The following is a 72,089-nucleotide window of genomic DNA, read 5'->3' as shown; positions in this document are numbered from 1 at the left end:
CGTGGGGACATGTAAAGATGAATCGGCCAAATTGTGATGTTGGGCCAGGAGGTATGAGTACTGGAGTTTTCTATCGGACAGGGTCTTTAGAACGCTTAATACACCAGTCCGTGTTACCATCCAAATATCAGTTCTCAACTTCACAGGAAAAGGCGCCAAATTCGTGCCCGCGAGGTTTCGACAGACAGGCGACAGCAGTGCCTGTGTTAGAATCATCTGTGGTAGGAGGAAGGCTTTGTGACGTCACTAGCACGTCAATTTAAAGGGATGAAAAAGATGTCTAAGGGATGAAGACATGAATTTTTGAGAGTGTAGTATTAGAAAGTATCGGTTCTCTCCGATTGGACAAAGTTAATTGGGTTAGGTGTTGCTATATGTCACACAAGCGACATCTGTAGTACTTAATTGGCTAACGTCTGGGATAAGTTGAAAGGATTTCTGAAAACACGCCACAATTAGTTGTGTTTTAGGGGTACATGACAATGCACGTTGGATGACATAATTTTCAGTCAAGGTGAGTGGAAACCAAAAGGCGACTTAATGAATCAATTTAGTTGGAATTCATGGAGGCATGAAGGCGAAGTTCGGAACATCTCTATTCATGTATGCCTTGTTGCAGTCATTCGGACTATTTCTACCTCAGGTAGTTCCGATAAGTGGACTTAATTTACTCATGTCGTGAAGGGAGGTAGTATATATGTTTTATTCCCTAGACAGTATTTAGTCATGTTAATAATCAGTCACACTCATTAAGCATGCGCAGAAGATGGAATAATATACTTTTAATTAATTTGCTTCAGTGTAATTATCATTCGTTGTGAAGATTAACATTTAGCGTCTGCAAAAGCAATTGTTAAAAATGGAAATGAAAGGGAATATTTCATAACTCCAACCTCTATTGTTTGGGCAAAAACCTATGAACGACAAAGCTATATTCATATTTCATATATAGCAGGGCGTTAGCCTGTTTTCGTGATCTTGGAAGCTTCTGATCGCGTCTGCCGAGCCTTTCTAGTTCTCAGTGTCCCAAGAACAAATAGGTACGTGTGAAATTGAACAGCCATGTGAAAAATAATCGCATATACTTACGTGCGATACGTAATGATGTTTCAAAAGCTTATTTTAAAAATAGACACATCGTTAGCAGAACAAGATTGTGTTTCTGAGCAAACAGACGTCTGTGTTCCGGCCGCCATATTGGAAATTTGCTGTTTCTGCCATAGAAATGTTTTTAGTTCCAAAGGGAATAAGCGATACCAAGGTCATGTGAACTCATTCTAGCGATAACGTAGCACGACGTCCATCTTATCTTAAAAAGTTTGTTGTGTTTTAAGATTTCTGGATGGTCCTATCTGTCTGGAAATCTTCGGGAAATTCAAGCGGAAATCCATTGTTTCAGGAAGCAAACACGAAACATACAATTGTCCGGGAATGACACGGCATTCGGACAGTTTGGCTCCTGACAAAACGTCAGTCAGATTTCGACAGTTCCTTACTTTGGAAATTATGTTTAAACTTTGAAGGAAAGAAAGCTACACATCAAGATTTCTTGAAGATGTAGCCGTTGGCTCCGGGATCTATGCAAATATTTGTTCTTATTAATGGTTGTTTGATGGTTATTACGTCCGAGTTCTGTGATACGTTCTGTAATTTTGGAAGTTTTATGCTCAGGTATATATATATATATATAGTTATTCATCTTTAAATGGGAATATTAACAACAAATACATGACCACTGTTTGGATGGCAGCTTTATGTGAAAATTTCCACGTGAATTTCGTGACGGCAAGTCATTCTCGAGATATAATATCTATTTAAACACTTGCTTATCAACGCGCCTGCTGTGAGAGAAGCGCATGCGTCAGACCCTGAAAGAATATATCATACTGCTTAGTATTTCCTGATTGGCTGTTCAAATATATACTAAAACAACAGATTATTTGAGCGAGATAGTACATGGATTATTTGTGAAAGACTTGCTCTTTCGCATTTCTGTCTTCTATGGAAAAAATGGTTGCTATGGAGTTGTTCATTGTGTGTTTTTTCTGGATTCGGTGTCATTACCTCTTTTGATTATCACATGCTAACTAAATGCCGGCGGGACGACACGTCGCCGCAAAAGCGCATCATAACCACAACAGTGCTCATCACCATTTGCAGCCAGGTGCGCATGCGCATGGTGCTCATGCACATGGAAGTCACCATCATGGAGGCCGCCATCATGGTCACCATGGGCGACATGGTGGCGGAGAATCTATCATGGACACACTGGCAGAATACTTCATTCCTGACGGGTAAGAAAAGACTTATACCTATATTTGGTTCCTTACACAAATATAGTCCTATACCTTCGTGGTATTTTTCAAGTATTCCACAAAATCGACTTCATCTGGTTGAAAAAGAAACTAGGGCGTGTAAACGGTATCTTCTCTTAATCATTTACCAAGCCAGTGTATTAAGATTCCGGTGAATTCGCCCTCATTATGGTCAGTGGTTTGAAATTACATCTATCCTTATATACACAAAATTAGATGATACCAGATCAAATCAAGTTGCTTGCTTCGGTCAAACAAACTATAAGCTTGATTAATTTTGCTTCTTTTCTATAAATGGTCAGATTCTCAAGTGGGAAATCGGAGTTACATGATGAAAAGAGATATTTTATTTTAAAAGTCACAAGATTGTCTTTTTCCAATCAGAAATGTTACTTTGTATATCCTTGAACGATCAGCCGACTGCATCTTTTGACAATACAGATTCCGTCTGGGTGACAGGTTTAGAGATTACCATAATCATCTAAATGTTTGATGTATGCTGTACAGTGTGTTATGTATGGTGACGTGAAAAGCGTTTTCGTAACGTGGGTAAACAGAGCGCAAAAATGACATCATACTAACGTCACGTGATCTAGAAAGACTCTATGCTCTATCAATTTGAGGCCAGACTGTGTAACGTTAATACATAGGAAACAGTGTTATGAAACACTGTAGATATCCATTCACTTCTCGGTCTTGTAGCAATTTCTAAACACAAATCTAACTGAGGTGGATGGTTGTGAGAAGGATGGGATTGCCATTCTGAAAGAAACTGGTAGATTTTTAGGTTGAAAATAGAATTTTTTAAAAAGTTTAAACAAAAGATGCAATCACTCGAAAAATGGTTTATTGTGGTATTGAATGTGATTAAAGAACCAGTTTTAACACTTTAAAAAAGTTACTAGCCAACTTGAAATATAACGGATGTATATGATTATACAAAATGTCTATATAATATTTGTTTATTTGTTTGTTGTAAGTATCGTATCTTGTAGAACAGTGGTAATGTATCCGTGTAGTAGCTGGTAGCTATCTAAAAGAACATTATAAGGGGGCGTGATATTCAGAACAATTTGAGGAAAGTGACCTACCTACAGATACAATCACGACACCCCAGAACGGTTATCTAACAAAAAACGTCCAGACTGGAATCAAACCAAACACCCCGAACTTAACTTGAGTGTGATTTCGTCAGCCTTGATGCAATGAGCGGTCCGTAGCCTGATGATACAAATGTATTTCGCAAAATTGTTTACAGTGACTATCTTGCTATAAAAATGATTCAGTGTAATAGATGCTGTTTATATTTCTGAGTATACAAGATACATATTTCAGTATTTTGTTTCGCTGTTCCAAAACGGACTACATGTACAATGCCTGAGAAAATAGCATGCGCAGCAGTAGACGAAGTAACTCAGTCAATTATTTATTTATACTTTCAATATGAACTTTGTCACCTATATAAGTATCTCTCCGACACTGTCTGCCTCTTGATGGACTTTTCGTTTCTCCCAAACAAATTATTTTTCCAATTGGCACGCAATAGAACGTCGAAAGCAGACATTGTTGTTCTTCAAAAACAATTTTCATCAAAGAAAGGGAACGTGAAATAAAAATCATGTTTGAAGATTGTACAATAGACACACAAGTCAATATCGTCATCTAATAAAACTAAGGTAAGATATAGCAGAGCCAGGCAATGAATTAAACTGCATCATCGTCAGTGGTGTTACATCATACAACTGTTTCGTCCTTCTAGGACTCGTCAGTGATGCTACATCATACGACTGTTTTGTCCTTCTAGGACTCGTCAGTGATGTTACATCATACAACTGTTTCGTCCTTCTAGGACTCATGAGTGATGCTACATCATACAACTGTTACGTCCTCCTAGGACTCGTCAGTGATGCTACATCATAGAGCTGTTTCGTCCTTCTAGGACTCGTCAGTGATGTTACATCATACAACTGTTTCGTCCTTCTAGGACTCATGAGTGATGCTACATCATACAACTGTTACGTCCTCCTAGGACTCGTCAGTGATGCTACATCATAGAGCTGTTTCGTCCTTCTAGGACTCGTCAGTGATGCCACATCATAGAGCTGTTTCGTCCTTCTAGGACTCGTCAGTAATACTTCAACTATTTCGTTCTTCTAGGACTCGTCATGGATTCTTGGGTCCTAAAATAACACTGTTAGAAATTATTGTAAGTGTAGGATATGTGTATATCTTCTCTTAATTATTTGCAGGATTCAGTTGATAGAATGAAAAACGATATCTGTGTTTTTGATTGACTTCATCACTGAAGTTTTAGTTTTAGGCCCTTATCATCACTGACAAATCCTAGAAGGATGAAGCAGCTGTATGAGAGTTAAATTCAATATTTGGCTACGCTTTATCTAGTTCTAAATTTGAATCAAGTGGGGAGGGGGGCGGTTAGAAACTTCGGTGATTTCCTCGAGTGCACAGCTATTTGAAATTGCCGCTCTGTGTTTGAACCTGCTACATCGTTATTACTCACAGCATAATATCGTTTCACCTCTAAGCTGTGGCGGGAATGCTTCAAATTATAAATAATTAGCATGGAGTGGTACATGTTAATTTTGAGATTGTATTCTTTACACGAATTTGTCATCAAAATATATCTATTAAACATATATAAGATATATGGTATTCTGTATATAAACTGTCTTCTCAAAATAGATCTATTGCGTATGTAACCGTCGCATATCAAGACTTTGTTAAAACAATTTTTCATTCTCGATATGAAGAGAGTTGTACTCTGTAGGGAAAAGCAGATCGTTTATTTGCCAAAACCCTCACATGGTGTAAATTAGATTTTGTAAAACGAGAACACTCCCTTATTTAATCATGAAACAAACATTTTCTGACGCGAAATTAAGTTTTCGCTGAATTGAGGTTACGATGATCTCACACATATACCCTAGCGTACCATTGATCAGCATCGGCCCGGCAGACTAGTATCGAACGCGCCTAAATTCTCAAGCACGCTCGCTATTTTTATAGATGATCACATCGAACGCAACTCAGATATCATTCTGTGAATGGTCCCGTACCTTTCATGGCGTAAACACGACGCATATCGACATTTGCCTAAATTTGTTTACCTTCAATTTTACTATATGCCGTGGCTCCGAACCTGGCAGGGTGCGCAAATATTTACCAATGACTCGGTAAAAAAAAAGGAAATGAATAAGACAGACGGAGGAAGAGGGGCGATGGGCACCACCCACACTCGTCTCTCCCTGGGTCCACCACTGTTTACGTAGAATGTGGTTTTGAAAAAGCAATCAAGAGTTGATACAGACAGGGTGTAGCCGATGTCTGTTTTGTTTAGTTTCATTTGCTGGAAAACTCTAATACTTTTGATACAAAGAGAGATATATAGGTCGGAGGACACAGTGGAAATTCTAACATCTGTATCTGATTGACAAATTGCAACATTAGCATGTTCAAAATTGACGAGGCTTACTCATAAGTGTAACGAGCAATTAGTTAGGAAACTTTCATTTCTCTTGTAAATGTCTGGGTTTTTTTTTATTTCTTGCTTCAGTGGGATTCTACTTCTACTTGTTTAAAAGCTAAACCGTCTAGCCAAACAGACGTTTAAAGTGTGTCCTGAAAGAAAACAGAAATGAATACAATATTATTCTGTATGATCCAAAATCAAAAAGGTTGAAAACCGCATCAAAATTGGCCGACACAATACCGAGATATTAATAGATACATTAATTAGCATTAAGAACAAAATTGGACGTTTGACAATAATTCGGCACGGCGATAAAGGATTATATTTTGAAGACATTGAGACACCTGGCTAGGTTTCTAAAACAGCTAGTGTGTTTGGAAAGGGTGAGTAGAAGGGAGAAGGGGATATAGAGATTGTATAAATACGGCCAGTATATAAGAATTTTCTCTGTACATGTCTGATATCCGTTTTACAATACACTTGATATCTGTATATAAATTAAGTATTCATAAGATTTGCGTGGTGAACAGTAAGCTGTCCAGACTATAACATACCCGGGAGAAAATCCTCCGCTCTCGGAAACCCATAACTTTGACATCTGAACATATCCATACAACGATACAAATATATTTGATGTTGCGTGCTTCTTCTGATCTGTTCTCACCAAAATCATACTTATATGCAAAAAATCCAATCAATAGTCTTATGTATGTCAAACAGTTGCTAATCGTCTCGTGCCTCACTCATCACTGTCTTACAATACCTCGGTAGACAGTACAATATAGGGATTTAGCCAATCTATCTCTTTGTCAATAGATACACAATACGTTTGTCTTGGTGTACATTACATAATGTTTGGTTTTTTATGGTTCATTTTTTAGCTATCATACAAAACGATTGAAGTAGAAATATATATTATCACATGAGTCATTAGATTGACTCACATTTGGTACATTCATTCTGTTTTTAACATATATGTTTTTGATTTTGTTTCATTTTGTTTGTTTTGGGTTTTTTATGTTGTTTGTTTGTTTTTTATTTTGCTTTTGTAATTTAGTTACTTATTTTTCTTCTTCGATAATAGAGATAAATAATTTCCCAAAAGTAACAACATTAATATGCAGTTATCCTTATAAGTCGTATTCGAGAAAAGTTCTGTTCATACAAAGGGGCGTAACTCCTCGCAAGCCATCTGTTGAATCGATATCATTACGTTTACAAGACTATGTAGCACTGTTGATTTACGGGGAACTGACAACACCGGATCAGTTAAGGCTCCTTGTAACACAGATATGATATAGTATATGAATGTAAGTATACGGTATTAATACTATTAACATTTCACAGACATATAGACACATGCTGAAGAAGATATTGAAAAAAGGGATTATATTTAGCATATACGTTGTCATGGAAACAGTGCAAACATTCATTCATTCCTAGCAAGGAATTAGCATACCAGTAATACCTATATTTAGTTATCGATTGACACCTATTTCTTGGTCACGGCCTGCTCACGTTAACTGTCATCTTTTTTATAAATTTAGCCTTGAAGTACCTATTGTTAAAATCCATGATACATTCAAAGTTTAGAAATAGTAAATATGTGTAAAGAAAAAGTCGATATTTAACAAATATCCTCCTAGACATGAAGAGTCGTGTTTTACTGTCGATTGCCTGAAGTACATGGCTTACCTGTTTAACATAACCTAAAATACCAATAATCCATCATGGTTCATCTGTAGAACATCATTCCATAAGCATTGTGCTATCGTATGTGGGGTTTTCCAAGGGGTATTGGAAACGAAAACAATTCTTTATTAAATTTTCGAATAAACAATATCCGTAAGTATATTTGTCTGTTATTAAAATATAAAGCTGTAATTCCTTCTGATACGAAATTTAAATTATTTTCTTTTAAATTTGCCATTTGATCACATTCTGTAATAAATTCCCATGGTCTGAAATTGGTGTCTGTAAAAAAACATAGAAAGACGATGAAATTTATATTAAGTGTAGGTCCACTCCCTACACTTGGACACTGCTGATAACGCATCACATATGTTTTCAACAGATCAACATAGAAATAAAGAGAGAAAACTTTGAAATGATAACGATTTCTACACCACAAATGATGTTATAACGTCCAATTGTCTGAACGCTAAATCAAAATATATATACATTTAGAAATATTCTGTTGTGCTGCTTACTCTACTTCAAACCGCACTTTTGGTCCACATCAACACATCCTTATATACCAATTACATTCTATCCTGTATTGTTTCACGATATGGTTTGACGATTTGATAAAACAACAATTTAAAAAAAAAGAAACTAAACTTAAAAATCTATAAGATATATTAGGTCTCCCTAACCATGTAGTGTTTCTTTGGGAACCCCGGTTTCCCGGTGTTAAGAGCACCACCACGCCGAATATGAACTGAAATGACATGGCGCACGGTTGTCAACGTAGAGGGTACAAAGTCATTGTTTTATTTGTTGCAGTTTTGTTTAAAGTTTTTGATATGGGTGTGACTATATGATATTCTCGTTATTTATGACATAAATGTTGATCTTATATTTTAGAATATCTTTAACAGCAACAAAAAATCTTGATCATAGACAATTTCTTTTTTTTTTTTTTTTCGTTTTTGTTATAGTTCGTCCAATGTATAAACAAAGACACCAGGAACAACTCCAATGCGCATGCATGAAGCATTAATTGATTGCAATCATTGGTCAATTGAGCTGTGTGATATTGCGGTTTTTTTTCATCGGTCTGTGTTAAAATATATGGATTTAAAGCAATGTCTTTTATCTCTTTAAAACATTTGCAAAAACAGCTTCCGGCTTGTTAAATTTCAGTTTTTTATTATTTAAATTTCGTTTGAAGTGCAAATGCGGTGGTTTAATTGAAATGTGTATTTGTCCTTGTTCTTTTCAATTTCCGTTTTCATAACACATAAACGTGATTGACCTTCATATTTCATTTGAATCTTGGAGGCAAATATCATAGATACATATAAAGCGCCATTATCTACATTGTTACTCAATATATTTTTGTATAAAGAGGATAGCTAATAACCTTCTTTTTTGCATTCTGTTCGATCTTTCCTCCGGTACTGTATTTCTCTATTCAACGCTATAGTCTTTTTTCATTGGTGTTGCATTTTTAATTTCAATTTTGTTTACATTTGATCGACCCGCTGTATCTCCGCGTGAACACTAATGGGTGGTGTGATTAATTACAGTCCCGCGGTAAAAAAAAAATAAAAAAAGACGTAACTTCCGGTCTACAAACTGTAGACAATACCTTATCCATTTCCTTGGAAACATCAACACGAGAAATCATGTAAATTCTCTAGAGATGCATACAGGAATTAATTTAGTAAAATGTTGTAGTTTACTTTGTACTTTAAGCATAAGTACTGCTTTTTGGACATCCCTGTGAAAGTTTTGATTTTTTAAAAATTATCTGTTCCCTATATCAGACCTTATGTAGAATATTTTAAACAGAATTAGCATGGTACAATGGTATCACTGATGTCAACATTCACTGTCATGATGATGTTAATATCTCACAAGGTGATCATCTAAAACTTGTCAAAGCTGTACGAATATTTCTAGATAGGTCGGGAAAATTTTAATAATCTCTCTCTCGAACTATACTCCCCATCTCCTTCTTTCGGTCTCTGTCTGTCTCTCTCTCTGTCTGCCTCTCTGTCTGTCTGTCTCTCTGTCTCTGTCTGTCTCTCTGTCTCTGTCTCTCTGTCTGTCTCTCTCTCTCTCTGTCTCTGTCTATGTCTGTCTGTCTCTGTCTCTCGGTCTCTGTCTGTCTCTCTCTCTGTCTGCCTCTCTGTCTCCCTCCCCCTTTCTCTCTGTCTCTCTGTCTCTCTCTCTCTGTCTATCTCTCTCTCTGTCTGTCTGTCTGTCTGTCTCTCTGTATATTTTTGAGAATTTTTATTTATCTATTTATTTATCTATTTATTTTTGAAAATACTAAGTTGTTGTAGTTGAACTCCAACGGATCGTAAATGTTCAAAGAAGAAGCAGTTCCACGCATGAAGGCTTTCCACATCAGTATATAGGGAGAGAGCATGATATGTTTAAGATATGATGTCACCGATCATTATTTTGCAAATAACTTAGTGAATGTTAAGACGCTTTAAGTTTTGGTTGCCACATTGCTAAATTTTTTAAACATTGAAACAAACAAGTTTGAACCTGATGATTCTATCATCACCAAATATAACAACAAAAATAAGATTTTATTTTCTGAACGTTTTCAAACCATGATTACCAGAAGTATTGAACATCTAAACCTAACTGTCAGCTGATGGATAATTTGACCCCTCAACGGCAAATAAATATCAGCAATTCTCTATTTGACCATTAAAACACTCTGGCCACAGGGTTTTATTGACCTGAATGGCTACTCGCGGCACTACCACTGACCGTAGTCATTAAGTAATGAATATTAAATAAGCATATTCACGTTGTCGCCCAATGTATTGATTTATGATGTAAAAAGTAGTCAGCACAAGATGGACAAGACTGATGAAGTGATGACACCAGATGTTAGATATGTATTGTCAGTATTATATACAGATACCTATAAATATATATCCCTTGTCTTTTACCATTTTGCGTCTACCTGTTCTATGCCGTCTGAATGTTTTACACAAAATAATGAGAATTACTCTGAGAAAACGTACAGTTGTAAGAACAGGAAGAAAATGTCATTGTTTTCAGATGGAATGTTGAGAAAACATCCAACATCGAAACACTTTTAGCGTAACTTTCACATTTCTTGATTTTTTTTTCAATACTTTTTTTCAATTATTTCTTTTTTTTCTTTTTTTTTGAACGTTTGATATTTTAACTGATTTGTTTTTAAAACGAAGATAGCTTTATCGTGTTTAATGATTGAAGTTTATCAACTTTATTGGTAAAATTGTAAAGTTAAGATTATCCGAATCTTAATGAGCACTACAATGCAATGTACACTAAACTCTAGCCATCTCACTGCCTTCGTGCCAATTGTACACTAAACTCTAGCCATCTCACTGCCTTCGTGCCAATTGTACACTAAACTCTAGCCATCTCACTGCCTTCGTGCCAATTGTACACTAAACTCTAGCCATCTCACTGCCTTCGTGCCAATTGTACACTAAACTCTAGCCATCTCACTGCCTTCGTGCCAATTGTACACTAAACTCTAGCCATCTCACTGCCTTCGTGCCAATTGTACACTAAACTCTAGCCATCTCACTGCCTTCGTGCCAATTGTACACTAAACTCTAGCCATCTCACTGCCTTCGTGCCAATTGTACACTAAACTCTAGCCATCTCACTGCCTTCGTGCCAATTGTACACTAAACTCTAGCCATCTCACTGCCTTCGTGCCAATTGTACACTAAACTCTAGCCATCTCACTGCCTTCGTGCCAATTGTACACTAAACTCTAGCCATCTCACTGCCTTCGTGCCAATTGTACACTAAACTCCAGCCATCTCACTGCCTTCGTGCCAATTGTACACTAAACTCTAGCCATCTCACTGCCTTCGTGCCAATTGTACACTAAACTCTAGCCATCTCACTGCCTTCGTGCCAATTGCAGCACATATGGGGACGATGACAAGAGTATGTCACCACTCCTGATGAAACATAAATGAATAAACGTGCAATTAATGGAATGTTGTCAGAAAATGTCCGTAAACAAATCCTTGAAACGTCACGATCATATTTATGAGGAAGCAGAATTAACTACCAAGCGAAATATTCACAAAGAAAATGCTGCATTGTACAATCGCTAATGAAATCAAATCTCGCCAGGAACGTGGTCTCTCGATAATTAAAACAAGGACCTGGTCATAACTTTTGCCCGTTCTCGAGTAAACAACAACAGCCGGATGGTTGCTAAGTATGTTTTCAAGAGATCAAAGTAAAAATTCTGCTTCCGAATCCAAGTCATCTAAGTGATTAAACCTAGGGGAAAAGTTAATTAAAACTTAAGCTCAGACACTACACTGATCAACACTTGATCGATCTGACGTAGAAAAGTCGTTGAACAGTCCAGCGGTTTGTGCTGATGGACTTTGCACATCATCATGGCTAATCATTTTGAGATATGTGGTTGTGGGTTTTTACTTTGATTAACTTTTCTCCTGTCAGTTCAGGATTGATTCTGCTATCGGACTGACGGAAAAGCCGAACGGCCACTGGTCATCCGTCAATCACTGACCAGGCTTAAAACCAGCCTCTAGCGTGAACATAATGTAATTACTCTGCCTTCTTATTCTAATATTGACCAGAATTTGGTCAAATTCTGATTACCCGAAATTGTGAGAAATGTAGATATACATGTAGGCGGTATATTTTTTGTAATACCCTGAGCGATTTTATTGTTTATTTATCGCGCCATACGTACACGTACTTGTGTTTTCAACCTGCTTACTTCTTAATAGATGTGGACTGATAAAAAGATAAAATCGCGTCATTCTTCAAATGAACTTGTTGCTTTGTGCACTTAGACACGTAACCATGAAAAGATAGGTAGGACATTTGTCAAATACTTTCCTTCTAGAATAAATATAAAAAACGGAGATAATAAAACGTCTAATCTAAACGGAAATGAACGCTTGTACAATGGAACGCATGAATGAACGATTGAACACATAACCGATAAAAAACAAAATGTGTAATTAATGATTAAAGAAAGAAAGAAAAAGAGGGAAGGAAAAATTGAAAAGAAGAAAGAAAAAGAGAGAAAGAATAAATGAAAGAATGAATGAAAGATTGAAAGGAAAAAAGAAAGGGAGAGAAAGATTGAAAGGAAGGGAAAAAAAGAAGGAAGGAAAAAGTGAATGAAATGAAGAAAAAAGAAAGAAAGAAATGATGATCGAACAGGAATTACGTTTCAGGAAAACCATTCAACAAATTATACGTCCTTCATGGATAAATGGATGGGTTCATTAACAGAAATAATAGTAAACTATAGTGGGATAATGCTAACACTTGTGTTCTGTGACGTTGTGCTATTTATCACGTTTTATAGTGTAGGAACAGCTTTGGTATGTGTAATACACCATCTAATACAAATACACGTTCATTTATGGATTCTATTTTCTCCCTTGTGTGGCCGAACTGACCAATGGTCAGTTGCCAAATAATTGATAACGGCGCTTCTCTCTGATTAAAAGCTGCCAGACGTTTATCTGACCGAATACATAGCTTAGTCAGTTATCCAGGCGCCTGCCTCAATAAATATGTGGTTTTTTTTTCTCCGTTTGTTTAGAGTGGTCAATATATGTCCGGAAAGTGACCCTTGTACTTGTCCGGCCATTATTTAGGGAGCTCTGTAATAAAGGCAGTGTCTATATAATTAGACTGTTTAGGGGTTATACATTGTAGAAAAATATAGCATCAAAAGACATGAATTACCAGTTTGTGTGTTGTATATTTACCATCACATATACAACAAAACAAAGGTGGGTCCTGAATCGTAATTCTGATCCGAAATGTGTTTTCATGAAACGCACTAGCCTTACCTGTACAGTGATGGGACTAAGAAAATTTCCGTGAACTGAAAGTATGTGCCATTTTCACCTTAAAATGACAGCTAATTCTTAATTCAAGTCTGTCAGATCTATATCAATGTGATAGAAAATTACTACACTTGATAGTCAGACATACATTTGGATATTTATGCATAATGTTGGCTTTATTTCACACCGAAGATGCCAAAATAATAAATTTGTTGAAAATTTCGTAAAAGTATGTAGAAGACTTTTGTGTAACTTCCAACAAAAAACGTACGATATATCAATATTTTTCTGAATAATCTATAGTACAAAAGACGTTCACCTGGAGCGAGAAATCCGCGCATGCGCGACGCGGTATGTCCTTATTAGTTGCAAATGCATTGTGATCATTGTATTTGTTCGCTTGTTCGAACAGTTTGACAGGACTGTCATAATTTGACACAATGCTATTTTGAACGCTATAAAACAATTTCATGGTTTATATTCATAGTCATTGACCGAAAAAAGATGGCGTCACATTCAAAGTTTGTATATACCTTAATGACGCCATAAGCTGTAATTTCATACCATGAAACATCGACCAAAATTATCTCTAACCGTTTTACTCAACACTCTGCTTACAATCGAAATGACTTGTGACGCCTGATATCCCATCACAAACTATTTGTGAAGTCGGTTATAATCGATCTCTTAGTTGTCAATGCAAATCCCTGTTCATAAAAATCATCTCTTGTGCTTTTCAGCAATTTTAAAACCGTGTAGATGTGCCAATTATCATAAATACTCCCATTTATCTAAAAATATTTTGGAAGAGTATCTAAAAATACCGCCGAAGAAAAGTGTCTCGGAAAAGAAAAACTGACATGCATGATTCAGAGTGCTTTTGGGTTATCGGTCATTCAGTGCATTCAGAATATCAGTCGATGTATATATCTACAATACTTTTACTGGAATAGAGAAATCAACAAAACACCATTCCTTGAATTGTTTAATCAATTAAGACAAGCGTGTTGTCGAAAACATCTATAAAGGGAGGTAATCCATGCAAGACGTAGAGAAATGGTTACAAAGACAACAAGAACACGCTAGATTTGCAGTGTTTACGTTTACCTAATATACAAGTCACCTGACACTTATTTCACACGCTCCGAGAGCTGTTTATGATTCAGACAAAACTACAGTGCATGTTAAAACGTTGATGCTATCTATTGTCCCATTCGTTTCATTTCACACGTTGGTCTCATAAAACTTTTGAGTGTCACTTAGGCAAACAGTCAACATGGCTGAATCATTAATAGATCAAGCTGGCACCTATAGAACAGCTACATGTATTTGTGAAATTGGTTACTCGAGCGGAACGCTAGTAGTTTTTCGTGCAGTCATTCAGACGCTGTAATCATTAGGCGGAACCAGAAACACATCTATAATGAATTCGTATGAAACCTAATGGAGCACGGTAAAAATAGACCCCAGCGGTTCAGCAGTTAGGATAATTCCATTATTTTTAACTAAAAAGGTATGTTCTGAGAATATCATTGTAATCTACAATGGTAAACACTAGGCACCTGTTTGTAATAACGGGAGATGCGTGGATTATGTTTATCTTAATACTGGAGGAAGGAATTGAACCGGAATGGGTAGCCATTCTAAATAAAGAACGGGCGGACTTTTTTTTATACCTTTATACATGGATTAAATTGATTGTTTGTGTACTGAATATGTACTACGCGTGTTTATGGTTTTATTCCGCTAAGATGGATAAACGATTTGCCTACGGCTTCCTGGAATACGGCTCGAATCCGTAAGAATAAACAAAGTGTCCACAATTATTTGGTGATAGGTTAGTAAAATACATATGTATGAAAAAGCATCCATTGAGTCCATTTTCAATAGAAGGCAATATTGATGACGTAGTATGGCATACGCTACGTCATAAATATACTGTCAGTTGGAACATACAATCTACGCCCATGCAGAACGTAAGCAGTAGTATATATGAAGTAGTCCAGAACAAATAAAGCTTTATAACCAATCTAATATGTGCCACACACGGCTTTAGTACAAACACCACGAGAGTCGTTTACAAAAAATCTTCTCCGCATTGTCGAAGTACAGAGTAAGTCTACAGCGTGTTATAAAAGATTTCAAATAATCTTATGTGTAGGAATACGAGGCTCGAGGTCGCGCGCGTTCATGCTTTAGTGCCAGTAATACCCCTACGTTACCACACCTCGTGAAATTTTCCCGTTTAGGAAATTACTTTAACACCAGTTCTTTACAACCTGCCAAGCAACAATCGAAGGTGCTATGCCGAAATGAAATGGCTAGAAACTCCAGCACAGTGCTCAGTGCCAACGTACCAGTACATTGATCTACCTAGACTCTTCGTTCTCATTTCTTACACTATGATGAGCTTGGACCACGTTTACAAATGTACAATATGCGCATGCGCTGTTTTTAGCGGTCCTTTGCGAGATAGTTAAACATATAATGTTCATTGTTGGACATAAGTGATTAATGTGCAAATTCTCCTCAAACAGTAAGGCTGATTTTTGTTTTCTCAATTAAAACGAGACAAGCACGATATCTGCCAAATGTTTTTTTTCTCGATGGTATGTACGCCAATGCCTCCTTTTGCTCTAAAACTCGTTGTAAGGCTCCTGGTGAAAATTTAAGGATTTTAAACAGCAGGCAACATTTTCATGTTGTACACACCATCTGAGTTAATCGGTTGCTGTTTCATATTTAATAGACGTCTCACCCCTTTCGACCGTGTATGCCAGGCCTAAGGATCGCTCGCTTTACTGTATTAAGGTCTGCGTTTCTGTGAACGCTATACCACGGAACTGGGCTTGCTTTATTGATTTGCCTTCACAACCAAGTCCACCTGAGACAAAGCTTGCGTTCCAACCATCTTTACAAATGTTTTAATGTTCTTTTTTCCTTTCTCGAATTTTTGTGTTTTATCGAATTTGACACGTATGTCTTAGTTTGTGCGGAATATTGATCCAGAAAGGTCTGCGTATTGAAAAGACAACACCAGCATCGAACCCGCCTATATTCACCTAACTGTAATCTACATCGAACGAACCTCAGAAATGAGGCTCCCTGCATGTCGTAGGACGTTACGTCCCAAGGGAGGTAATTATTGATTTTCCATGTGCCGCTTCAATGAAATATTGTATTTCAAACCTATTACTTTGAACAAAGAGGAAATTATGGATTTATTTACATGTTATTAGCGATAACCATGTTTTGGAAAAAATGAACTTTAATATTGATGTATTTCAGCAAGTAAGGTAGTGTTTGTCGACGCCATTGAAGAACCCCCTTTCTCCAATACAAAAACAACCTATACCTTAAAGCGACCATTGATTTTTCTTCACGTTTACCTGGCGCTACTGTAGTTGCCGAAGTATCGCTTGCTTACCTGCCCGGCTACAGCAGCAAATACTGGTATTGAATAGTGGAGAAGTTCGCTCTGCCTATAGGAATAATTGAGCGCCACACAAGCTATGCTTAACAAGACACGGTGTGTGTTGTGTGTGTGTGTTGTTTTGTGCTCTCGGCTTAGGCAAAGCTATTGAAGGAAGGAGTATGGGAGGCAGAGGTAGTTGGATGCTGTGGGAAGGTGTTGTGGAGTAGAATATTACTGGATTATAGAGTGCGTTATAGAAGAGTTCCTATGGATAAAGAAAGAATGGTGTTACATCTGGCTCGGGACGGCCGATCATTAAATAGGTGACCGATTCACATTGCTGAGGATGATATGTACGTTTTTTAGAAAACACACGCAATTTTATAAAACAGCTCCACAAGAGGAAATGATGTAAGTATTTACATATCAGTCTTAGACTCCAAATGTGTCTTTTTATATTGAGTCAACTCAGATTTTAAGTCAATACATAGAGTACTTATTTATAATATTGGATGAAACATGGTAAGTTTGTCTTAACAGAATTAAATTTAGCTCGAGTTTACAAGTTAAATACGAGGGAAAAATTTAATTCATTCGTGTACAATGTTGAAACGGTTACGGACGGTATCTAAACGTAGCGGATGTCAGTTTGAATTTCTGTTTATATTTTTGTGTAGTAAACAATATCAAATAAACTGGTACAGAGAATTACCAATACCAGTGTTTGATCTGTAGTAGAAGCATACGAGGCAATGAATTTCGTATATATGTGTGTATATAAATTTTGAGTACACGATCATACTGATTTATAATAAATACACGTGTTTTCAATTGGAGCATATACAAACAGTTAAGCAGACCATATAAGGGCATAGATCGTAGTAGTGAGTTGTAAGAGAGCGAAGCACGTGTGGACCTAGCCTCACGTGCAGACAGCGCCTACATGTAGTCATCACTGTACATACATGGAGACAATGTGGGTGTTGAGTTTGACCATCCTCTTTCATGTGTCACCACCATTCGTAATTCTATTTCCGGTTTTGTCGAGGGAAAATATATACATTTTTTTTCACATGCTTTTCCATATTAAGAAATGACAAATCACTTACTATAAGATGTATTGGTAAACTTTGATGGAAAAGACATATAGACTAATGTATAGACTATTTATAGGCACAAAACCAGATGAAATTGTACAAGTACATAAAGATGATGTCACATACGTCCTATACACAATGATATACATACATTTCTCTAATTCTAGCGATACAATTTCATATTTCAATCGAAAATTATCGAAACATACAAAAAACACACATAGGATATATATTGTGCTACAAAGCGAAATAATAATGAGACATAATTATGGACAAAAATATTATATAATATTAACATAAAAAAAAATATACAATATTTAAAGACAAATAGAATCAATATACGCCGACACTATCTTATTCATATATACAATATAATGTCACATTAACTTACAGACCATATACACTAAACTATATACATAGACTGTAACAAACTATATATAGACAGAGTTACACACCATATACACTAAACTATATACAGAGACTGTAACAAACTATATATAGACAGAGTTACACACCATATACACTAAACTATATACAGAGACTGTAACAAACTATATATAGACAGAGTTACACACCATATACACTAAACTATATACAGAGACTGTAACAAACTATATATAGACAGAGTTACACACCATATACACTAAACTATATACAGAGACTGTAACAAACTATATATAGACAGAGTTACACACCATATACACTAAACTATATACAGAGACTGTAACAAACTATATATAGACAGAGTTACACATCACACAGAATAAACTATATACAGAGACTGTAACAAACTATATATAGACAGAGTTACACACTTAACAGAATAAACTATATACAGAGACTGTAACAAACTATATATAGACAGAGTTACACACTTAACAGAATAAACTATATATAGAGACTGTAACAAACTATATATAGACAGAGTTACACACCATCACACAGAATATATAAACTATATATAGAGACTGTAACAAACTATATATAGACAGAGATCCACACCACACAGAATAAACTATATACAGAGACTGTAACAAATTATATATAGACAGAGTTACACACTTAACAGAATAAACTATATATAGAGACTGTAACAAACTATATATAGACAGAGTTACACATCACACAGAATAAACTATATATAGAGACTGTAACAAACTATATATAGACAGAGTTACACATCACACAGAATAAACTATATACAGAGACTGTAACAAACTATATATAGACAGAGTTACACACCACACAGAATAAACTATATATAGAGACTGTAACAAACTATATATAGACAGAGTTACACATCACACAGAATAAACTATATATAGAGACTGTAACAAACTATATATAGACAGAGTTACACACCACACAGAATAAACTATATACAGAGACTGTAACAAACTATATATAGACAGAGTTACACACTTAACAGAATAAACTATATATAGAGACTGTAACAAACTATATATAGACAGAGATCCACACCACACAGAATAAACTATATACAGAGACTGTAACAAACTATATATAGACAGAGTTACACATCACAGAATAAACTATATATAGAGACTGTAACAAACTCTATATAGACAGAGTTACACAATACCCAGAATAAACTATATAGAGACTGTAACAAACTATATATAGACAGAGTTACACATCATACAGAATAAACTATATACAGACACTGTAACAAACTATATATAGACAGAGTTACAAACCATACAGAATAAACTATATATAGAGATTGTAACAAACTATATATAGACAGAGTTACACACTACACAGAATAAACTATATACAGAGACTGTAACAAACTATATATAGACAGAGTTACACAATACCCAGAATAAACTATATATAGAGACTGTAACAAACTATATATAGACAGAGTTACACATCATACAGAATAAACTATATACAGAGACTGTAACAAACTATATATAGACAGAGTTACACATCACACAGAATAAACTATATACAGAGACTGTAACAAACTATATATAGACAGAGATCCACACCACACAGAATAAACTATATATAGAGACTGTAACAAACTATATATAGACAGAGTTACACATCACACAGAATAAACTATATATAGAGACTGTAACAAACTATATATAGACAGAGTTACACATCACACAGAATAAACTATATACAGAGACTGTAACAAACTATATATAGACAGAGTTACACACTTAACAGAATAAACTATATATAGAGACTGTAACAAACTATATATAGACAGAGTTACACAATACCCAGAATAAACTATATATAGAGACTGTAACAAACTATATATAAACAGAGTTACACATCACACAGAATAAACTATATACAGACATTGTAACAAACTATATATAGACAGAGTTACACACTTAACAGAATAAACTATATACAGAGACTGTAACAAACTATATATAGACAGAGTTACACACTTAACAGAATAAACTATATAAAGAGACTGTAACAAACTATATATAGACAGAGTTACACACTCACACAGAATAAACTATATATAGAGACTGTAACAAACTATATATAGACAGAGTTACACACTAACAGAATAAACTATATATAGAGACTGTAACAAACTATATATAGACAGAGTTACACATCACACAGAATAAACTATATATAGAGACTGTAACAAACTATATATAGACAGAGTTACACACTACACAGAATAAACTATATATAGAGACTGTAACAAACTATATATAGACAGAGTTACACATCACACATAATAAACTATATATAGAGACTGTAACAAACTATATATAGACAGAGTTACACATCATACAGAATAAACTATATATAGAGACTGTAACAAACTATATATAGACAGAGTTACACATCACACAGAATAAACTATATACAAAGACTGTAACAAACTATATATAGACAGAGATCCACACCACACAGAATAAACTATATATAGAGACTGTAACAAACTATATATAGACAGAGTTACACATCACACAGAATAAACTATATATAGAGACTGTAACAAACTATATATAGACAGAGTTACACATCACACAGAATAAACTATATACAGAGACTGTAACAAACTATATATAGACAGAGTTACACACTTAACAGAATAAACTATATATAGAGACTGTAACAAACTATATATAGACAGAGTTACACATCACACAGAATAAACTATATATAGAAACTGTAACAAACTATATATAAACAGAATTACACATCACACAGAATAAACTATATACAGACATTGTAACAAACTATATATAGACAGAGTTACACACTTAACAGAATAAACTATATATAGAGACTGTAACAAACTATATATAGACAGAGTTACACACTTACACAGAATAAACTATATACAAGAGACTGTAACAAACTATATATAGACAGAGACACACTTACACAGAATAAACTATATATAGAGACTGTAACAAACTATATATAGACAGAGTTACACACTCACACAGAATAAACTATATATAGAGACTGTAACAAACTATATATAGACAGAGTTACACACTCACACAGAATAAACTATATATAGAGACTGTAACAAACTATATATAGACAGAGTTACACACTTAACAGAATAAACTATATATAGAGACTGTAACAAACTATATATAGACAGAGTTACACAATACCCAGAATAAACTATATATAGAGACTGTAACAAACTATATATAGACAGAGTTACACATCATACAGAATAAACTATATACAGACACTGTAACAAACTATATATAGACAGAGTTACACACCATACAGAATAAACTATATATAGAGATTGTAACAAACTATATATAGACAGAGTTACACACTACACAGAATAAACTATATACAGAGACTGTAACAAACTATATATAGACAGGGATTCACACCACACAGAATAAACTACATATAGAGACTGTAACAAACTATATATAGACAGAGTTACACACTTAACAGAATAAACTATATATAGAGAATGTAACAAACTATATATAGACAGAGTTACACATCATACAGAATAAACTATATACAGAGACTGTAACAAACTATATATAGACTGAGTTACACACTTAACAGAATAAACTATATACAGACACTGTAACAAACTATATATAGACAGAGTTACACATCACACAGAATAAACTATATACAGACACTGTAACAAACTATATATAGACAGAGTTATACACCACACAGAATAAACTATATACAGACACTGTAACAAACTATATATAGACAGAGTTACACACTTAACAGAATAAATTATATATAGAGACTGTAACAAATTATATATAGACAGAGTTACACATCACACAGAATAAACTATATATAGAGACTGTAACAAACTATATATAGACAGAGATCCACACCACACAGAATAAACTGTATATAGAGACTGTAACAAACTATATATAGACAGAATTACACATCACACAGAATAAACTATATATAGAGACTGTAACAAACTATATATAGACAGTGTTACACACCACACAGAATAAACTATATATAGAGACTTAACAAACTATATATAGATAGAGTTACACACCATACAGAATAAACTATATACAGAGACTGTAACAAACTATATATAGACAGAGTTACACACTTAACAGAATAAACTATGTATAGAGACTGTATATGTTTAGACAAAGTTACATACCATATAGACAAAACTATATACACTGATGGACAAAGTTACAAACTATAGGCAAAATTACATACAAACTATATATAGATAAAGCTAATAACTATATATGGGCTCAGGTGTCTGATACGGTTACATAAACATATTATACTTAATTACATACTGTTATACACATTTGTATAATTTGTTGATAAAAAAGATATATACAAGTGTTTAGACCCGTTTACAAGCTTTGTATACAATCTATAATAGACACCGTTTGCCAGTTACAATACACAACATACACTGTGTAATTTACACTGAACTACACGTGTAAAATTGTACATGTTTCACTATAGTTGTATATAGCATGTACATGTTTTACTATAGTTGTATATAGCATGTACATGTTTTACTAGAGTTGTATATAGCATGTACATGTTTTACTATAGTTGTATATAGCATGTACATGTTTTACTATAGTTGTATATAGCATGTACATGTTTTACTAGAGTTGTATATAGCATGTACATGTTTTACTAGAGTTGTATATAGCATGTACATGTTTTACTAGAGTTGTATATAGCATGTACATGTTCTACTACAGTTGTATAGTATTCTTTACATTTAAATCATCCGTGATTTTGTCGCCATATACATATTTATTTGTCGCCATAAACCTGTTTAAACGGTATATTTACTGAAACATCGCTCCAGAATATTTACAGCTCCAGATATCATAGAATGTAGAAACCTGTAGGATGTATATTTCAGCGTCCATAGCAACAATGTTCAAGACCGATCAGTGGTGCTATCTTGTGAGTCGTATTTAGTCAATTAAAACCTATCAACAGTCCCTTTAAGTGAAGGTATCAGACCACAAATTGCAATCCATGACCCAACCCGACCTAGGAGGAATCATCTCGTAACATGTATAGTCATTGGAAGTGCATGACTCTTCCTGGAACAAATAGGTATGAATAGGTATACCTTGCTTTTTTCCGAAATGGACAGTAGTAAACGAATTTGTCTAGATAGAGTGGTTGGTCATAGTCTAAGTCAAGTAGCAGTCACATTTTAAGCTGGCTATCATTCAATTTGCACAGTGGCGTTCCGGAGTTGTCTGTGTTGTCTGTAGCTATCTCTGTCCGTTGTCTGTGTTGTCCGTGACTATATCTGCCCGTTGGCTGTGATGTCCGTAACTATCTCTGTCCGTTGTCTCTGTTGTCCGTAACTATCTCTGTCCGTTGTCTGTGTTGTCCGTAACTATCACTGACTGTTGTTTGTGTTGTCCGAAACTATCTCTGACCATTGGTTGTGTTGTCCATAACTATCTCTGTCCGTTGTCCGTAATTTTCTCTGTCCATTGTCCGTAACTATCTCTGTCCGTTGGCTGTGTTGTCCGTAACTATCTCTGTCCGTTTTATGTGTTGTCCGTAACTATCACTGTCCGTTGTTTGTGTTGTCCGGAACTATCTCTGACCGGCATCACTCACATATTGGAGTTGCTTGTTGTCTTTGTTGATGGTAAATCCCCTAAAAAAACTGTGCCAGGAGGAGCGTGGTCTCACAGAGTACCACCACACTTCTAAATCTAGACATAGCATAAAGATACCTGACTTACTGTGTTGACAACGAGCTAACTTTACTATTACCAGTGTAAATATTTAACGGAGAGGCTGTTATATACCCCCACCCCACCCCACCAAAAAAAAAAAAAAAGAATAAAGAACAACAATTTTTTATCAAACGTCTCTTGAACGAGAACAGAACACAAAGGCAAAACGGAAGTGGATGCCACATGAGACAATATGATTGGCAAGCGTATAGTGAAGAAATATATATTTTTTTCAATAGATGCAATATTTTTATTTCAATCACTTGGCTCCAAACAGAGACCAAGCCACATGAATGTGATTGTGTAGTTTGCTTTCCTCAGCACAGAAACACATTTGCGTCTTTTTTGAAATCGTGATCATAATACAACCACGTACGGCTTTTAACACGCAATGTCCATCCCTTATAAAGCAACACAAATGACTAATTCTATTTAGTTGTGGAATTGATCCGTGCAATCTTTCAACCGCAAGATATTTCACAATCACATTTCTAAATGTTAAACAAAACCATAGAATGTTTGAGGAAACTTAAAGTGTCCTTGAAGCTACACTAGAAAAATGATACTATGGTTTGATATATCCTTTATGTTATATAGGTAAATTTAATATCGATCAAGTTTTAAATGTTGGTGTTTTGTATACCAGAAAGTTTGTCAAACACTTGAAAAGAATGTACAGTTGTGTTGCGAATTGACACGATACTGAAAAAATAGTTAAAGCAAAATAAACTTTATTCAAACTCTAATTTAATGAAATTAAGGTACACGCCCTTACATGGAGACCACTGAAAACGTACAAGAAATATTTGTACACGAAAATCATTGGAAACGCACACGGAGAATAAGTGACATGCCTGTACTTGTGGTGTATCAGAACAGTGATTGTAAAAGATCTATAGTGAACTCCTGATAACCTGGCTTCTTTTGATGAAGCATGTGTCTATTTCTACACCGCCGTGTCAAAATTGCAGCTGCAAAATATCATAAAATCGGGGTTTGAAATAAAATTGACCATTTTTGTCAACAGCAAACTTTCGCACTATGGCAAATGTCTTTCGTGTGTCTACAAGTTTAAAACTAGTATACATGCGGTTTTTTTTAATACAAACTGTGTTTGATTTGATGGGTCAACTTGCAATATTGACCGAAATCATTAATTTAAATTTAAACATAACCTGTTTGTGTATATGATGCATCTAATGAGATATAATTGATATCACGTGATCGTGTTACATTTCAGCGTTGTTTCTGATTGCCGATGTTAATGAGAGGAAAGGTTACACTGTCGGGGTGGGGAGTTTAACGTTACAGTAATCTATAGGATGAGTGTTGACATTTGAATTGGATTACAATACTTTGTATAACCCTTATTTGTATTACTCATAAATGTTATGTATTGATTATTGTACCGTCGTTTATATCCGATTCATGTACTCAATTAATCATCAGTGTGTCTCCTGTACCACGTGACCACTTAATGGTACAATGATGTGTTGGATTGACGATTACCGATATACCCGTAATTTATCTGTTGTCACAATAGCTTTACATAGTAAACACTTTGTTTCACCCTTCAGCTCGCTTGTTACAATGCATTGTACAGCTTACCAGGTATTCTGTCTACTTCACAGGACGTAAATGTATTTTTGACAAATCAATCTTATGACCTGATCCCCAACAAAGAATTGCCTTTTCTCATTTAGCATGTGCTTTCAACATGGCGACCATTGGGTTTATTTTGTTTTCGGTTGATAGAAATTTGTCCGTAGATTGGTGTCAATATTTCAGAAATAGCTAGATTTGAAGAAATTACATAGGGTATGTTTTGGTTTGATGGTTGCGTGTTTGAACATGTTAATTCATGTTAATATAAGATATATGTGTCTCGTTACACTGTGGATAGTCCATTACCGCTCTATCATCAGTTTGTTGATATATAATTTACGCTAATTGGACGTGTGCGATGATCCTGACCTTGTAACTGTAATCGATTGATTTTATTGGTCAATCAACATTTGAGTTGCTTATTCTCCTGAAGTGCTTTCTCGATTTATTTGGTATTTGATATTTGAGTCCTTATATTAAGAATTCATTGTCAGGTTGACAGTTATATACACAAATACTTTCCATCAACATGGATTTGGTTTATTTTACAGTGTAAGAAAACGGTTTTTTGCATTTGTCTGTTTTCTTTAGATACTCAAGTTCTCCTCAAAATGAAGAACCTCACTGCTACCATCACCAACAGCACAAAAACATGAGCGCATTTACTGAAATCATCAAGATCAATATTCTTTTACCTTCATTAAAGATTGAAGAAAAAACTATCATACACACAATTAAAATTGTTTGAAAAGCAAAAAGAACAATAAAAAAACCCGAACAAAATACAAACAAACAAGAACAAAAGAAAACACAGAAACAAAGAAAAGGCAGACAAGACTGTGTAAATATCGTGAAACTTAGATTTAAGAAGTTATAATTCGGATAATTTTTGTTGTCTTCTCTTCCAGGCATAACTACATACAATCATATTAGCTTCCTTTGAAACTGGTACTCGCTATGTTTTTGATGTAGCGATCGTGGATAAATACACATTTTTCTTCCAATTCTTTTCCCTAATCACGTTTACTTGAGTAGTCCTATTGACCCGAAATAAAATAAAATTATAAAAATAAATGCTGATTTGGAATAGCAGAAAATTTTAGAATCAAAAAGCCTTGCATATGTAATCTTTGCAGTCACGATGTCTAACCTCATGGAATCAATTATTTTTATTTCTCTATACAAACAACTTTCCACGAAAGTAGATGAAGGTCATTTCTGTCACGACATCAATAAGAATAAATAACTTATCTAAAATTATTCAATTTCACGTCATGATAGAAATATTAGACTGTGTAATGACATGGCATATTTCATGGGGCGCACGAAGGGGTACATTTTGGAACATGCCATGTGATATTTTAATTGTATAGGAGATATCACGACCTATGTTTATTTATCCGTTTGGTGAAACTGGACAGACAGACCTATTTAATCTATCTCAGTACATCGTCAATCACTCCGTTGTTTAAATTATCATAAAATGAGAACATGTGTGGCCCCGTTTACATCTAATGTTTATCAGTCAGGATTTCGTTCTGAACATTTGCGGTAATAATCACAATATTCACAGAATTACCGAGCCGAAAGTGTAAAATACAGACATATTATGGTATGTCGACACTCATTGTTCTCTCTCACTTCTTTCAATCTGCGTCTTTTCCATTTTGAATCCATCTTTCATAGCAACAACTAATTAGCTAGAAAGGTTTTCTTTAATGACGCCCGTTGGAAGAACGGAGCGAAAAAAAGCCTTGCTTTCGATTATTCGGGTATCGTTTCCTCAATATCAGATAAGTAAATGTAAATGGTAGTAATGATATGTTAATATGTACAATGTGTAAACAAAGATGAGTGTAATGAATACGAAAGAATGTAATACATGTAATACAGATATAAATACTCATCTCAAAACTGCAACAGAATTATAGATTCATTCATACGTTATTAAAATTGAAAAGTAAAATGGCAAATGTTTATGCATCTGATTTCTTAAGAGTTATTCCAACGAGAAAGTTTGATCATAAATTTGAATATAGATAAAGAAAACTGAAACGTAAAATGATAGATTTGTATGAACTTGACTTGCTAAGAATTTTTCGATGAAATGAAAATATTTGTAGAACGTTTTACCATGACTATCTAAAGAATACTTTTGTTCTCGATATTCTACGTAGATGTCTGTTTTTTCTAAATATAGAGAGAGTATGGATGATGACATATCAATAACGAATTGACTGATGTCAGAAGCCTGTCGTTAGATGACTGCAGGCCTGTAAGTAATACAGTCCTTGTTCAACTATCTTACGCTATCACATACGCTGCTATTAAATATTGACATGACGACGGTCTGTATCCCATGAAACTGCATAATTGTGCATAATTTCTCTGCTAAAATCGATATTTCCCCTTATCTACTGTTGATCAAAATACGTCGGCTTGTATGAAGTTTATGTTGCTATTTTAACACCACAGCATGCTGAAATGTTAAAATTACAACGAATTTCAACACAACATATGTGACTCCGTTCAGGTCATCTGCTCGTCAAAATGTCCCTAGAAAAGGGCGTACTATTTATAAGAAAATACTTATTTGAAAACGAAAATGAAATTGAAAATTAATGGTACCTGAAACTGAAAAATTTTCATTGCAGCAAAACTGAGTATACAGAAAAATGAAGAATTTTCACGTGAAAATCAAAGCAAGAAATCTTGAAACGTGTACCTCTCTAAGTTTTATCTAAATAAAATAGAATTCAATTTTCAAGGTTTTCTTACCTCATTTTCATTTATCAATTTTATTATTTTTGTATAGATTTCTGTCATAACTCTGTATAGTCATATCACATTGAATCACCAGATTTGCATATAATAAATAGCAGTACATATATTTTACTTACTCTTTATCGTATCATTTATACGCCCTGAATATGTTACAAACACACAATAATGAATCAATGTTTTTTCTTCACAGTAATCTCTGTTGGCGTACCCTGTATGTCAAATAGTTAATAGACAGACACTGAAAAACGATTTTTTTCAAATTTATTAAAGGAGAGAGGAACGAAAACGTCACAAACCATTTATCATGCCAGGGGTAAAATGCACTGAATGTTTTTTTTTTTTTTTTTTTAGAAAACTGCGATACACAAAGCAACTCGAAGTACATTAGTACAGTACAAATAATCAATAATATGACTCAGATCTAACTGTATTTACATATATTTTAAAACATGACTGTTGTTGTCGATATATTTGTCACCAGCCACGTGTTCTTATTACGTAGGGGGAGATTTGTGGTATGTCCGCCTCTGTTTCATTAACACGTAGAGATCGATAATGCACTGGTTAACCCCAGAGTAGGTATCGACACACTGGAATAAGTCTGACTACGTACGTACACAAATTTATCTGTATCAGGTGAACTATCAACAATAGCACATGGTACAGATGTGTTTTATTTCAACATTTAGCTAACTTTTAATCACGTCTTGATGTCTTTCAAAACCGCACTCAGTTTCCTTTTATGTAATATTTTTATGCATTCAAAGAGCATACCTTTTTCTGATAATGTAATTAATCGTTATACAGATTACAAGTCAGAAAAATTACGTTTGAATGTAATAGGAAAATATTGAAAACACCCTGCCGCCTCCGGCGGGGTTCGAACTAGTGAACCTTTCGTGTCTTGCCGGACACTCTTCCTCTCGACTACAAATGCAAGAAAATGTAATTTTGTGTTCCATGTTTGTTGTCATCACATGACAATGAAACAGTTTTATTTGTGAGAAAGTGAGAGCGTGAGAACATGGCGATATTTTTAATGGTGCTAATACTGTAGCTTTTTTGTGGTAGCTTTTGAGCGGGCATAATCTATGACATAGTAAAATTTTGGTGAAATTATGAAAATAAGTTTGTGTCGATGGCAAAATTTTTGAGTTATCTCTTTTTCTTAATCTGTAGTAGAAACAACTTTAAATATAATGCTCTGAAAAAAAACAATTCATTGAAATATGGGACTAGTGCACCTCCCCATCTAAATGTCGTCATTTGTTCCTATCACATTTGATATTCCAAAGTCGCCTCTTGGGTTTTATCATGTTGGCCGTTAGTATCACTGACGAGCCCTAGAGGGACGAAACATCCGAATAATGTAACATCACTGACGAGTCCTAGAAGAAAAAAACATCTGTATGATGTAACATCACTGACGAGTCCGAGAGGGACGAATCAGCTGTATGATGTAACATTACTGACGAGTCCTAGAGGGACGAATCAGCTGTATGATGTAACATCACTGACGAGTCCTAGAGGGACGAATCAGCTGTATGATGTAACATCACTGACGAGTCCTAGAGGGACGAATCAGCTGTATGATGTAACATCACTGACGAGTCCTAGAGGGACGAATCAGCTGTATGATGTAACATCACTGACGAGTCCTAGAGGGACGAATCAGCTGTATGATGTAATATCACTGACGAGTCCTAGAAAGACGAATCAGCTGTATGATGTAACATCACTGACGAGTCCTAGAGGGACGAATCAGCTGTATGATGTAATATCACTGACGAGTCCTAGAAAGACGAATCAGCTGTATGATGTAACATCACTGACGAGTCCTAGAGGGACGAATCAGCGGTATGATGTAACATTACGGACGAGTCCTAGAGGGACGAAACATCTGTATGATGTAACATTACTGACGAGTCCTGGAGGACGAAACAGCTGTAAGATGTAACATTACTGACGAGTCCTAGAGGGACGAATCAGCGGTATGATGTAACATTACGGACGAGTCCTAGAGGGACGAAACATCTGTATGATGTAACATTACTGACGAGTCCTAGAGGGACGAATCAGCGGTACGATGTAACATCACTGACGAGTCCTAGAGGGACGAATCAGCTGTATGATGTAACATCACTGACGAATCCTAGTGGGACGAATCAGCTGTATGATGTAACATCACTGACGATTCCTAGAAGGACGAATCAGCTGTATGATGTAACATCACTGACGAGCCCTAGATGGACGAATCAGCTGTATGATGTAACAGTACTGACGAATCCTAGAGGGACGAATCAGCTGTATGATGTAGCATTACTGACGAGTCCTAGAGGGACGAATCAGCTGTATGATGACGAAACAGCTGTAAGATGTAACATTACCGACGAGTCCTAGAGGGACGAATCAGCTGTATGATGTAACATTACTGACGAGTCCTAGAGGGACGAATCAGCTGTATGATGTAACATTACTGACGAGTCCTAGAGGGACGAAACATCTGTATGATGTAACATCACTGACGAGTCCTAGAGGGACGAATCAGTTGTATGATGTAACATCACTGACGAGTCCTAGAGGGACGAATCAGCTGTATGATGTAACAGTACTGACGAGTCCTAGAGGGACGAATCAGCTGTATGATGTAACATCACTGACGAGTCCTAGAGGGACGAATCAGCTGTATGATGTAACATTACTGACGTGTAACATTACTGACGAGTCCTAGAGGGACGAATCAGCTGTATGATGTAACATCACTGACGAGTCCTAGAGGGACGAAACATCTGTATGATGTAACATTACTGTCAAGTCCTGGAAGAACGAAACATCAGGGTGATTCAGTTTTATTCACCGTTCATTTATTTATAACCTTCAGACTATCACTATTTGTAAATCCAACAAATCAGAGTGTATGGTTTCTATGGTAACGTAATTAAGCATGAAGATCGGTAACAGACATGTCGCCAGTACATGGCAGCCTTCCATGTTCCTCGCCAAAACTCTTCGTTCATCTACACTACATAAAAGCCCTACAGTATGGTAACTATGCAAATGTTTGTGCCAAACTTGTCGTTCAAAATGAGATTCTGTGTCATTACGGGCGCATTTGGCAAGGCCACCGTTGACTTAAGCCCCCGGTACACTTGACACTCGAGGCTGCACCAACATCCGGGGTTCTTTAAGGTCAGAACACGTGACGGGTGTTGTCAAATAGACTGTGATGTCATGACAATGCGGAGCCCATCTACTGCGGTAGAAAGTGTAGACACTTGGCTCCAAATCTCTGTCACTCGCATCTATTGTAGATTCAATGTTTTGTGTTAATATTTAAACTCCGATCTGATGTTAATTTCTATACGTAATGCCAGTCTATAGCCAAAAATGGTAACTTGATTACAACGTGACACTTGTGTATAAATATAGAATATCTATATGCTTATGTGTGATAGGATGTTTTCACGTCAACAACCACATGACAATTTGGAGACTATAATTATTTTACAATTTCTAGCTCTTAAATTTAATTGGTTTTAAGTCTGAAAGCCATAAATTTGGATTCGTGCCATTACCAGAGAGTCCTATGAAATCTCAAAGCTGTATTTATCCCAAATGATGCCTTTCAGTGATGTTGTTTATTATTGTCAATGGGCAAATGTTACATTTGAGTTTTGACGTTTTAATAATTGTGTTTTATGGAGTTTTACCTAATATCTAGTGCCTGGGTTCCCAAGGGAATTTAGCTGTGGACAACTTGGCACCACAAATCAAAACAAGTATCCTGTATGCAATGGCATGAAATTGAATTTGATGTGTTTTATTTTGAATCCTTATTTCGATAAAATACACTGTTTATTTTGACAAGCCGGGGAAAGGCCTAATTCAAAATGAAAATGCAAATCCTGGTACAGTAAAATAAATACTATTATATGCTTTCGCCCCTCCTGTTTATTGACGAAGAGGGTGAAAATTAAACGATGACGAAAGTTACACTTTGTACAGTATTGATACTACAGGAATCTTATTTGAACAAATTCTTACATGGTATATCGTTAATGATATTCCAACGAACTTGGTGTAAAAAGCCTACTTAATAATAATACATACCAGTGTAGAATCTAGCAGTATTTTCCGATTGACCTGAATACTAATTAAAGTTTAAAACCAGCCTTGCTTCTGACAATTTTGATTTTCCTAAGTCGCCTTCTAACACTTCATGTCCCTATCACTTAGAGTCTTGAAATGCCAAACCGATTGTATGACGTCGTTGATTTCTTTGATAACGTCTATATATGTAAAGCACTTTGTCATCGCTGTGAGTAGACTATGTCTACAGAGTTCCCAGGATTAGATTTTTAGATGTATGACATGTTTCGTTTTAATTGTGACAAGGTTTATAATAAACACTTTATGTTCATTAGGAATCTTACGATTATTGCATTATGGAATTAGCGAATTGTTTAGGTAGTGCATTTCTTCATCTTTATCTTGAAATTGATTTCAAACTTCCTAGGTTCCTACGCTCTACAGCCCTGGCAGGGTTGACGAATCTTACAAGGACAAATCAGCTGTAAGACTCTTTAATTTTTCATGTACCTATGTACTGTATCGATATGCAATTCTACATTTTTCCTTCATAAGTTCTTCGTCTTTTATACAATCTTGTCATCTCATTGCTGTCGTGATATCTGTTATACAATGTTTCAGTCATGATGTCAAGTTTCTGGGTTCAAAGGTCAATGTTGTCTTAAATCATGGAGTCTTCACATAGTTCCTTGTTGATTTAAGTTACAGCGTGTTATGATATCACTTACTTTGATAGATTATGTTCTACGGTCTCGTATTGTATTCACATTTAATATCAATAGATTATTTAGCAAATTTTGACCCCAAGTGCACTGTACAAATATGAAAAAAGGAATAATTACCCAAAATTTGCTATTGTTTTCTATTGTTTTGTTTTGCTAACCAGTATGTGTTAATTCGGCCTTTTTAGTCGTTCCGACATTTTGTAACTTCCTATTTGTGTACCGGACATTGTGCAATGGGATGTAGTTTGTGTCGTGCGACAGAGAACTCTTCTGAATATAGAGAACGAAAAGTACCTATATGTGTTTATTCGACCTTAAAGTGACTGTGTTGTGTCATAAATATATAAATGTTACGTGCGTCTACACGAACGTTAATTGAAATTGAGCTGCCCCTTAACTCCTGCCATTGTGAAATGACAGTACTGTAATTAATATAGCCTACTCGAGTGTATACATAGAACCCTGCTGCCTCTCACGATCAATATACCCTAAACCCTATAGTATTAGAACTACGGCTCATATACCCTACTAAAGATAGACACATAAATATTTAAATGGATACCATGGGACCTATTAAAAATGTTGTGATTTTTCTGTGTTGTTAGTGTCATGATTCGTCCTTTTCAAGAGACTTAGATCATTGACAAATCCAACACAACGAATTTTCGACTTAAAAAGGTCCCTACGTAACTGCACACAAAACATTCGAACTCATTTAAATCGAATACTCGATTATCTCGAAGGCTTCCCGTGGGCTTAGTCAGTACACAGTGTTTACCTTGAAAATGGCATGCATTTAAATGTTGATAGTAAAAAAATACGTCTAGAATTTCTAATAAATATTCAAATCTGATATAACAGCTTGTATGACAACGATATGCATATACGTCCATGTACATAATATCACTTTATACCTCGGCGTAAACAATATTTTTGGTGGCTTTCGTGAATATATATAACACTTTATGTAAAACTATGTGATGTCGATTTTCCTCAGCAGCGATGCACGGGCTTCTATACCACAAACATGATTAACATTTTATGTAAAACAGTTTTCTGAACCAACATTTTGCTGGACAGATTAGGTCATTCACTAAATAAATATTCTTAAAAAAGAGGGTTGTTTATGATGTTAATTGTATCCCGCATAGTATTTACTATTTACATACCGCACATCAAAGTGAAAGAGAGTTCAGTTCACTTACACGTGAACGAACAAAACATGGGGGTTTATATCATATAGGTTTACACATTGCCAAGAAACAAAGAAGAAAATGTATACATTGTAGAGTTATGAAGTGTAAATATACCTTTAAGGGTAGTATGTATTATGTACTTGTAAACATCGACAGGTCCCACGTCTTCAGACATCAAATCAATCCAGATATTATCAGGTTTTCAGTGTGAATAACTATAGTCCACCGTGCGCTTCTATTTGTGATTAATTATTGAGGTGCGCCGCGTGTGTTGTAGATCGTGTGATAGTATAACTTTTATAATGTGTTGACATTATCAGTATCATTAGCTATATGATGTCAATACAACTGTGTTATCAAAATAATTTTGATACAATAACTAGTAATTGCGAACGTTGATTGTCAATACATCTCTCTAAAGCTTACCTGATAGCGATGCCGCTAAACAAACCTGAAAACGTACAAAGAGTAATGTTAATAGGCTAGAAGTTTAGGTCTTTTTCGTTCAATGAAAATAATATACTGTATTGTTAATTGATTTCGTGGGCCTTTTAATTCGGAGTTGACCCGGCTCGGACTATTTCTTTTGCTGTGAAAATGTTCTCTGGGTACTTAATAAGAGCAAACTTCATTGGCAAGAATGAAATGAAATTAAATTCCTCGAAAATATTATGAACTACCAACTATACACATACGCTTCATGTAGTTTGTAAAATGAAAATGCTCTCTCACTGTGGAAGTTGATTCCAGAAAAATATAGCCTCTATGTTAAAAGTATGATAAAAATGACATAATCATTGCCAATCTGGTAAAATAGAACGGAAATATCTGTATATCTCGATGATTTTTCCTATCTGGTAAAATAGAACGGAAATATCTGTATATCTCGATGATTTTTCCTATCTAGTAAAATAGAACGGAAATATCTGTATATCTCGAATATTTTTCCTATCTGGTAAAATCAATACTTATCAGCAGGATTAAACTATAAATCTATGTACATACCCAATATAATTTCGTTTGCATTTATACAAGCGAGTTTGAACATGTTCTGATGGCAAACTTAAACTATTCTCAAAAATGAGGCTTGGATTGAAGAACGTCCTGATAGATATGTACAGAGATGTAGTTATATGTTTAAATTTCATTTGGTACTTCGCTAGACTTCAGTAGTCACTGGAGCAAATTCTTTTTCCATGTACGATATGACTTATTTGATACTGGTGGTATTCCGTCGTTGTGACAACATTCTATTGAATAGCCCAGGACCAGTATTCATGAAATCATTCCCATGCTCTAGCATGAATTTTGTGCTCAAGCATTATGTCTTGTTTAAGTTAAAAAGTTATAAATAAGGCTTATTTTGCAAACAAAATACTTGTTGTGGAATCCATAAAATAGGGACAATCAGATCTCTTTCTTATTTCATGAATCCCGCAATCCTTTTCAAAGCTTGGTGTCAAAACAATCCAAATTGACGAGGAAAGGGATTTTACATACTATTTTTAACATCCTTATAGCACTTGGATTGAGGAAATGTTCTAAAATGTTGTACCCCACAAAATCACCACCTATATGACTGGCCTAACAATCTATCACTTGTAAAGGAACGATAATACTATAACATATTATCGAGGGAGATTTTGTGCCAAGAAGTCATCATTGATTATTAGCGAACATTTCGCAAGAAATTCTTCACGCAGAAACAAGCATACCATTGCAAACTGTTTCTGCTTGGAAACGTTTTCTGGGGAAGTTTGATGTTTATTGGAATTGACGTTTGATGATGGTAATATATTCGTACATATGACGGTAATCTGTCCGGAAGTCAACGCTGTGCTGCGGAAGGCCAAAGGTTAACACAAACAGATGAGATGCTTGCAGAACAATGGATCTCAAAGAGTACCAAAAAGTCGATACTGCAACCATATACCAATGTATGTGCGCAATACATTACTAATAGAATCTTATGACTGCGTTGTATTTTACCTTTATTTTGGTGAAGTTTTCCTATGTAAATACGTGATTTATATTAACAATCAGAAAATAAACACGAATTTTAAGACCAGATTAGATAAAGACATGTATATTTAAACCATGCAGCATGTTTGAAACTTTTATCAGCGACACATAAAAAGGGAGGAAGGGAAGGGGCATAGATGGAATGATCTCTTTTATTTATTTTTTTTACTTGCCATGTATAATTTTACAGTTTTTAAAACAAAAGACTGAAAATGGAATTTTGTTTCAAGAACAGGGAGCATACTTCCTGCTTGTCACCATATTTACGACTCCTTTGCAAATAACTGCTCCTTTGAATACCCAAATTCAAAAATGTCACGGAAGTAATATTGAATATAAATATAAAATTGAGTTGTTGTTTTGAAGCATTTGTTTTCATTTTCCTTTATCCAGGTTCTTGTCAGTATGCTTAGCAGTTTTCATGTTCTCCTCGTTACTTTTCAAGGCTCTCGGAGTAGATATTTCTTTTCTTCATATTTTCCCCTATTTAGAAATGAGTTTGGATGATGGCTATTGTACATAATGTTATTGTTTCCAACGTCTAGTTCTCAGTTATACATATTGGACATTTACGAAGACAAATAAAGTCAATTGTAACTTTAAAGAAGTCACCAATCTTTTAAATATCACCATGTATTAGAATACATCAGATTTAAGCATTATTGATAAAAAGGCTGCAGAAGATGTCATGTCTCATCGCCACCCCAACGCTTTGACAATATAATATCGGTTTAGCAACCCCGAATATTTGCAGAGCATCTATTGCCATCAGCTTGTGTTTGCTTTGTGTGGCATAGATGAACTTGTTCAATTACTTCTGGCACAGTCTGATAAATCCATATAGTGATAAATGTGTATACATAGGAGTACACTATATGGAAATGCACGAACGGACCCTCCTTAACATCTACGGTAAATACTTTTATGTATTTGTCAAACACACATAAACCTATAAGAAATACATTAGAACAATGGTTATAAGTAATTTGCCATGATACGAATATTTTATTTACAGCTTTTGGATATTAGAAATATCAATTCATTTATACCTTATTGAGACGTTAGATAATGCATTTTCTTTCTGGTGATTTACCATGATTACGTTTTTATCTTATTGTTTTATTGAGGTGTGAACGAACGATTAATAAGACTGAATCTAAAACGAAATATTCACACAAATATTTCAATGTCCATCAATGTCCATGTCAGTTGTTTATACATAATGTATATAAGGAATTCATTTAGAAATAAACTTCCTTGTTTGGCTCTACTGTATCTAACTATAAATTTGTATAAAAGGATGTTAATCACGTGTGTGTCTTTTGTACATTCTTCGTATCATAAAAACAACAATAAAAAAATGTACATTAATTCTAAATCTGAACATTCGACTAAAACTTGAAAAACTAAAATGATCGTTACATTTTATGAACACGTTCTGGTCTACATGTATGATAAAAGGCAGGTTTACATCTGTCAAATATGATAATCACCGAATCCCCATTAAAAGTTGGGAGTTTTCCAGACATTTGTATATATCAGTATCCTTTATAAGTAAATATACGTATAAAACTTATCACAGTGATTTTTAATGTCGCCGTAATAATATATGTAAACATTGTTATCATTTGGGAACATGGTAGTACTTACTAGGATTAACCAAGATTTATATAGCAGGTGTCCTCGATGAAACTGGAGACACCTACTCTTCCCGAACACGTGGTATTATTTATCTCTTACATTTTTCAGAAGTCTTCCGGTAAATCTTTCTCTGTTTCCTATGTTGGTGTATTCTTGTTGTTTATAGGGACCCATGTTTCATGTCGTCTCACCCTTTGTTTTTCTGTCATATATCTTCCACGTAATAACCTCATGTAAAGTTAGGGCTGTTCGGACAATTACTGGTTTACAGAAATGTATACCTTCTTAAAACTCATATCACAAGCTACGGCGAGCTTCTACATCTTTAGTTGTTATATACAGTAGTTGCCATTTGCAGTAGTTTACACTTTCATATTTTCTACACTTGCAGAGGACTGTAAAATATTCCCGATATTAAACGTCAATATCCACTATGGTTGAAGGCTCACCCTGATGCAGGTTATATCTTTACAGTGTCTGGTATCGTCTCCACCTTGCGTCATCCGCTTTCCTTCTATAACTTTGGTTCGGCGCATAAAACATGGCAATGATTTTCCTCAATCCAACAAATCAAAAATCAAATCAAACAATTCGGTGTAACTGTTCAAGTCGAATATCAAATAACATGGCATTAATTATTACTTGGTTGTCAGTTAATTGTAGTCGACGAAGATAATACTTAACAATTAACACAGAACGGTTTGTGATTATCCTATATTTTGTATATATGTCGAACGATTTCTCCCAAAGACATATAAACGTTAAACATATTGGATACTGACTTCACTTGTTAAAATTCAGTTAAGTCAGTGAATAATACTAAAGGGATGTCGGCAAGGTTATGCCATAATTAACAGAACGATGCTGAAAAATAGCAAGTTGTGTGAAAGTGGCATTAATTATTTAAGGTAAATGGCAAGCATCCATTCTAAAAACACTTCTAGCTAACAAGTATTCCTCTGGCAAGGTATACGTGGATACATAATGAGACATATACTCTCCACCTCAATGATACAGTCAAATCCATTATTGGCTTTTCCTACCAATCTGATTTACATCTTGGTACCGGCACTGCGGATGCCTCCGTAACTGTTACTATGGAGAAGCTGGTACCTCTTCGGGACAGGTCATACCGTTTATGGAACAGTGCAACTTGCAGAAATTTATAAATGGCTGGTTTTCGTTCATGGTGAATCATTTATACTTGCAATATTTAGGGGTCTGTGGTGATGGTTTCATGAAGATGTACATACGTTTTATGAAATAACCTCTTGACTTCATCAAGCTGAACATCGATTCTCGTTATTATGGTGTTATTCGTAGATGCAGATGTCCAGTGTCTCAATTTCCTGGAAGTTAATTAGCGGACCCATATTGATACCTTTTAATTATGGCGTTGTATGCAACATTAATCAACTACTCGTGATGAGATATTCGTGTGATAGATTACTAAAGATGAAGACGTTGACACGGGCAGTGCTGACACTATAGATCCACGATGGTGTTATTGTGAGATAAACTTAATACCAGTCCACTGTCGCCCAATGTGGCTGATAGTGTCATATATACATGGAGTCTTCCGTATTGTTTCTAGCAATGTCTACGTTATTGTAAGTATAATTACTATCCTTCTCATCACGTTTATGTATATATTTTTCAAAATACTATATTTGTATTCCATGTCTGAAGATTGAGATTCTCACCGAGCGAAGTTGCAATTGTGCCAATTTGTTACTCTTGCCATCAAGTGCTCATCTTATTTTGTTGTTCGGAGCATTTTTATTGCGGACGAATCGCCAGGGGAAATCATACAACATCTATTATGGGTAATCGGAGAATACGAGGTGTCTCATTTTTGCTGTTGCCTCTCAGATCAAGGTTATTGTTAAAATATGTTTTCACAACTGACATACTTTCGTTACAAACCGTCAAACATCATTTAGCCAAGTATCCATTAGCATCATTACGAAAATGGAAGTTAAACAAATGTTTGACAAACTCTTTTTTATTTCTTTTTATATAATATCCTTAAAAAACCGAAAACAAATAAATTAAAGACATTGTGTGAACCGTTATAAGCGTTTATTAATTCAAATGTAATGTAAGGCTCTAAACATTCTTTTGTTTACTATAAAACTATGACTGAAATTGTGTTAGATCATATTAGTGAGAGTGAATCGTGAAAGACTTATCTTTCTGCTTCTTAGAATACACAGACAACAACGTGTATCTTGTGTATATATGATATAAATGAAACACCAACTACTCCCTGTGTCTGTCTGGAGGCCAACGTTCTAAAGTAATGAGACCAAGGGACCAGCTACAAAACCCCCTTCCTGATCTCATACATCACTATGGACAGACTGGACCGTGGAATGGCTAGGCCTTACCAACGATTTACCTCAGAGAGGCAAAATAATGGGATAGGAGGCGGGCATCTTAAATGATCTTTAAAATTCCATTCGTTAATGATTTCTTTCTCTGAGAAAGAACCATTAAGGAAGCAAATTGAGGTTTTTCTTCCGTCTTTTATTGCTTGTAAATTTCGAAATATATTACTGTTGGAAAAACGCCATGAACATTGTCTATCGATAAACGAGACGCTTGTCCCTGACTGAACGTATTAGGTAACTTGCTCGACTAGTTGGATCAATTTAGGTAGATTGATTGTAGTATGAATGTATCTTTTTAATTTATCCTTTGAGAATCGGGATATGTGGACGTTCAGTTATGTTTACTGCATCTTGTCGTTAGAAGGATTAAAGGGTAGACATTGTGGTTTGCCTAACTTACCCATTACGTAAGCTAAATGTTCCATTGCGAGTGTAAAACGCATTGACAAGGTTTAGTGGAAGGCAAAACAGCTGCCAAATGGCAATTCGTTTAATCAAGGAATGCACTAGTGAATATGGCGCATTAAAGATGGGTCCTTCTTTTAAAAGCTTTTAAAAACATCACGGTAGAAGATATTGATTATAAAGAAATATAAATCGATCTTGTTTGTAAACAAGCCAATGCAGTTGTCTTTGAGGCTACAAACTACAGCTTATGTTCACTTTCTTGAAGAAGGTGTTAGTAGTCACAATGATGCATAACAGAAATTAACGTCAACGAAATGATAAATATTTTGAGTTATCAAGCTTTCCCTAATTGTTTCTTTCTTTTGGAGGTATTTTGATATTGATAAATCCATTTTGGGTTTGAATTAATTATGCTTTTTTTTACACTCTCGTCTCCGCTTGTTGTCTTTATATCTACAGTACTGTTAGGACAAACATAATTTGATACGGACTTTATCGTTCTCTTCTTTTAGACGATATGAATCCCCGAACAGGGGTAAGTTACCTCTACATTTGTCACTTCGTCACAGCAAATAGTTTGGCACAACGTTTTTTTCAAATGAAGAAATGAAATTTCAAATAGTTGCATATCAATCAAAGTTAATGAAAGTATTTGCTTAAGTTGTGGACATATCAATGTACAGTTCATTAAGACAGTAGATATCTGCTTAGGCGTCAATGCCATGTTAAGAAATCAATATCTATAGCCATACATGTATATCCTGTGGTGTATTGACAGATGTCTTAATATTTGTCTCAGTCCGGTATGTCAAGAGGTCATTAGCGGCAGGCAAATCGTCTTACTCCATATATCTTGGAAAATATGTCGTCACATCTCTTTCACAAACCTGTTTTGCTCATCTCGTACCTTTGGTGACGTTGGCATACTTCCTGAAACACATCTTATCATTGAATTGAAATTTACTATTGAACAATCAATGGATAAGTTAATCAATACGTGATTAGTTGGACATATTTGGGCGTTGTCCCGTCATAAGTCGAATACGTATCATTAATAGATTAATATCATTAAAAGATAAATCTTAAGATTTTCAATGTTGTTATTGTTCAGTTCTGCAGCATGAGAGCCGTATGTCAGGAATCAGCTATATGTACAATAGTACCTTAAATAACATATTGGGTGAATCATATTTATACTTTATAAGTTATTTGTTTACTGTAATAAGGTTATGGCATTTCAGTGTGATAGCACTTTAAAGTATCAGGCAGTGGCCTAATTATTCCTAGAGAAAATAACCCATACTACCAAGAGAACATAAAGTTCCTGAACCTAACAAACAAATCAAAACATAATATACTAACGGTCAGGGTATATTAAAGTGTATTTTATAGGTTTCTTAAGAACACTTTTACAATGTTATCAAACTGAATACCATGACGTACGTAGAACAGTTTATACTCCATACAGACACATCATACCGACAAGAGGTTTACACTTCTTTAAGCTAAAGAATAATTCAATATATCTTTTATATGTCTCCACTGAACCCCAAACTGGTTTTGTTCTGTGAGACGATTATAACAAAGAACAAAGGATGTAAGATGTAAGATCACAAATATTTCAGAAAATAAGATATAAAAACATAAAAGTTATTCCCCTCAAACGATCAGAAGTGGGCACAGCCATTTTAATTATAACATTCTACTTGCAAGGAGGTACAAACGTGCTAAATAGTTTAAAATTGATTTTGTTTATTCCGTATAAATTCTTCATACTATGTCTTTAATACTGAAGGTAACTTCACGTGGCAAAAAACCATAGAAAACTGTGTTTAATATCTGAGTGATGTTTATTAATATTTTGGCACTATGATGTGTCAAATGATATGAATTTATTGGCACAGTTGTATTGTAACAAAGATAGTAATAGGAGCTGTTTCATTTGTCTAGGAAAATGTTTTTCTATGAGAAAAACGGTTTAAGAATGAAACTAATGATATTCAATTTGTGAAGTTGGGTGCTATAGCCCTTTGTATTACTTAGTTCTACTGTTGTACGTTTTAAGGTTTGTAAGATGGAAGGTAGATAGCGTATCATTTTTCAGGTGCCTAACAGAAAGAAATGTGTATGTATATGGTAAGAGGAGTCACGTGATAACACAACACACAGGACAACGACATTCAGTACCATTATGGCAATTCTAAGTTCAGAAAACGTACTACAAGCTTATTATAGAACGATGAGACTGTGTTACATTTTCGATAGCATTCTGGATAAACCTGTCCCTGAATATTGATCGCCCAGTCGAGAATGCCACATGCAGAGAACCAAGTCTAACCTAGAAAGCCAATCCACACAGCAATATGTTTTCCAAGACTGCCTATCCTAGCATACCTTACACGCATGTTCATCAAAATTCAATATAAAATTGTATAGGCGAGCTACCCTGATGCCAGACCTAGTCAGAGAATTCTTAACAGCGAGGCAGAAGCCCGCTATAAAACAGGCAGGTTGGTAGAAGGCACTGCTTAACGTGTGATACAATGTCATACAATAAGTAGGTGATATCTTATAAAGATACGTCATAGCATAATGTATAGATTGTGGTAATCTAGATTATTGATTCTGTACAGCTGCATTTTATAATGTCAATTTATTCTAATAACAAACACATACACATGATTATGTAAATAAATTGTTATTCCTTTATTAAAAATTGCAAAACAAGTAGAACCAAATTTTGAATTAAGCTTTATCATACATATGTCTCGTTTTTCTATAACAAGTAAGTATGCTAGGGTCTTAATTTTAAAAGATACATGATATAAACAGAAAATTCAATTATGGGTCGGCTCCTAGAGGGATGGTGTCTGTGTTGCATGCAAGTGCATTTGGGAACTTTATAGTGTTACCACACTGAAGTATACTGCATGTCACGTGACACTAATAACGGGCAAACCAGTCGTTACACTGCCAGCTTGCCGAGCGTTAAAAATGAGCTTATAATAGCAATAGTACTATCTTTAAGATTTGGTTTGGCTTGGCAATAGGCAACTCCCAAACCCTTTTCTCTCAGTGACGAATGGTAAAGGCCGAAAAGTTATCATGCACTCATAAAGTACATATACATGGAACCTTTTAAGGTTAAAATCTATAAGATGGTGTTAAAATCTAAACCATATCACTACGTGAACAACGAACACACGCAACGCTATGTAACAATTTCCCTGAAAGCTTTTGTTTCAAATATCATGTTGCTTCTTGAAGTAAATATAGTTTTCGCAACTTGCCTAAAAGCATCAAGCAAAATGTTATCTCATTATGACAACACGAACAAGTTCAACTTCAGGACATTTTTTCCCACTCTTTTGCTCTATTTTAAATCTTCTTTATCAAAGGTGAAAACATATTTTTTTTACAATTTTCCGGATTAAGTGTTGATTTTAAAGTTATGTATTTATTAAACAAATAAAAAAATCTTTAGATGCAGTCAAACCTCGCTACCCCGAAGTCGGTAGGACCATAGGAGAAATTCGAGATAACCGAATGTTCATTTTTTTAATGTTTGGTGTGAGGTTTAACGAGTGCTGACGAAATTAAAGGGGCTGTTCGACTTAAATGAGTTCGAGATATTTACTTCGACGACACTGCTGTTTACATTTGATATATATATATTAATATATGCTATATATATAACATGTAAGGGAAAACGTTCCGCTGAAATTAACGTTACATTTGCTGCAAGCATATCACTATTGTTCTGGTCAAGGGTGTTTCCGTCAAGGCCTTGCTGAGAGCTGATACTGATCACATTTCTCTCATTACGATCTGTTTAATACTACTTCTCTGTTCTTGTATTACACACCCACCCATGCTATACAGGCACGCGCGTAGAAATGTGACGTCTCCTATCCCAATTGACGTCAACGCATGATACATGTGTACACACAAATGGGTACAAATTGTTATTTGCAGTGACTGTTTATATTATGTTATTATTTTCTAAGGCAAACTTTTTCTAAGTATGGACAATTAATTTCCTATGTCAGTTCTACGTTAGTCTGTGACTTTTCGGATGGAATGTCTTTGTCCTACATCCCGACACCTGAGACAGTCTTATAGTGTAATATATCGTTATGTGTTGATTTGTTTTGCATGTCATGGAATCGACAGTTAACATTAATCAAGCGAAGGAAACAGTAAATCATAAATATCACAGAAACAATCACGTGACCAGCAAATTACAACAACTATTACCAAAAACAACGTTACATTCGAATGTCTGCGACGTGTGTTTCAACATTATGGTGCTAGTGTACCTTTCCATCTAAATTTATACTTTTCTCTCTATTACTTTGAAATTAATACCCTTATCATCACTGACGAGTTCTAGTATGACAAAACAGCTGTATGATGCAAATTAGTTCATTGTTGGACCCTTTTGTATTAAAAGGTGAAGTTCACTTGTGTGCTTTTGTACAAGATTGCAGTGAAGATTTTCACTTCTTTCAAACAAAATGTCATTTATTTGTTACTTAGGGTTATTTACAGTTTTTGTTTTAATAAATAAAACTAATATTTTATCTCTTTAATTATATAACATATAACTTCGTCTTTAGTTCAGACTTGTTCGAATTAAAACACTGAAGCTTTATGAATTTCAAATAAAAAAGGGGTTTTAACGTATTTTGTATTATTTATCTCGTAAATTTATCAAAGCTAAAAACTTCATGTGTCCTCTCTTTAAAGCTACATTTTTAAACGAATATATCCATTACACAAGTCCTCTGAAATTACAAGTGCTAGCATGCATGGTGTTCATATAGGAAATATTGGACCACGATCAACCCTCTATTCAATAACTGGTACTTAAACATGCCTGAATCATCGGCCGGACAAAGGAGATTTGAATTTTCTCGATACCAATGTTAACAGATCCGAACACAGAGGCGTAAGAAAACACATGACTATGGTATTGGTACATGTTTTATGGCGTTGAATTGATCTGAAAAAGTCATTTGATGAATGCATGAGCCACAAGACCAAGGAGTGCCAACAGATAGGGGTTAATTAAACACTCGTCACTATCAAATGCAATAGATGGTCTTCAAAAAGAACTAAAAAGACCAAAGCGCTGGGAATTATTACTACTACAATATGTAGGAAGGTGCAGTCGTTGTGCGTGGGTGGATATTTAATAGCTGTTTAAGGGAAGACTGATACATCAATATCGGATACCGAATATTAATGCTTCTGTCAATTGGATGTAACATTTATCATGTTTCGCTTTTTTAATATCAATTTGTTTATATGTTTTTCGGGGGGGGGGGGGGTTTGTTTTTTTGTTTTTTGTTTTTTGTTTTGCTTTTTCCTCAATAATTTGAACCGTCAGCGTCACACTTTGACTGAAGGAAACATAAAGGCCCGTATTTAACCGGAAGTAATATCACTAATATTCAAATTTATAAGCATTCTTAAGCATTGGTCCACCTTGCTTATTGACAGCTGAGGTAAACTGAGAACAAGGTTGCAAAATGACGTCCTTACTATGAACGATCACTTTCGCTTGATCAATACAATGATTTACTGTGTGTTGTGACGGACGTGAAGTCTAAATGACCGACTGGTGTGTGTATATATATATATTTTAGGAATACAATCAAATTGTTAATAATTCGAGATACATTGTTTATAGATCAGTTAAATTGAGGAAGCTTGTTTGCTTTTTGTTATAACATATGAGATCATTTTTCTACATTTATTTGACCTTTTATGACCTATGGTGCTGCGATTTTATTCAATAGCTGCCAACACTGAATTGTATGAGTAAATCATTGACTTTGATGATTGCGAAAATAGACTATGAGTTCGATCTGAAATACGTTTACAAACAGAAACAGAGTAACATACTTTTCTTTATAAACATATACATCTTATTTAAACTATAACAAATATTTAATGTTAAAACGCTATCTGCGGAACTGATTCATTTACCCCGTCAGAGCCACACATTGACTGATTTATATTAGGAACCGACCGATTTCATTGCTAGGCGGGGCTTAATTATTCATAGAATCACACCCGGTATTTCCCGGTCGTAAACTTACAATATCGATCGAGGATGATTTCTTGTATCGGGACTGTCCACTACTCTCCACTCCTCTTTGAATAATGTACAGAGAAGAACTACATTTGTATGTATCTGGTAACGTACCCAATCAGTGAAGTCCAACATTTACGTCATTTGAGGTTGGCCTACCATATATATACTGACGGAATATATTTCGTTTGAATAGTGATGATTAATTTGGTAACGTTTTATGACAGTACTATATGCCACATGTCTGACTAAATTGAAATTCAAGCACATTAATGATAGAGATTTCAATTTTTCTGTGTTCATAGTTCTTCAAGGGCACTTTGTTTTTGAAACTTCAGTAATGTTATCATGGCCACATCTGGTGTTCTTTTAACGAATGTTTCGTGTCCCTGTGTTCAGAAGGTAACACAACTAAGCCAAACCAACTGCCCAAGATATGGACTTATACTGTGTGTACCTTTCAGACGGTTTAACAATCTAACACTAGAGTATAGGAAAATTTTGGGTAAAACTTGCAAAACAGACCTACAAGTGACTAGGATTGCAGTTTACACAATAAAAGTTTAGGTCGAATTATACGAAGTCATATTTGAAATGTTATATGTAATGTGATTTATGAAGCTCTGGTTTGTTATGAGATGATCTGTGTAGGAATGTACAGTTGTTCAATCATTTTGCTGTAATGTCAATACGACATTTTGAAACCTAAATATGATGCTATGGATGTTTGATACTGTAAATAAGAATTAAATAAAAATATTGAAAACAACGAACAAATGCCCAGGTTATATCAAGCTTAAAAGAACAATATAATGAGCTCAATTTATACATGACAACATAAATCACATATATCTTTTTTATAATTTAGTTAGAAAGATCTAAGAATAACGTGATTTAAATATATCAGTTTATTTAACGTCATTTGGTCTGATAAATATCCGCTTCTGACAAAAAACATTACATTACTTGGCCAAGATAAATCTACATATATTGGGTGTCATCGACGAAGCAAAGGACGCTTTTTCCTCCGGAACACACCCAGCGTTATTCGTCATGTTTTCTCTTACATTTCTTCAGAACTCTCTTCTTTCTTTCGGTCTGAATTCTGATTATGATGAAATGCTATATTTTCTTTGTAGCTTGCGATTAAGTGATGTGGCACATGTACCTTATTAGTTCACCCGCCTTTGTTTCTGAAAGTCTGATTTTTCTTGCTTTTATTGAACGCATGTTTCGTAATTTTTCTTTGTTTATTGTACTGATGTTCCCATGTTATTACTTCCCTTGTTGTTTCAGGCTTGACAGTGTTCTGGGGAGCTTCGCCACCTATGCACGGTTGAAGGGTCGATACGATGATGACTGGATCGATCGTCTAAACCATTTGTACACCACCATCATTTTTATCATCTTCACTATTGTCGTCAGCACAAAGCAGTATGTGGGCGAGCCGATTCATTGCTGGTGTCCTGCGGAATTCGAAGACTCCATGGTTGACTACACAAATAATGTCTGCTGGATCTCAAATACGTACTATGTACATATTGATGACGATATACCCAAGGAACGAACAGTTCGCACAGAGCGGGAAATTACTTATTATCAGTGGGTTCCTATGATTCTGTTGTTCCAGGCATTCTTATTCAAGGTGCCATGTATACTATGGCGGATATTGACGGCCTCGGCTGGTGTCAATCTCGATAAGATTGTGACTCTCGCCGCAGAAACACAATACATATCACCAGATGACAGAGAAAGGACTATTAAACATATCGTACGCTATATGGACAGATGGCTCGAAAATGCACGTGAATATAGATCAGGGTGTTTTATACGCTTGCGCCAAACCATATCAAAGTACTGTTGTATCGTCTGCGGCAAACGCTACGGGAACTACCTGGTCACAATATACATGTTTATAAAACTATTGTACATGTCTAACGCTATTGGACAATTGTTTATATTAAATGAGTTCCTGGGAACGAATTACAATGCCTATGGGCTTGAAGTACTTGATCATCTGGCCAATGGTATAGACTGGAAAGAATCACCGAGATTTCCTCGAGTTACATTGTGTGATTTCAGAATTCGAAAACTGGCAACAGTCCAAGATTATACTGTACAGTGTGTTCTACCAATCAATCTTTTTAACGAAAAAATCTTTATTTTCATCTGGTTCTGGCTAGTGTTTGTATCCGTGCTAAGTTCTGCCAATTTTCTGGTTTGGTGTTACACAATGATCTTTAGACAACATCGTATTCGATATCTAAAGAAATTTCTGCGCATCAATGATTGTTACAAATCAGAACTTGATAAAAAGATGGCGGTGAAATTTGCCGAACAGTACCTGCGCCAAGACGGCATTTTCGTGTTAAGACTTGTGGGTAAAAACGCTAACGATGTGTTGGTGTCAGAAATTATTTTGCAACTCTGGAATCATTACCGGAATAAACCTTTGATAAAGCATGCAAACCAGATAAGTGACGACAATAGCAACGTTTGACTAGAAGCCTCGAGGCTCCTGAAACTTGTGAAAATCCAGTACTATTCGCTCTCCGAAACGCAAGACGAAAGACAAGCACTGGCCCAAACGCTGATGTCCAATTCCTTTCCGAACGGTTCTGTTCGGAATTCGTGTTTGGAAACAGAAGTTTAAACGTAAGCGAGATAAAGATGGTGGCATTGAGCTAAATCACAAAAAACGCTTGTAACACATTATTGGTGTAAGCGCCGTGAATGTACAGACGCCGGAAGTTTGAAAAGGGCCATTATGAGAAGAAGTCGTTAAACAACTTACGGGCTAAACAAAAGTCACCGTCCAACTTATCCTATCGCTATACGTGCATGTATAGTTTGACTACGCATGCGTACCGAGGGTCGCCGAGAGACGGGTGTGACCCTGGAAGGTATTTAGATCCTTCTAGGGTTCTTGCCAGGTCCAACTTTCATAGTAGAATGCCTAAAAGAAAAACCTACCAAAGAACTGGAACCTGGGAATTTATCGCGGCCTCTGACCATTGAAAGCATGGTTTTCATTAGCGGTAAATTCCAACATTTTCACACCCACCTTTAGCAAGTGTTGTTCAGGATTTGTATGGTTTTGGTTTCGCAATCTCAACAATTACTCAACATTTTGCTATTTGTATTATATTTCTAAACAGTTTTGCAAGAGAAGAAAACCTTATATTTAATCATGTGTTTTACTTTACTTATGTGTATGCCAATATACGCCATAGGAATAAAAAGTAAATTATCTATTTATTTGCAAACCTTTATAAATATACCGTTATTATTGCATTGTTGTGTTGAATGATATGATTTTGGCGTGAGACATATTTACAAAGTGATTTTTTTCTAAATAAAACATAAACCTGGAATATGTGGGGATCACTTACGGGGAAAATCTCAAAATGTTCAATTCAAACAGTTATGTTGTTGACTTGATTTTGGGATATTTTCCGTTTAACAATGAAATGTTGTTCTATATATCATTTTTATACCTGTAGTTTGTTGAAATGTGTTTTGATTATAAATTGCATGTTAATTAATCTGAAATTTTATGATTTTGAAAAAAAATATCATAATGTTGGTAGATATTTCGGGTCGAGGTGTTGAAGCAAACTGTGATGAAAACGCCCATCTTGTTACCATGACAACACCACCGAATTTGTGACGTCATGGGCGTCATTTATAGTATTTAAAACACATTTTACTTGTTATCACATTTTATGTCAGCGAGTAACTTAAAATGTACATTAAACTTGTGTGATTTTGTTTGGTCACGTTAGGTGACGTCATAAGTTGGAATGATTGAGAGAAGAGAGTGGGAGATCTCGTATAAGACAATACACAAACATGAAAGATCATTAAGTAGACATCATTGAATAAACAGACCATGTTCAAGGAAATTCTATCTAGTTCATGTGGTGATTGAGAAATCGATTACAAAACTTCCGGCAGTTCTACATACCTTCTTTAAATTAAGACAAAGTCTTGTGTTTAGCAGCAGTATAACTTAAGTAGAAGGTGATACAAATACATAACAGTATCATACCGCGCTTTCCTTTTTAGCAAATTTCAGGCGAAGAATTTCAATATTCGTTTGGTTTCTTTTTTTCTGAAGGGGGGATTTTTTAAGCTAGCGATGGGTAAAATCTTTATCATAATGAATTTTTGAACTTACTGAGCAGTTCAATTATATCTTTTATGTAAATGTTAAGGTCATTTTTGGCGTTATCACACTGGATAAGGTCAAATCTAGTCTAGTTTTATTTGATTTTCCTTAAAACAATGTAATACTTTTTATGTAATGGACAACTACTTCATAATAACAAATCTACAGCATTAAAACTGAATCCTGGGGAGTGTGTACTGGTGTCTTCATAAACGTTGTGGGAAATAGTTATTTCCAGGGTGACGAGGCGTGGCTTGGTTGTGAATATTATGACGTCACAATATTTGTAGAGTGTAAGAAACCAATTAGGAGGCTATGTATGAACTAAATTTCAGTGTACAATAAAGTGTGATTGTATACTGTTTTGTTTGAAATGTTAATCGAGTTAATCTTTTCAACATTTAGCTGAATATATTGATGTTATTTTTCGGCTATCGGGTTGCAAAAAAATGAATTGCTGCTATATGGAAATGTTTCTTCTTTACAAAACGGAAAAGAAAGAAAACTTATAGATATAATCAAACTATGAACAAACTGTATTAGGTAATACGATGCAAACACTACCTTAGTATATTTGACGTCATATTAGAGGGATTGAAAAAAATAATGCAAAAAGCTTATTTAACAAGACAAGACGATACTAGAACCCGAGCTGAGATTATGAGTAAGAATCGTTTTAGAGATTGTTAATTGTAAGTTGTCAGTTTTAATTGAGATACATGTCTACAGTCACAGGGCATTACCCATAATTCATTGCGACAGTTTTCGATGGCTTTATGGGCGATATCTTGTGAAATCTAATGATAGGCAATGTGAATCATGTGTCATGATTATACTTCACCATGCTCATTGGCTCCGTTGATGGGAATTGTGTTGTTGTGATTGGGTATTAGCTAGGTGGGCGTGATTGGAGGGTTGGGCATACGTGATAAACCACGCCCCCCTCAAACGTCATTCCTTCACACGTTTAAAGGCACAATGGATTTTTTTTTACTTTTAATACAAATCTGACACAAATATGTAGTGCTTAGAACTTAACGCCAAAATTACCAGGTGTCACCTACCTGATCGTTTTGTTACAGGCGCGCGTTACTACATTTGTATGAGGTATGCGTGTGTGAATAAATGTTGGTGTCTATCATACAAATACATATTGTTTGTGAGAGAGAGTGCGCATGCGCGATTGTAGACGGAAGTTTATATGTTAAACAGGTTTCACCTTTATTGAATTATAGTGTTGCTGTTCTGTATATATTGTTTCATTTCGAATTTACCTGTCAGAAATATCTTCAAAGAATATACGTATAAGTATATATATATATGTCGTTTATATATACATATATGTATATGTGTATTTGTATGCATCCCTTTTTCAATCTTTCAATTTTTCTTCTAGTTTAGAGTGTCTAACGTAGATTTTCAAGAGAACTGACACGTACATAATGAACGAGCATGTTCAAGCATTAAACTGCTTTCTCATTATTTCAAACATTTTACCAGTTTTATTAATAAAAAAATATTCTTCATTTTTATAACTATTTTGTATTACATTGACCAGGAATTGGTTGTTTGTATATTAAATTCAAAAATTGATTTTTGTTCTTGCAAAAATTGGGGCTCTATGTGTATTCATGAATGAAAATCGAAATTCAAAGTTTGATCGCGGAAAATATTAGAATTCAAAATTGTTCTTGAAAATAACACAATTCAAAGGTTTGTTCGTAATGAATTTGAAAAAAAATAACTTCAACAATTTTTTGTAACACACACTACAGTTATTTATGTATTTCTGTCAAAAATAGACATTTGAATATATATGTATGCAAAATGGAGGTATTACGACAACACTATGAATCCCATATCCGCTCATTATGCAACAACTGAAATATGTGACATTTAAGTGTTTTGTTTCACTGCGCATGCTCATGGTCCAACCAATTAAATCACTCGGCACATGGAGCAAAGTCAAGTATAGCAAACAAAATATACTTCCTGTTGGTCAATTTAATTTATTTAGTGACAATTGAATCTATTTTAAAGATGCCAAAACTCATTATGTTATTCATTTAAACACACAAGACTTTGATTTATGAAGTTTATATATTTCACACACGATATGTTACTATCACCTTAATTTTAATAAACCGTTTTCAAATTGTAAGAAGTGTTTCATTAGGTATTGTAGTCGATGTAAAACAACTTAATTTGTTTCGAAACAAAACCACTCCGTCTTAAATACAGGTGCATACATCAATTTATAATCATATGAAAATGAGAAAATAACTTTGAAAATTAAAATGCTTTAAATAGACTTACTAACATTAACCAAATGATGAAACAGATAAATATAAGTATACGCCTACTTAAATTCAAACATGGCCTAAATGTTCTTCATAACTTATTAGAACATCTTTTTTTTTCGTTCATCAACCGCCATCTTGTTATTGCTATGCATACAGTGAAACCGGCCCGAACTAAAACCTTGTGAAGAAGCTTAGACACACAATATTGTGTCTGCAAGTACCTGTCATGAGTCCGATTTCATTTTAATATGATGCATTGACTTCACTGTTTGGAGCGTTTTTTGTTCATAATTATTGCTTCTGTCTCCAGAAAATACTATTTTGTTTAGTGATAGTTAAATAGACGCTTACTATATATTGGAATAGCATACCTGGATAATGAAAATCTATCTAACCGAAAATTATATTGAAACTTAGTATCAATTCATTAGTATAATCTGATATAGAATTTGGACCGAAACAAAAACAATGGTCATAACAGTTAATAGGATTCAATATGATTAATACTTTCGAAATCAAGTTTTTGGTTTGGTTATAAATAATAAATACAACTTACATAAATAATAATTTTGTAATGTACCTAATTAATTACTAAAATTTTCTTTTAACAATATTTTCAAAATTTTCAAAAGTCAAAAGCAACCATAAGATTACACATCAATATCTGCTCACAAGATTTTGTGGAATATTTGTTAGTTTTATTTATTTAAGGCTTTGCTGCATGTTGTCGGTCTGAGGTGGGCTACTTCTTTTCCTGGTTTACCACAGCTAAACATTAGAAACGTGACGTCACAATCTTCTAGAGAAAGATGACGTGGTATAAAGTGTGTTCTATGACATCAGTGCTATTTATAGAAGTTTTGTTTACATTCCACTAGCTGTAAATTATATATATATATATGTTTGTGTATATATATAAATATAGATAATACACTGAAAACGTTGTTTCTATTCTTCGGTAAGAAATGAAACCCAAGATTTTTTCAGAAGACAAAACTTTAATAAACCTATGCACTGATGAAAAACGGTTTTTGTTTTTATTTTTACTTATTTCATCGAAGATATCTATTTCGATAACAATATATACCGGTTGTTGACATTATAGATACAATATCTATCTCATCTTGTCATTCTGAACACACAAAGCAAACATTCTCGAAACAGCTATGGTTATATAAGGACGGATGTCAAAAGAGACACAAAGAGTGAGAAATAAAGGAAAGAAAGATATGGAAGAAATGAAAATTTCAAGACTCCCAGCATTGCAAAGAAGGCAGTGGATCTATCTTGGTCTTTTCAAGTTCTTATGCTAATTGACATTATACCGAAGCAGGATCACTGAAATATATCAAGACTACAAGCATACAATGTATACATTCCATTTCACAAAAATACTATTTATTTCATAAAGCATGAAATACGATACATTTAACCTGATTGTTGTATGGACAAATATATATATAAAGACATTTTGATTTCGTTTCCTCTGTTTATAGTGTTATCATACTGAAGTATACAGCCAAAGACACCATCAGGACACATTACTGGGACGTATTGTACCGACAACTGGTAAACCCTTATATCATTAGGGACACATCAACACAGAAACGGTTGATAGGGCCGAAAAAAGGTGGACAGAGAAAGTCCAAAACTAAACGATTGCAAACAAAAACTCACTGTAATTTACAACACAAGAAAGCAAATTGGCGATGGTAAGTCATTCCTTGTGTTACAAACAGACAACTGGTTTGCCTACAAGTTTAAAATGTTACTGTTGCAAAACGAAGTTTACGATTTACCTGTTACTACAGGATACAGTGTACAGACAACAGAAGAATGCCTATCCACGTTTTTTGCTCAACACATTAATACTTACATATCATTAAGGTACCTATTTTAAGTAAGCAATAGCTGGAATCAATTAAATGCCAATTCGCAGAAACGTCGTATTCCTACTAACCTGACCGTATCTGCAGTCGTCATCTACCTAACCGTCTCAGATGAAACTGTGAGCCCCAGAATGGTAAGTAGTACATGTCCTTTTGTCTTTTTAGCCCACCATCTATCTAATAGATGGTGGGTTATTCAAATCGCCCTGCGTCCGTGGTCCGTGGTCCGTCCGTCCGTCCGTAAACAATTCTTGTTACCGCTATTTCTGGAAAAGTACTGGATGGATCTTTCTCAAATTTTATATACAGGTTCCCTAGTTGTGCATTGTAGCTTTTTTGAACTGATTCGCATTCAAGATGGCCGACAGGTGGCCATCTTGGATTTTGGAAGTAAAAGTTTGTTACCGCTATTTCTGGAAAAGTACTGGATGGATCTTTCTCAAATTTCATATGCAGTTTCCCCTTGGTCCCTAGTTGTGCATTGTACCTTTTTTGGACTGATTCGAATTCAAGATGGCCGACAGGTGGCCATCTTGGATTTTGGAAGTAAAACTTTGTTACCGCTATTTCTGAGAAAGTACTGGATGTATCTTCCTCAAATTTCATATGCAGTTTCCCCTTGGTCCCTAGTTGTGCATTGTACCTTTTTTGGACTGATTCGAATTCAAGATGGCCGACAGGCAGCCATCTTGGATTTTGAGAGTAAAATCTTGTTACTGCTATATCTGAGGAAGTACTGGATGGATCCTTCTGATATTTCATAGATATTGGTTTCCCTTGGTCCCTAGTTGTGCATTGTACCTTTTTTGGACTGATTTGAAATCAAGGTGGCCCATAGGCAGCTATCTTGGATGTCGACAGTAATACAGCACAAGCATATTGTCCATTATCCACCTGTAACTGACTGCTATCTAATAATACTTTGGGATCTTTTTCAAATGATATTTGCTAATAGGTGCTTAATAAAAATATCTTGTGCCATCATTGAGTACATTCAATGAAGACCAGTTCATGAACATTAACAACACCTGTAACAAACAAAACAAAAATAAACAAATCTTCAAGAACTGAAAACAGATCCTCAAATGGTGGGCGCCAAGATCCCTCTGGGATGTCTTATTCAGTTTTGTTTGGTGTATTCGCAGATTCAGTTTTATAAATCTGCGCCGTAATACATTCTACACGATAAGGATTTGATATCTGGATATTGATATTCAGTGATTAACTTAAAAGATAAAGTAATGTAGCCGGTTTTGAAACAAAAAAACATTACCTTGAAGTAGAAAGTTCGCGGATAACTATGCAAATAACACTGTTGATTGTAGTCCTTTTTCTCCAATTGTTCGTGCGTCGTTTAGAAGAACGAAAACAAACATGAACATGTGCAATAAATATCTCCAGTGATACATTAAGACAAAAAAGTACTATTATCTTGATTGTTATCATATAGTACTACAATAATAAGAAATAACATTATTTTACAAGACACATATAATATCTCCATCTAATACAAATTGTTCAGTAAAGCAGACTCATTATTATGCATTACATCATTTCCCCGTATATTTATCTTCATTGACGATAGAGAGCAATCGTGTAAACAAAGAGTAGCTGATAATCTTACAGAGAGAATTGGATGGAAAGTGTGCTGTATGCAATCTGTTTTTATCAATCTGATCATATTGGATTCGACCAATTTTGATAAAATGTAGATCCTAATTCTCGTTCATTTCTCTCGCTATGCAAAGAGTAACGCATTCTGCTTCAAATTGGCATTTGATATAAGTTTAAAGAAATATAGAAATTAAATGCGTATGGTATATTCAAATCTCGTGAAAATTCTTAAAGGCAGTTTTTATAAAGAGTTCTGTGTTTCCTACATGACAACGGACACTCATAGGACGTTAAACAGTAAAACAAAATTCTTTGAAATAGACATGCTGCTAAATTATACGATTACACACTCGTAAGCCTCCCACATATTTCCTGTTTTATATCCGTAAGAGGACACAGGTCATCTGAACAATATTTGACGTAATGAATACACAAGGAATCAGTAGAAATAATATTTTGATAGATAATCCATGTGCTTAGCCTTTTTATAATTATATGCATACAATCTGATCTTAATTGACTACGGGGAGAAAACCTAAATGGTATGATTTTTTAAATTTTCTATTTTAAAATGAGGGGCAGTTCTGATTTTCACTTCCCGAAGTTTGCTTTATATTGCGGCATTTACATCATTTATAGATCTAATTGATTTCAAAATGTGGATGACATATATGCTTAATGCTTCTATTGAAAATTAGATCGATCATAGATTTTGACGTTTTAAAACAAAAGGCATGATGTATTCTCCGGCATAAGAATAAATACTAGCATATCATTTCCTAATAAAATCCAAACAAACCAGTAACTGAACGTAGTGAGCGGAATTTGATTTCCAATATAATTTTTACAACTTTTCACAATTGTCATTTTTAGTTGTTAAACTCTGATTTCTACAAGACGTTTTGGCTCTAGTAGGGTATTAGTGTTGGTCAACAATCAATTCAATGTAAATATTATTTAAATTTTTACACAAATGTTGAAAAAAAGGTCAGTTATTAGTGCATGTCCATGAAATATGATTGGTAATCTGCCTATCAGTCACAAGGAATGCAATATTCACAAGGGCTTGATCACCATTGAACTGTACTTCCGTTCTATGTTACTACGGATATTCCGAGGTCACAATACATCTTACAGACTTTACATCCAAACAAAATAGTGACGTAAAATATGGACGCAAGTTCGAAGGTAACGCAAATTTAGAAAACATTTTTTTCTTGTAAACTTCCTTGTCTTTTCTCGGTTATGTCATTAAACACTAATTAGATTCATGTTTGAACTTTGATAAAATAGTCATTCACGTATTGGCAACAAATATGCCACAGACTTGGATCAAATGGACTGGAAACGACACTGAAAGGATAACATACTTTACATGTTAGTCTTCATATTGGGGAAGCAAATTGAAGACTGATCAATGGAATTTTTTTTCAAAATTATCAATTGTTTTGACCCTCATTTATAAAATGTAGATCCCACAAGACTGAATGCTCCCTATCAATACAGTCTAACCGGGTTGACCTTAGAACAGTAGGCATTTTCATTATCTGGTTGATGTTTTTAAATGGACCACTGTCACTGGGACGCTATCAATACTAGTATATTGTGGCAGAACATCCGCAAACGGTGTTATCACTGTAATTTATAAATGGGCAGCTGACATTGCTGAAATTGATAAGGGTCGTTTGACAAAAACATCATTTTGTATGTTTTATACTGTGAGCTGGAACGCAGACATTCGATATCGGTCTCCGCTACACAATGTGATGTCCATGACAGCTATAAGATAACTGTTCATCATACCTTCGTTCACCTATTGTTATTGGGTTTGGGTCGTAGCCAGCCATTAAAGGATTATTAAATAGAAAAACAAGTGAATAGACTTTCCAAAACGACTCTGAAATAAGATACCTTTTCTCAAAATGTTGAATAAAAATGCGTCATGCTTCTTTTTTGTTCTTCTAGGATTTCTTAGTGACATTACCGACATCAATTTTCGTTCAAAATTTGTTGGAAAAATTGTCAAAATCCAATAGGATAGATGAACCTCAAACAAACTTGGTTTTCCCATTTTTCATTGTGTTTTTTTACAAGAGAGTATTCTAAACAATTCCACTATAATTTGAATGCACATGGTAAAATGATATGACTATCTGTTTATGATGTTAATAACAAGAGCACTTTAGAATAATAGTCGCATTCTGACCAAGTTCAGATGAAAATGAATTGTACAGTGCGTTTCCATTACACTAGGACACTTTCTAACAATAAAAAAGTCAGTGTTTTTATTAAAGTTTGCCATAATTTCATCGTGTCTGGGTGTGAATTGCAATGACATGTCTCCATTTTTTTCTTTCCACATTAACAGTTACTGTGTATTTGTGTGCCTGTTATACAGACACTGAAATTTAAATCAGGATTTGATGATATTTAAATCCATTCAATGTGATATATCAGACTAAATGAGCGACATATATCTATAAAGCTTTGTAAACAGTTTCAGAATCAACCACGTCGTAGCTCTGAGCTTATTACTTAAAATACCGCCCTTAAAATAATGTTACGCAACCGTGTGAAAGATAAATCATCCCACTGCGACTACACAATAGGTAAGGTCTCACCATTCATTGTTCTAAGCTGTTCTTCCTCAAGCATTTTTATTGTAGAACGCACGGCACATATTTCGCAATGTCAGACAGTAATGCATGCTCAAATTGTGAGTACGAAACGAACGCTATTTTTTTATCAGTTATACTGTCTCCCCAAAAATGTGTCACCTTTTATCTACGCGTGTTTTGTCATATATTTATAGCACCATGCCGAGTATCACCTCCTACTTGGCAGTTTAAGATAAGCAGTGCTCGACCGTAGTTTGGCTACGAACGGGCATGACAAACTACTGACAAAGTAACGCAGTTAGTGAATGAAATTAACTAAACAGTTAGTCTGTTGTGTGAGAACAGATCCAGTTTAAAGTGGATTTCGCTGACTTTTTATCAAATATAGTGTCGAATTTGAGTTTAGTGATTCGGAAATATAATTATATTGATTTGCTGAAGAGGAATACAGGGCAATGCCTCAGCATATCGACGCATACAATACAAAACAGTACTTCCTTACCGGTGTTGCTTCGCTCGTAAATCATTCCAAACACAATTTGATTGCTTCGGCGTGATGAAATACACTTGTCAGTATAATGCTTAAAATATGTTTCGTTGATTTTTAAAAATAAAAGTTTCTATTTCACATATTCCAGTAAAATTAATCTGCAGTTCAAATATTTTTTCTTCGAGAAAAAAGAAAATATACATATTATAATGATTATTTTGTTCAGGCGGGCAGATCGAACCATCCTTTAGTTCAATGCAATAACTATTTGCCTCGGTGTTCATCATGACATTTGTGATGTTCTTAACCAATCACCTTCAGCCCGTAAACTTGTCTATAACGGAGAATATTCGTTTTGTAGCTGGCCTCCACTTAACTCTGGTCTATCTTGTTAATGAATTGACCCCTTTTTAGGATGTTATGGCTGTAGTTTTCCCTGGCACCAAAAAACCGATAAAACTAACTGTTTGCGTTTAATACCTTAGCAACAGCTTTGGTCATATAAGATTAGTATCAAAAGGTGAACCGAGTACTCAATGGCTTATTTTATTTTTACTTGCTAATACAAATCTTTCACGTCGTGTACTTAACATATCGTCCAAATGAAGATGCGCGCGAAACCAGATAGGTTCCTATCAGGGTGAGTGTCACAGAGGACACCAAAAGTGGAGAACAAGGAACAGAAAGTCAGAGTAAGAGAAACAAAACTAAGCATAAAATCAAAACCCCATGTGCCAAGTGTCATCCCACTGATGTGTCATAGCATGGTACATTGTCCACCCAAAGAGGCAATTCGGAAATAAATAGTATTCGTGAATCTGTTGTTACATAGGAGACATAACGAGACTGAAGAATAGACTTGGGCAACTCGGACATTTTTTACATAGATGAGTATAGAAGTATCAGTTGTTATTTAATCCAAACTCATAGATGGTAATGACTCAAAACATTAAAAAACAACAAGAAATACAGGAATTCAAAACCTACATAGCAAAGTTGATTATATCAAAAGCGGTTTCTATGCACCTGTCAAATTCAAGAACTTTTAATTCGAAAATATGTTTCTCTGCCACTTCCGTTGTCATTCGTTTCCATTCAAGTTTCTAGTTTCTGACACAAAATGCGTCGGCATAAGTCACAAAGCTGTATCATTGCTTCGTTCGCATTTTGGAACTCTTCTGGCTTTTTGATTTACTGCATCAACACATCGGTAACTGAGCATCTTATATATGCATGTTAAAATTACAGAAACGCTGGTGACATCTATCTATTTACTTCTGCGGAATGATATGAACGACTCTAAGGACTTATGATATCACTTAGCTATATGCATGTTCTTCACAGGCCATGGCATTCAATGTTGATCAATGTGTACCAGGAGCAGTTAATGCTGAATTTTTGGGGGGGAACAATGTCTGTTATAATATCTAACATGTATTCACATTTGGTATGATATAGAAATGTCATCTTTAACACTAGAAATGACCCTCACAAAGCACTAAATCAATGTTCAAAAGCATCATCGCAGGCTACACAAGGAAATGTTGCCAATGTATCAATTTTTTTCTATAAAAAGTAAAGTAGCATTAACTCTAACGTGTATCCCCAAAAGCATATTGAATATAAAAAATCAACCGTGTTCTTATTGGCATTACAGACGTGTGGTTAAGTGGCGCAGTGATAACGCACTTACCTTTCAACTTGGCACCCTAGGTTCGATTCCTCGAACATAAATGAAGAGGTAAACGTACTTAGCCGATCACGTGGGTTCTCAGCGGTTGCTCCGTTTCCATCTGGACCAACACAGTGATCGATATTAGTAAAAATCTAGTTTCGTAATTTGTTTTGCATATATTTCCCATACCAAGTTATACTCTCTGAATGTTAACATATTTTTCGTCACTATTATGATTCGTTTATGTTGATAAACGCCCTGTTAACATACATGTTTGTGCAAGTCTCCATGTAACAATTGACAGGTGTTACTAACTATTTTAAATGATTTGTCGTTTTGCAGATTTACAAAGGATTCTACCTGTATCTTGGCCTACCTTTTGGTTATATGTTCACAACTAGCATTGACTGTATCGATTTTATCATCTTAAAATAAATAAGATCACTAATCACTACCTAAGTCTGAAGAAAGAATGCAAAAACACATACATCAAATTGCAAATTGGTCCAACACCATTGCATTACGTCTGATAGTATGTTCAAATTGATATTTTGACTGTTTCTTTGGTGTACTCCAGCCAAATTCCTTTTGTGCCCAGAATGTCGAAAACCTACGGGAAGGACAAACGGATGTCTTCGTCTTAATACCTCATTTTCAATTTACCTATCGGTGTTGTCACCACCCTGGTACCCGATGTCCTCTGCGCTCAAAATGGAATACACTAAAAAGCATAAATAGCCAGAATGGAAGTTATGATTAAATTGATCCCATTATGACTTCCGGTCATTTAAATTTGGTTGTAAGAAAAAAATATAATAAACACACTCGGGAAACTTTCAGTAGCGTAATGATATATCAAAATAATCCTTTTATGTATGTTTATAAACTTTACCAGCTTTCTAAAATCGTCAGTGATGCTTAATATCGCATTTGTTGTGAAATACCGAATTTATGATTGAAATATGTTTGAATATTACCTACATGTATTGTTAAAGGCAGATGTTATTCAATTTGATCATGGGCATTAACTCCTGAATGCAAACATTGATTAAAGATACATCGGAACACGGGCAGGAGTGTGGGAAGGGAACTAACCGTTACATATAATGTTCACATTGAAATGGTATACACATATACTATTCTTAAACCTACATTAGATCCATTTTAAACATAACAGACAAATTTTATTTTATTTTAGGAAATACACATATGCGTTGGGTAGAATACAAGAAATAAATCACCCAACTGATGAAAAACATGACAATATATACCATATCACGTGGAAATAACAAACGTTTCATTAACATACTGTGTTACACATTCAATAAAATATACCATATCACGTGGAAATAACAAACGTTTCATTAACATACTGTGTTACACATTCAATAAAATATACCATATACAAACGTTTCATTAACATACTGTGTTACACATTCAATAAAATATACCATGTCACGTGGAAATAACAAACGTTTCATTAACATACTGTGTTACACATTCAATAAAATATACCATGTCACGTAGAAATAACAAACGTTTCATTAACATACTGTGTTACACATTCAATAAAATATACCATGTCACGTAGAAATAACAAACGTTTCATTAACATACTGTGTTACACATTCAATAAAATATACCATGTCACGTAGAAATAACAAACGTTTCATTAACATACTGTGTTACACATTCAATAAAATATACCATGTCACGTTTCATATAAAATATACCATGTCACGTGTAACAAACGTTTCATTAACATACTGTGTTACACATTCAATAAAATATACCATAACAAACGTTTCATTAACATACTGTGTTACACATTCAATAAAATATACCATGTCACGTAGAAATAACAAACGTTTCATTAACATACTGTGTTACACATTCAATAAAATATACCATGTCACGTGTTACAAACGTTTCATTAACATACTGTGTTACACATTCAATAAAATATACCATATCACGTGGAAATAACAAACGTTTCATTAACATATTGTGTTACACATTCAGTAAAATATACCATATCACGTGGAAATAACAAACGTTTCATAAACATACTGTGTTACACATTCAATAAAATATACCATTTCACTTGTAAATAACAAACGTTTCATTAAGATAGCTAGTTACACATTAATTAAAATATAACATATCACGTGGAAATAACAAACGTTTCATAAACATACTGTGTTACACATTCAATAAAATATACCATGTCACGTAGAAATAACAAACATTTCATTAACATACTGTGTTACACATTCAATAAAATATACCATACAAACGTTTCATTAACATATTGTGTTAAATAACCATAATACAACGGAAATTATAAACGTTTCATTAACATACTGTGTTACACATTAAATAAAATATACCTTGTCACGTTGAAATAACAAACGTTTCATTAACATACTGTGTTACACATTCAATAAAATATACCATGTCACGTAGAAATAACAAACGTTTCATTAACATACTGTGTTACACATTCAATAAAATATACCATGTCACGTAGAAATAACAAACGTTTCATTAACATACTGTGTTACACATTCAATAAAATATACCATGTCACGTAGAAATAACAAACGTTTCATTAACATACTGTGTTACACATTCAATAAAATATACCATATCACGTGGAACAAACGTTTCATTAACATACTGTGTTACACATTCAATAAAATATACCATATCACGTGGAAATAACAAACGTTTCATTAACATACTGTGTTACACATTCAATAAAATATACCATATCACGTGGAAATAACAAACGTTTCATTAACATACTGTGTTACACATTCAATAAAATATACCATATCACGTGGAAATAACAAACGTTTCATTAACATACTGTGTTACACATTCAATAAAATATACCATGTCACGTAGAAATAACAAACGTTTCATTAACATACTGTGTTACACATTCAATAAAATATACCATGTCACGTAGAAATAACAAACGTTTCATTAACATACTGTGTTACACATTCAATAAAATATACCACGTCACGTAGAAATAACAAACGTTTCATTAACATATTGTGTTAAATATGTCACACCTTACACCATAATACATGGAAATTATAAACGTTTCATTAACATATTGTGTTAAATATGTCACACCTTACACCATAATACATAGAAATTACAAACGCTTCATTAACATGTTGGATAGAACTACCCATAACACCACAAAATAATTGGTGCTAATAACTAGATAATGTTTTGAATGAGTAGATAAAATGTTTTTGACTTAAACCTACTTCAGATATCAAAATCACTTAACATCAAAGCTGTTCCAATAAAAAGGGAAAACAAAATAAGTTTTATATAGTACAATCCATGTCAAAAAGGTTGCTTGCTATGTTATTTGGTTGGTGATATATAATATTGATAATTAGTTATATTTTATGTTGTAATATGAAGTACTATTTATTTATCGATAATCTGTTGTAATCTCTATCACCTTATTTGAAGACCGTTTTGATATTCGTTGATTATTTTCCTAATTTTGTACATCATCAGAAAATCGATGATGGCTTCAAGGAATTTTCTGTGCTAGTCGAACAATTAAATTGTTTATATAAACAAGCAGACCTTTTGCTAATTTACATTGTAAATATCTTCCATATTCTTAAGCATCTCATCGGGTATTACCTAACAAGACAAAATGTAACAAGAAAAAATCAGCAATTTATGACTTAATACTATCATAAAATCTACTAATGTTGGTCCTCTACACAACTAGGGGCATGTCCTCTCTTTCAATATATATACATTACGGCAATGAGATAAACACAATTATCTTTTTCCGCTTAGAAATTATCTTATGACTAGGGAAAATCTCAGCTATGACATACAAAGGTATTACATAAATATATATCCTGAAGATGTCAATTACATCTTACTTATCATAGCATTAATTTAGGGAACTATATTAATTATAAACTATCAGAAATAGGTAAGATATTCCCAGACTATTCTGGTCTTTTCAACAGAGAAAATAACAATAAAATACCAACATGTCAGCTTAATAATAATCCAAACTCAAATACCATAAATCTAGGGTCAAATATGAATAAAGAAAAATTCACGCGGAGAATCGTGTAAAGTAAGTGTCCACACCCATCCTGCAAATCTTGGTCAATCCAGGTAAATAACGATCGCAAATCAAATGATAACAAAGTATTCAACAGCAGGCACACTAACGAGCATCAAACACATCCAGTGTCATATAACGCAAGGAAAGAGAATATTTCACAGTAAGATCACTGGGACGATTGTAAAACTTACAAATAAATCTTAGAAACTTGTGTCTTTTGAAAAGGTGTTAGAAGTGTTTCCGTCAGTCAGTTGACGACTTCTTGATTTAAAATCAAGATAATGGGAACAGGCCATTGAATATTAAATCAGCTCCGACATGTAAACACTATAGGTTGGAGGTACAGGGAGTTTGCTATCAATAAATGGAAAATTCCTGCAAAATATATGATTCTACATCTTTCACCCCAAAATCCATGTCAAAATTAATCATTTGATAAGATTGTGAATCTTCAGTCACTTTTCAGTTTAGCAATCAAATTATAAGTACCGAAAGATTAAGCTTTTTGTAACTTAAGATACAATTGCAAACATTCATAAAAAGCATTTTATGACACTGATCCGAAATATCTAAATCGGCGATATCCTCATTATATGTCTCTTTCCATGGTAACCTTGATGGAATCCACAGACCTCCAGTTAATCACAGCTCTGCTTAATCATATTCCTCATGTGTAATAACAAATCGTTATGGTGTCATTTCAACGATTATAGTGCTAATTACGTACATTAAAAAGAGAGAAAAGTGAGAAGAGCATACTAAAGTACTGCAATGGCAGTCATTATAGTCAGTAGAGTAGTAGGCACAATCTATGGTCCATATTCTTTGTTCTGGTTGGTTTCCAATGTCATCGCGACAGCAGGGATCGTACTAGACGATGCATGTTTTTAAACTCTCATCGCACTGTAATAGTATAACCTGGATAAGGTAGCTTGACAACCTAAACTACTAACCGTATACTGGTAAAGGTAAGTGTTACACAGATCACATGACATTCTGATGATATTCACAGATAATAGTTGCATTATCTTTTATTATGTCCCCACCTGGCAAATCGCAACTATATAACAGAAACAGGCGAGGTCAAGCAGTTCATTCTGAAAACACTACTAGGAACTTTTTTTCTTTGAGTTAACGTCCCGATAACATCCTAAATCACATACATGTGTTGTTGGATAAGGGGACAGCCTATGCATGTTTTTATGTTGTTACCACACTGCAATGTGTGATTAAGCATTGATTACAAAAAGTCTGCGAGTGGCAAGGAAACTTTGTGTTCATCAAAAAGATGACTTAGCAGTCAATACCAACTAAATAAAACAAGAGGTTGATACGCCCTGTATCGTTTACCTGGTAATTTCATAATTCACAAAAAAATTCTGTACACAATTGTTACATATTTTCGAAAATAGGGAAGTCAAAGTGCGTTTTACTCCAAAATACTTGTGTCCAACCAAAAGAATCTTTTTAATTTCCAGCATTGGGCCTCATCCCTAGACTTCTATCGAGTCAACCACCCAATGATTTAAGATATTTTCTTTCGTTCACATGAAGTAGTGAAATTGATATAAAAGTATAACCTAAAATTCTACATTGTTCGATTTACCGATCTTGTAAAATAGGTCGAGTTAATTCCTCGACTGCTGAATACCTGATAACCTGTACTGGATTTACCGCACTTTCTTACGTAGCTTACTGGTTGCTTTGGTAGATAGAAATGACGCGACATCAATCATGACGTGGACAAAAATCACAAGCGCAATGACGGCGCTGCCTGTTCCGCCTATTCCGGCAGCTGATGTTCGGTTATCTGGAGCAGATATCTTCGTTATTTTGTATGCCGTCAGAGTTGTTTTGTTGAGAGAAAGCTTGAATTTCAGTTCTGCTAACAATGTGAGAACTTCATTTAGATTTCCTGGATCCAAATCATCAAGAGTTGCGTTTCCCCAGCTGATGCGTTGACAAGAGCACACCCTCATACATATTTGTCCTGTAAATAATGACAGAATCCACTATGGAACCCACAGGCTAGTGACGTCACCAACGCTTTCAGTGTCAGCATCTCCGTTTGGATCAGCTATTAGTTACTTTACAGGTAAGTAGGCATTTGTTGAAATAATTATCGCACTGTAAAGATACTTAAAATGAAAGTTAAACATTTTCTTGATAATGTGAACGTTCAAATTCAAAGCATTGATATTTGCAATTTTTACCTTGAGCTGCTGCGTTGGTGGAGACGGTAGTCGTAGTAGCAACGGTTGTCGTAGCAACGTTTGTTGATTTCGTGGCGGTGACGGTGCTAGTGGACGTGTGAGTGTAGACACTCAATGATTCATATGGAACCTTTCTTAGTGTGACTTCCGATGTCAAAGGTGGGGTAACCGTTCTCGTGGACTCCATGGACTCGACTGTTAGGTTGTATTAATTTGAACGCAATATAATGAAAGCATAACTAAAACTTTAAAATGTCAAATTATTTTGTCAAAAGTCAGTAACGTCGAAAAATAAGAGTTGCATCTTATGAGACATTAACACGTTTTATATATCTTACATAACATTTACAGGTCATCATACATATATTGTAAGGCATGCTTTATCTCGGACACGCTTTAAACGGCAGACAACACAGAGTACCTAGAAATGTATTTGAAAAGACTCCTAAGCACTTCAATCATGTGGGTGTGATGAACCCATCATGTATTCATAGAGGGCCTTTTTTCTGCTTAACGGTTGAAATAATATGTATAAAGAATTTAACAAGGTGATTCATCTTTTATATTGTCGTGAGTCTTCAGTGCTATTATTGATACGATAGTACTGACAATCGGCTAAAGTCATTACCGCTGTTTAGAATAATGACGTCTATATATACTGTGTTGGATGTTTGGGACAGCAGATTAACATTTCATTCGTCAATGTCTTCCTACGAGAAATCAAAATGAAGGGAAGTATCACAATATATTATGTTGGATACAAGTTACCTGTGCTTGTGGCAAGTTTGGTCGACGTCTCGAAGGCTGTCATGCCAGTCGAAAAACTGTCAGCAAGGACAGTCAATGATGAATGTGGAATACTTGAATGAAGGAATGTGGAAAACGAGTCGGTAGAGGAGGTGAAATTCACTGAAATATTGAAAATATATTTTTTATAAAACTAATAAAAATAATTAGTCTGTTATCATATTTTTTGCATTTTCCTTATAAATCTGTGCATGATTAAATTATTCCTATTAGTAGATGAACTTTGGCAACAGTGTTCTATTTGGTAAGTAACGCTGAAAATATCTACAAACAAACATCAGAAGCAATCAAGATGAGCTGTGACAAGCTAAATGCGACAAAATTGTACAAAAGACACAATTATCTCATCGGTATATATTTCTTTGCGTACTAAGTCGGAAGCGTTTGATTCTCGTCATTTAGTAATGTGATTGGAAAAGATTTGTGACATTGATCAGAAGAATATAGAATAAACAGAAATTATTTAATCGAAATTTGCTATAGGGTGTTTCATAAGAATTCAGATAGGAGAGAGCACACCCTACTCATAATTTCCAAACCACGGCATGCTTATTTAAGTTGTGGGATAAAAATAATTAAATGTCAAATACTGTCCATAAAGCAACAAGGAAAATACCGACATATCAATTTGTTCTTTATCAAAACTTTACAAAGCTGCAGAAAAAAGGGGGGTATGATCACGAATATGGGTAACATTTACACTAAGTACAGTGGTATAATACACAAGGAAAAGAAATGTACACATGAATAAGTGCCTTATTCTTCATCAGCGAAGCCAGCAACCTTAATCTTCACTGTAATTTGTGGTACTTTCTGGTACACACGAAGTTTGGTTCTATCCAATTTCCATTTGAGCAAGTTGCTATCGGACTGGGGAATTGCGAATTCGATGTAGTTCCATTTTCACACGTGTAAGTCCGTGTGGAGCCCTCTGTCGTACCAGTTCCTGATATTATTGTGTAAGGTCGGTCGGATGGATCGTTCGGACAAGTGACTTTTAAAAGGAATAATACTCAGTGGATACATATACCAGTGAACATTTTCATTATTCTATCAATTTTGTTTTCGTTAATTGCAAACAAAGACCATTAAGGTGGGTCCATTTTAAGTGTAACCGTCGTATACTGGTTTATATGTCTCGAAACAAATAAGATTTTTTTTCGTTTTTTGTTTGTTTGTTTGAATTGTTTTATTATTGTTAATGGATTGTGAACCACATCTCACTGCAATAAATCTATTATGCTCGCATACAGGAAATGTTGTTTTGTACCAGTTATCGAAAATCGCTAGTGGTTTGATAATATTTAGCATACTACCGACAGAAATGGTCATTTAGGACAAATTCCTTATGTAGGTGTGCATTGGTTACGCGCGTGCAATGTATTCGTTTGATCCTACTTGTGATAGTACGGAACTGATTTCTTATGCTGAATTATTCTGCCGAAGAACACACCATCCTGTCAGATTATACTGACCAATAGATTGTTGTAAACTATCATCATGCCAAACGTTAATCAATGAGTAGTTACTATGGTCTGTTGCAGAAAAAAAATCTACTGAGTAAATATGCTGTTGGTCGAGCACATGACTAAAATTCTTCTTTTATCTTGTTATGTTTCAGCCATTGAAGAAAACACACTGCCTTCCTCACAGGGGCGAACGCTCAACGAAAGACCAAAAATGGGTCTACGCCGATGGAGACATAAAAGAAGGTTGTTTATCTTAAATTCTGACTATTGCATCTTTTCTTAATGAATCTACCAACTGCAAAAATAAACATTAAATCATGAAAACACTACGGAAGCATTCACGTGAAACGCTGATCTCACACACAAGATAATCAGTTACATTACTACGCCATAAAAGTTTGTATAGTAAGGGTAAGTTCCCCTGTCCAACCTCCAGTTAAGACGTGACTACCACTAAATGTCTAAACAGTCATCGACCTAGAATTAGGAAGTTGTCATTCTTTAAAATATCTCCGGTCATATAATGGCAAATCAATAGAATCACTTTTTTGTGATTTTATTCTTTGCTAGAGAGCAAGAACTAAACTTACGAAAACGGTCATTTATAGATTCGTGCAAATAAAGAATAAACAAATTCACTATCAAAAATGTTCACGATACAACATGAACTGTATCTGTGTTGTTAGGTCAAAGAATTCAGGCTGGGCTATAGGACGTTGAACGGTCAAATCTCTGAGAGGGTGATTTTCATATCAATTATTTTAAAATCAATTGACGTACAAACCTTCCACGTTCATAAATCTCGCATTTTCCTCGAGCAATACCACAGACATGATATATATTTTTACTCTATCATTATGTTTGTGTATCAATTAACACTTTGGTGAATAAATTGTGACCGGTACCTGTGAATACAGAGAAAATCGTTCTGTCATAGCACATATATTCATTATTCATGTAAAAGATCGAGTTCGGTTCAGCCAATCGTGAGTGGATTCAAATGATTTTCCATGTAGAGGGCCTTGTGCTTTTATGGAAACCTGTGATAAAAAGATAGTTCCGGCAATTTTGATAACATCTCTTTCATGTTTTGTTTATTCACATATCATTCAGCAATTTGTCGCGGAATAGTGAATCCTTTTTTGTTTTGTTTTGTTTTGTTTTTGTTTTGTTTTGTTTTTTATTTGTTTGTTTGTTTGTTTTTTTTGTTTTTGTTTTTTGTTTGTTTGTTTGTTTGTTTTGTTTTTTTTTTTTTTTTTTGTATTTTTTAATAAGTTAGTTTATTGAAATTTAAAGTTTACGCTTGAAAGCGGTAGAACCCTTTTTTCAGATGTAGAAAAAAAAACCACACATAAGCAAAATCAAACAAACCAGAAACACATTTACTACTCACTGTATAGTCCTTCTATAACCAGGTAGTCGGCCGATTCGTATGGAAAATCTATCGGTGAAAATATAATGGTAATAATAAAACACTCCACATATATAAAGACAAAATTCAGCAAAAACTAGTTTCATTACATTCTTTTATTTATAATAATTTGCAAACACGTGCAGCTTGTAAATGTTCTTTTTAGACCAAAATATTGATATTTCTTTGCACCACTTTAATTCAACATTATAATGCTAAGCGTTTCCTTAACATATGAAG

The 72,089-nt window shown here is 34.6% G+C and overlaps 1 protein-coding gene across 1 annotated transcript; it reads left to right on the top strand.

The window, feature by feature from the left end:
- Positions 1-17,113: 17,113 nt before the first annotated feature.
- On the top strand, positions 17,114-49,563 carry LOC132561260 (innexin unc-9-like). Its single transcript, XM_060225988.1, has 2 exons — positions 17,114-17,178; positions 48,360-49,563. Exons 1-2 carry the CDS (start codon positions 17,114-17,116, stop codon positions 49,561-49,563), a joined length of 1,269 nt encoding a protein of 422 aa, XP_060081971.1.
- Positions 49,564-72,089: the final 22,526 nt, after the last annotated feature.

Source organism: Ylistrum balloti, unplaced genomic scaffold, assembly GCF_031769215.1.
Source record: "Ylistrum balloti isolate Yb309-2 unplaced genomic scaffold, AGI_CSIRO_Ybal_v1 Utg371184, whole genome shotgun sequence".
In the NCBI taxonomy this organism is placed as follows: Eukaryota; Metazoa; Mollusca; class Bivalvia; order Pectinida; family Pectinidae; genus Ylistrum; species Ylistrum balloti.
This window is presented reverse-complemented; position numbering and strand designations above follow the sequence as displayed.

Excerpts from the sequence above, each read along its gene's own strand:
- LOC132561260 (XM_060225988.1), top strand. The coding sequence starts at position 17,114 with ATGATATGTACGTTTTTTAGAAAACACACGCAATTTTATAAAACAGCT. Across the intron at positions 17,179-48,359 it reads GCTCCACAAGAGGAAATGAT|GCTTGACAGTGTTCTGGGGA; the intron begins GTAAGTATTTAC and ends TTGTTGTTTCAG.